Source organism: Phodopus roborovskii, unplaced genomic scaffold (genome assembly GCF_943737965.1).
Source record: "Phodopus roborovskii unplaced genomic scaffold, PHOROB, whole genome shotgun sequence".
Classification (NCBI taxonomy): domain Eukaryota; kingdom Metazoa; phylum Chordata; class Mammalia; order Rodentia; family Cricetidae; genus Phodopus; species Phodopus roborovskii.
Window position 1 is genome coordinate 4,097,797 of NW_026126558.1, and position 65,907 is coordinate 4,163,703.

General features: G+C 45.2%; 1 protein-coding gene across 2 annotated transcripts; it reads left to right on the plus strand.

Moving 5' to 3' along the window:
- Window positions 1-25,429: 25,429 nt before the first annotated feature.
- Window positions 25,430-59,332, plus strand: Egln1 (egl-9 family hypoxia inducible factor 1). Of its 2 annotated transcripts, XM_051201680.1 has the most exons (5): window positions 25,460-26,342; window positions 54,498-54,617; window positions 56,090-56,226; window positions 57,842-57,909; window positions 58,781-59,332. In XM_051201680.1, exons 1-5 carry the CDS (start codon window positions 25,521-25,523, stop codon window positions 58,837-58,839), a joined length of 1,206 nt encoding a protein of 401 aa, XP_051057637.1. In that variant the 5' UTR covers window positions 25,460-25,520; the 3' UTR covers window positions 58,840-59,332. The 2 variants fall into 2 exon arrangements, with proteins under 2 accessions (XP_051057639.1, XP_051057637.1); XM_051201682.1 differs by lacking the exon at window positions 56,090-56,226 and having other exon boundaries at window positions 25,430-26,342.
- Window positions 59,333-65,907: the final 6,575 nt, after the last annotated feature.

Below are 65,907 nucleotides of genomic sequence, written 5' to 3' on the forward strand. Positions count from 1 at the left end.
TTCCCCACCAACCCCCCATCCCACACCCCCATCTGCTCCTCGGGGAGGGTGACGCCTCCCATGGGGGATCATCAAAGTCTGTCACATCATTTGGGACAGGGTCTAGGCCCTCCTTCTTGTACCTAGGCTGAGAGAGTATCCTTCCATAGGGGATGGGCTCCCAAGGTCTTGTACTAGGGATGGTTCCACTGCCAGAGGCCCCATAGACTGCCAAGTCCCCCGACTGACACCCACGTTCAGGAAGCTGTTTCAGACCTATACTGATTCCCCAGCTGTTAGACAGATGTCCATACACTCCCACTTGCTCAGGTCAGCTGTTTCTGTGGGTTTCCCCAGCTTGGTCCTCAGCCATTTTCTAGCTTAGCCATCTTCCCATATCATCAAAACCATAAATTAACAGGTTGTGTGAAAATTCTGAATTGTTTGGGCCAAAGTATACAGCAAGAAGTTTTATGTATAGTTTCATGGTACTCTTCCTTATATTTTGTATAAAGTCATACACTTAATAAATGGCCAAGTAGAGGTTTGAACTTGGACCTCTCAGATTGTATAATCTTTTTGCTCTGTTATATTGCTTACTGAACATAGCCTGTTTCTCAGTTGTTGTTTTCTTTCCTTCTTGAGACAGGGTCTTGCTAGGTAGTCAACCTGGCCTCAAGCTAACAACAATCCATCTGCTTCAGGGTCCTAAGTAATGGAATTATAGGGACAAACTCTAACAGTATCTAGTTAGATACTAGTAAGCAGTAATTGCTTTTTAGGTCAAAGCCTTGGTCCCAGGGTGGAGCTCTTAGGAGTTGAAGGGACATGTTGAGAGACAGGTTTAGTGGGGAAGCCTAAGATTACTGGGGGATGCCCATGAAGGGACAAGTGAAATTCTGATTCTTTTCCCAGTAAAGGACAGAAGCTAGAAAGGGGACCCTGGGGAGAGGGACAGGTGTGGGGGTGTGATGGGGTGATACATGTGATAAAGCAGGAGAACACTCTGTTGGGGAGGACATCAGCCTGGGGGGCTAGACTGGCAGGGTGCAATGAGGAGCAAAAGTGAGGCCAGCGTATGATTTAAAACGCTGTAATGGAATCCACTACTCTGTGTGCCAGCCAAAATAATATAATTTAAGAAAAAAAAAAGAAGCAAGCAAAGGTCCCTCCCATGGTTCCACCCAGAAGCCAGGCTGCCTGGGTGCACACACCCAGCAGCTCTCAGGAGCTTGCAAACTGTGGGTGGGATCAGATGCTGCACCTGGACTCTGTAAAACTATACAGCTAAGGAGGTGGCCAGACCTGTCATTTAAAGCAGGGCAAGGATCTCTGACTTTGGCACATCTTTGAATCTACTTTTTAATATACTCTAATCAAAGAGAAATAATATTTTAAAAATTAATTAATACTAATCTCAGCCTGGGTACAACTGCAACAATTCATAACTCATGTCTAGTCACTTGACAGAAGAAGGATCCCCTGAAAGCTTCCTTCTAAGTTCCCAGAGGCAATGAGAACACATACAGATGAATGAAATGTCTGCCTCACCTTCCAAGCCCTACCCTGCAAAATGTCTTCATGCTTCCTCCCTTCATATGCTTTATTATGGTAAGTTATTCCATATACCACTTTGTACCAGATGAGGTGGAGTAAACCTGCAGTCCCAGCGTTTTCAAGATATAGGCAAGACGACCAGGAGTTTGGTGATAGCCTGACTCTGTTACATGACAAGTTCAGGACCAACCTGGACTATGAGAGACCCTGGCTCAAAAACAAACATTATCATTTTATTTTTGAGGCAGGATCTTACCCCATGGTTCACACGGACCCCAAACCTCTGTTCCTCCTGCCTCTGCCTCCCAGTGCTGGAATTGCAGGCAGGCATGCCCATTTTATGAGGGGCTTGGATATCAAACCCGGGGTGTCATGCATGCTAGGCAAGCACTCTACCAGTTGAGCTACAGCCCAACCTTCAGTATTATAATCATATGTAAAATTAATATTTATAGTTTTAAAATCCATTCCAGTGTTGTTTCTGTGGTTTTTGTAGACTTTGGATTATAAAAGTTTACAGCTGTTTCTTCCATGTTTTGAATGGGAGGCAAGGGTATTTCTTGCCATCAGGCTCCCAGAACCGAAGACTTTTTACCTCATGTCAAACTATTGTCTACCTTCCTACTTTCTCTCATGGTGGTTAGGAAAACTGGACAGAGATTTACTACCCCTGTGAAAATTAGTTCCCTTCATCTCTGCAGTGAATCAACAAGCACTGAGCTCAGCAAACACGTGTGAAAACTGTCTTTCCCAACAAGCTCTCAACTCTCTACTCAGCATAGGCAGAGGTATGCAGGGCCAGCTTTAGAAGGTAACTGCACATCTCTTCCCAGCTTAAGGACATGCTATCAGTAGCTTGAAATCAGAAGCGCTGAAAGTATTTAACCACAGAGGTCAGAAACTACTGTGAATGGCCCTCTTCCACCTAAGGAGAGCCTGTTGTTAGGCAGTTACTGGTATACCAGTTGTTAGTGACTGGACTGTCGCCAGGTCCCGGGAGTAGAGTTTTGTAGTCCCAGTGACAAATAATAAGCCTTAGACATCAGGTCTATTCTACTTTGGTTTCTGTTCCTGTGATAAAACATTAATACCAAAACCAACTTGCAGAGGAAAGGGTTTATTTGGCTTATACTTCCAGGTCATGGTTCATATCACTGAGGGAAGCCAAGGCAAAGAAACTGGAGGCAAGAACTGAAGCAGAGGCCACAGGGGAGCGATGCTTACTGGCTTTCCTCCCTAGTCTTTTTCAGCTTGCTTTCTTGCACAACCCAGAACCATCTGCTCAGGACTGGCACCATCCACAGTGGGGTAGGCTCTCCTCTATCATTCAGCTATCAAGAAAATGGCCCACAGGCCAATCTGATGAAGGTAATTCTTCAACTGAGGGGTCCTCTTACTAGGCAATCTAGTTTGTGTCAAATTGGCAAAAACCTAACCAGCATGGTTTATATGAGACAAAACCTTTAATTCCTTTCTTCAGCAGCAAAACATTGTGTGTCTCCAAGATAGACCATAGCAACTAAAATTTCTCTTTCTGAGGCAGATTCCCCTGCCTGTAGTATTGGAGGTGGCTACAAACAAATCCTCTGCCTCCCTTTTCCAAGGGCATCTTACAGCGCCTGTCTCACAGCTGGCGGGAGGAATGCTGGGGCAGACAGCCTTGCTTGGCTCCTTTCCCAGCCTACCTTCTTGACATATGTACTAATGTTTCCACAGAAGCCTCAGGGGTCAGGGTTCAGAGAGCTCTATGACAGCTAGCTGGTCATGTGGCAGTTCCTGGAGGATAGCACCCTGAGAGGGCAGGGAAGTTCCATGGACCTCCTTCAGACCTTGCCCTGGGCAGCCCTTCCCCATTTCTGTTTTAATTCTTTTCATGAAGATGGGCAAACATATTTCCCTCAATGAGTTCTGTGAACAAGTCATTTAATCTTTCATCCTTTTCTATTTATTCTATTTTGTTTTTGACAGAGTCTTGATATATATAGCTCTAACTGAGTCTAGAATTCCCTAGGTAGCCCAGGCTGATCTTGGTCTTGTAGGGATCCTCTTGCCTTATTCTCCCAAGTGTTAATTAATTGAAATTCATAGGAATTTGTGAAACCCCAATTTATATCCAGACTGTCAGAAGCAAGGAAACCGGACAAGTGTTAATCCCACCAGGTAAGAATTAGATCACTACCACAATTTTTGAGCCAAATTTGAAGCAAGCTTTAATAAATATCGTCCAAGACCATGAACACTGGACAGTTTCATACCCAGTATTCCCAGAGTATGGCCATGAATTACATTAGTCAGAGGCTTATAAACCCCCAAGGCCTCACACTTCCCATCTTCGTTCAATCAGGGGCAAGAATATATCCTGATACACTTCTGGCCTGTATATACCTTCCACCTACTAGGATCAAGCACATCTCGTGCAGTTGGGGCAACTAAGCTTTACAGAAGCAAAAGCATGTGGCTTGTTATCTTACGTGAACAACAGCCTCCAACATTCCAGGAAGTTATCTATCCTTGGGCAAGTGGAGTTTACAGGTTAGAGGCATTTTTGTTTTATAGCTCTCTTAAACACAGTAATTTAAACTTAAAACTTTAGCCATCATACAAGCACCTGAAGGGAGTGTGTAATAGCTGACAGCAGTGATGACTTACCTCAGAACTCTCCAGCTAGCTTGCTGGAATGGGGTGTCCCCACACATCTTATGGGGGTGATGATCTGAGCTGATTGTAGTGACTAAGGAACAGAGGGAAACCAAGGAGCTAGTTGTTTGTGTTTTCAGTTTGATGGTCTGTGACTAGGAATGATAAGTTAAATGTCAAGGCTGAACTGAGGGATGCATCTTCCAGACTCTACATCTAATGTGTGAGAAACTGAATCTACAAAACACCAGGTACTGATAGGGGAGCCACAGGCAGTGGACCACCCAGAAAGAGGCCTTAGTACTCAGGATACAGGTTGGGTTAGTAAGGAATTATCAAGGCAAGAAATATTTGGTGATTGTTTTGTTTTGTCTTTCTACAAAGTCCCTGGGAAACCACAGAGTGGTTCCAGGGACAGGACTTTTCAGAGTCTGTTGAGGTCAAAAGGATGAGCAGACTTGGAAAGTCTCTGTGACTCAAGAGACAGGGACAGCCTGGGACTTTGTAGGTCAACACCAAGAAAACTCAAAGAAACAGCAAATCAGTATTTGCAAGTACTCAGATCAGTCCAGACAAGAAGACAGAGACTAGAGTGGCGACTGGTCCAGTGATGTGGGCGGATGTGGAGTCTTAATCCAGCGCCATCCTTGTTATCAGTGACACTTTTGTCTATGTCATGTGTGCCTCCAGGATGAATGAATGAGGAAGCCAAGTGTTGGAGTGATTGAAAGAGATACTTAGTGACAATCCCTTCACTGGACATTCCATGTCTAGTGTCCTTGTGTGCAAGACCATTATCTCTTTGTGGCATCTCTCACAGCACTAGGAGTATAGCTGCTCAGATGTTTGGCAAGAACAAACAACATATGTTTAGGGCCTTTCCAGCCTGGGTGAAAGTAGAAGATAGAGACAGTCTGCTTTCTGCATGGCATTAAGGTTAATAAAAGGATGATCTCTCTGTAGCAGTGGCCCTGGGATGGCTCTACTTCCAGCTGCTTGTACTTCAACCCAAAAGGTTTTCGATAACAATTTAGTTGGTTGGGTTTTTTGTTTGTTTGTTTTTGTTTTTGTTTTGTTTTGTTTTTCTGGGCGGTGGTGGCTCACATCTTTAATCCCAGCACCTGGGAGGCAGAAGCAGGCTATCTCTGAGTTTGAGGCCAGCCTGATCTACAGAGTGAATTCCAGGACAGCCAGAGCTACAGAGAGAAACTCTTGTTTTGAACTGCCTGTCTCCCCAAAGTGGGGTTTTGTTGTTGTTGTTGTTTTAATGTGTATGCAAGTATTTTTATGCCTTGTGTGCGTCCAGAACAGGGAGTCAGATCCTCTGAAACTAGCTAGAGTCACACACAGACAGTTGTGAGCAGCTGGACTGGTGCTGAGAACAGAACTCTGCCCTCTGAAGGAGCAAGAAGCACTCTTAACCACTAAGCAATCTCCCCTTGTTTGTTTTTTATGGTGACAGTGATTATCCCAGGGTGTCAAACATTCCACAAGTGCTCTACCACAGAGCTATATCCCCAGCCCAGTGAATCTGTAAATAGTTTTAACTGGAAATGAAAGAGAAAAGTTGGCCCTATTTAATCCTGTCCTGGTCAATGAATGTCTATGAATCTGCGAAGGACTCATTGACTGAAACGTCCCAATGAATGTTTCAAGTCTGACATTTCTGGGAAGAGCTGTGGGAAGAACAGCTGTCTGCTCATTTCTCAAGGAGTGAAACAGCCTGTTTTCATTGTTGTTGAAGCCAGCTCAGGGTCCTTAAGGCTGGGATTTGCTGTTATAGTCATGGCATATTGCCTTGGGTCATGTGTGTGCCCTGTATCCTGTGAGTCACATTAAAAATGAGTGTGAATCACATGTTTTCAGCATTTACTTAATTGATTAGAAGACATATCCTTTGAAGTTTTGTTTTGTTTTGTAATAGAGTCTCCCTCCCAGGCTTTTTCCTGGAACTCACAGTTGTAGCCCAGGCTGGCCTCAAGCTCACAAGACTCCCTCTGTGTATGGCTCCCTAGTGCAGGACAATGGGCATGTGCCACCACACCTGACTTCACGCATAATAGCTTTAGAAGAGTTCCCCTACACAGACAGTGGGTCTGTGCATTTCATGGATACTGTGACTCCTTTTCTGTGACTGATGCCAGTCTTCCTCACTGGCCCCTGTCATCTGGCCAGGATGACACAAACTTTGCCTAATACGGGGCTCTGTGTCTTGTACTAACAAAAAGTCCTGTTTGCAAGCCTTAATTCTGTACAGACAAAAACATTCTCTGATTTCATCTCAATCTTTCCCTGCTTCTCTGCAACCAAAAGTGTGGCTGGCTGTGGCCATGTAGCCACAAGGCAAGGCCTGCTCTTGATCATGAACTTGCCCTCCTTCCTCTGGCCTCCAGGGCAGCACACATGCCATCCTGATTGCACCTGCTCTCCCTAGTGTCTGGGGTGAGGGCTCTGGCTGAGCATCCTCTGGTTGCTCAGAGGCAGCTGGAGCTCCTAGCATCACCTGCCTCACCGTCATTAAGACCTCTGTGGTTTTGCTGTTTCTTTACATTCTACCCCTTGTGCTCTGCTTCCTAGCTGGTAACCCCTTTCCTGTCTCAACACCCCATGAAACCAAGCAGTTTTCCCTGGGCCACATGCTACACATTCCCTTAGGGGATACAATTCTTCCCTAGCCACTTCTGAACAACGATATCCATTAAAAAAAAAAAAAAAAAAAAAAAAAAAAAGACTCAAGCCCCTCCCCCACACACCACCACCACCACAATGGGCCTTGAGATTCTATTTCATTTAAATTTGGTGTGGGCTTGATGAGGCTGGCTGGAAGGCATATCAGAACACATTATCACCTTATCCATCGCTTTCTCCTTTCCCCTCAATTCCTAAGCCCTAAAAGGAGGCTTTCTGCAAGTCCTCCTTCTCCTTCACCAGATTCCAAGATGCCCTTCACCCTTTGAATCTCTACATCTAGATATGCTGAGCATATCTAGGTATGCTGAGCAGAAGCTGAAGGAATCTGGAAAGTCCTTGGTCTTGACCACGCCTATGTTGTGAGACAGCCTGTGTGAAATTTCATCTCAGTGTCATACACTGGATATTAACCCCTTGGTTTCCCTCTGCATTCCTCTAGGAGTCCCAGGCACCCATCCCTTACTTCTGCAGATGGCTATCTGGGACTGACTGAAGGGAAGTCACAGAGGCAGACAGTACAGAAAATAACAAGCTGGGGCGGTGGCAGCACACACCTTTGATCCCAGTACTCAGGAGGAAGAAGCAGGCAGATCTCCTACAGAATTAGTTCCAGGACAGCCAGGGATACACAGAGAAACCCTGTCTTGAAAAACAAACAAACAAAAAAAACCAAAAACCAATAATAATAGTAATAATAATAATGGTGTCCACTACAAATGAAATATTATAAAATTTTTGTGGGTCAGTGAGATGGCTCAGTGGATAAAGGCACATTACCGCCAAGATTCATAACTTAAGTTTGATCCCCAGGACCCACTTGGTAGAGTTGAGAACCAATTTCCACAAGTTGTCTTCAGATCACCACCCTTACCCTGCCCCGTGCACAAGTAAATACATGTATATATAATATTAAAAGAGAATTGTAAATCTGGACTGGTGATGATACTCAAACCTGGATTCTGTGTTCTAGTCCCTGGTCATGGGAAGGTCCCACACACAGGAGTACACGATCTGCATGAAGGTAACCCTCGTAAGTTAGAAACTGGGCGTCCTTACAGTTCCTATGAGTTGCTCTATGTACGTTTGGGTTTCATGTAGTTGGTTTGTGGATTTGCTTTGCTTTGTTTTGTGACAATTTCTCCCCTCCCTATGTTATTGAGGCCAATCCCAAAGTCACTATTTTTCTGTCTCAGCCTCCCAGATCCAGGTGCTGGGATTACAGATGTATGCCAACATACCTGGCAGTGATTTGTTTTTTTTTTTTTTTTTTTTTTTTTTTTTTTTTCAAGAAAGAAAATTTGGAGTGTGGAAAGAAACTTCAATCATATGTAATGGGTCACAAGGCCCAGGAATTTGCTCTTTTATTTAACAATGCCGTGTTGCTTGGTATGCATTAAGCTTTCTTATAAACACTGCATGTCTCCCTAGCAGGTGGCCAAGGTATTTAAATCAGTAGCCCAATGTTACAAATGCTCTGAGATGGCCCAAGGTAAATTAAAGTCCTACTGAAAGAGGGACCACTGAGACTAAACAGGTGACTTGCACCTGTCATCTCCACACTCAGAAAGTTGAGGCAGGGTTAGAACAAATTCCAGGCTGGCCCATACTACAGAGTTTTAAAAGTATAACTTTATATAACTATATGTGTTAATAGTGGCTTTTCACAGAAGCAATGGAGGAAATAGGAAAAGAAAAGAAAAAGTGTTAAAAAGAAAGAAACTTCAGAATTCTGGGTAGTTGCCTGGCATAGTGCTTCACACCCTTAGTCCCAGCACTAGGGAGGCAGAGGCAGGTGAATCACTCTGAGTTCAAGGTCAGCCTGGTCTATAGACTGAGTTCCAGGACAGCCAAGGTTCTACAGAGAAACCCTTAGGAGCAAATTCCCCATAGAGGGATACTCCCTTAGCCTAAAGGCAGGAGGGTGGGCCCAGGCCCTACTCCAAATGACTTGACAGATTTTGGTGATCCCTCCTGCTGGTAGGCATCACCCTCCCTGTGGAGTGGGGGTGGAAATAGGAGGGAGGGAGAGGGAACTGGGATCAATATGTAAAATAAGAAATATATATATATATATATATATATATATAGTTTTGTTTGTTTTTGGTTTTATTTTTGGTTTTTCAAAACAGGGTTTCTCTGTGTAGCCCTGCCTGGCTGTCCTGAAACCTGTTTTGTAGATCAGGCTGGCCTGAAACTCAGAGATCCACTTGCCCCTTCCTCCCGAGTGCTGGAAGTAAGTGTGCTCCATCACCGCCCAGATGGAATTTTAATTCTATGTCCAGTGAAAACATCTTTCCAAAAATCAGGGCAAGCGGGAAGTGGTAGTTCATGTAATCCCCGCACTCAGGACTCAGGAGGATTGAAAGTTTGAAGTCAGCTTGTGTAAATGAGTTCTAGGGCAGCTAGGGCTACACAGTAAGATTCTATGTGGGAAAGGATGGAAGGAGGAGGGAGGGAAGTAGGCAGAGAAAGGAGAAGAAATTTAAGGGAAGAGGATTTCTTTTGGCTCACAAGGGTCAGGAAGGCATGAGAGATGCTGTATGTTAGCAGGAATGTGAGGCTGCTTGCTCATGTCTTGGTAGATCAGGAAACAGAGACATTGAGCTAGAACTAGAGGCAGACTATAATCTCCAAAGGCCACCCCTATGGCCCTCCCTACCTCTGCAGCCAAGCTCCACATCCCAGGGATTCCACAACCTCTCAGCCCATCACCACCAGCTGAAGACCACCAGAACAGCTAAGTGTTCAGCATGGGCCTGTGGGGATACTTCACATGCAAAGTACAAGAAGCTGGAGTTTATTGTCCATTGTCTTCACTGAACACTTGAGTTGCTCTCATGGCAGCTATGAATAAGGCTGTGATAAGCACAGGCACACAGACCTTTCAAAGACCTGGCTTTCTACCCTTGTGGGATCCATCCATCCATCCATCCACCCACCCATCCATCCATCCACCCACCCACCCACCCACCCATCCATCCATCCATCCATCTATCCAGTAGGGGTTCTGGGTCCTATTTATGTTCTACTTTTAATGTTGCTAACAATTCATGTGGAGATTCTCTTATTTATGTCTGTCCATACGCAAGGATAACCAGCTTAAAGAAATTAGGTGACACTTAGGATAGCTGTCTGGAAATATCCTTAGTTGGAGTCATTAGTTTAGGTTCACAACTGATGGTCATACGATCCCAGGCCATAGCCATGCCATGCTGACTGTTCCCCTCTACTACAGTTCAGTATGGCAGCATCCACTCTAGTCACCTGTATGCCTGCCATGTCACCCTGATCTGAATGCTTTGGAACAGTAACTACCAACAAGTCTTGTGGCTGAGTCTTGAATGAACCTCCTCCCCACAGACCTGCTGCTGTGAGTTGGGCCTCCACATGGAACTTCAGGAGTCTTGTGTGGTGTGCCTTGAAACTCAGAGGCTCACAGCCAAGAGCAAAGACAGCTGGCAGAACCTTCAGGGGCTTCTCTCCCTCAGCTTCTAAAGTCTTATTTCTGAGACTATCACAAAGAATCTTGGTGTTTGGAACAAGAGACCTTTACACCTCCTGATTGGGGTAAGGTATAATTCTGGAAGAGTGAACACACCATTGCCATCCCTGATGAGACACTATCCTGGTCATTTTTCACGATCTTGTTACTAAGTTTTGCTCTCAAATTATAATCAGGCTCAAGGTACCATCATCACTGTGACACACCCATAGGGTACTGAATGGGAGGTGCCATCTTACCTTGCATGAAATAGCACCAACACCCAGATCCAGGACAGAGTTTTTTCAGATATATCAGGGTTTGGTCAACTACTGCTTGAGGGCCATAACTGGCTCTCCATATGTTTCTGTAAATAAAGTTTTAAGGGGACACAGGCGTAACTTTGTTACTCTTGCTTTTCTGCTGCCAGCACATAATGGTGGAACTGAGTGGTTGTGACACTATGTGGACTCCAGACCTGCAGAATATGCATACCTGCAATTCCAGTACTTAGAAAGTAGAGGTAGGAGAGTCTGAGGGCAGTCCGGGCTATGTTAGATTCTATCTCATAAAACGGAACAACAAAAACCCCTACAAATTTATCTTTTTTAATCATGTGAGTCTGTCTGTATCTATGTAGGTATGTGCAATGAGAGATTAGAAGAAGGTATTGATCCCTTGGAGCTAGAATCAAAGACTTGTGGGCTGTCTAGTGTGGGTGATGGGAACCAAACTCACTGTAAGAACAGCAGGCATTCTTAACTGCCGAGCCATCTATTCAACCCCACAGTACACTTAATTCCACAGCACTTTCTACCTGACAGTTTACACAAAGAATTCCCTGACTCCTGAAGGTAGCCTGTCCATGTTGGAGCACAGGAATGGCCGGGCACCCTTCTTCAGCAGCATAAGGGAGATCTCTTAGGTTCCCCAGTGGCTTGAGGGAGAGTTGGGGGAGGCAGTCCTCTGCTTCTCAGGTCAGAAGCAGTAGGCTCTTCTGCTGCTGAGGTCATTAAAGATGATAACAGGACAGATGCTTATTCTCAGGAGTTTTGCCCAGTCTCCATGTCTCCTTTGAAAAATGTTTATTTTTTTAAATCTAATTATGTGTGTGTGTGTGTGGATGGGGGGGGGTTATGTATGGGAGTACATGTGCCCTCAGAGGCCAGAGAAGGTATTAGATCCTCTGGAGTGGCAGGAGCAGGCAACTGTGAGATGCCCATTATGGGAGCCAGGAACTGAACCTGGTACTTTGAAAGAGCAGTATATACCCTTAACCACAATGCCATCTCTTTAGCCCTCCCAAAACACACACACACACACACACACACACACACACACACACACACACACACTATCAATCTTGTTACTAGTTTCTCTTTTACATTTATTTTATGTCTATGTATGTAGATATGCATGTGCTTGAACTTTGTGACATGTGTGGCAGGGGTTGGTTCTGCCCTTCTACCATGTGAGTTGTGGGGTCAAACTCAGGCTGCTGGGCTTGGTGGTGTGCTTTTACCCAGTGCGCCATCTCACCAGAGCCCCTCTGGGTCTCCTTATGATGCATCTGTTTAAGAGAGGAGTAAGCCAAGTGTGATGATGCATGCCTGTAATCCCAGCACTTGGGAGGAGGAGACAGATCAGGAGTTTAGGTCTAACCTAGGCAACATGAAAAAAATATAAGGCAAAAGAAGAGCAAGTCAATGAGATATCTCAGAACAGGGTAGGCTTCATGAAAGTGTGTCTAAAACACAATAAATCTTCTGGAGTCAACTCCCCCACTAACCTTGCTTCAGCCCAAATCTTGAGTAATCTCAGAATAATCCTGTGAAGAAAGTTCATGGCCGGGTCACTGACTTCAAAACAAAGTTTTGTTTCCCTTTCTCATTTTCATTTTTTTCTTTTTGACAGTCTCATGCAGCCCAGGCTGGTTTCAAAATTTCCATTTAGCCAAGTTTGACCTTGACCCTGATCCTCCTGTCTCCATCTCCCAAGTGCTGGGATTACAGGTGTGTAGTACTAGGCCCCCCTCTGGCACAGCCTCTTTGACAAACAGGTGGCTCTCCATAGAAACTGTGTTCTGAAACCTATCCTTCACTCTTGAATTCTCTGCTGTAAATGTCTCCTCTCTTATGTGAATATTCCTGTTCCATCTTCAACATTCCCTATGGGTCTGTTTCTGTTGAAGGATGCTTATCTGCTCAGGAGTTCTTTTGGAGCGTCTAATTTCAGCCCATTGACTTTTTTTTTTTTTTTTTTTTTTTTTTTTTGTTTTGTTTTGTTTTGTTTTTGAGACAGGGTTTATCTGTGGCTTTTGGAGGCTATCCTGGAACTAGCTCTTGTAGACCAGGCTGGTCTCGAACTCACAAAGATCCACCTACCTCTGCTTCCCAAGTGTGGGATTAAAGGCGTGAGCCGCCACCACCGGCTAGCCCATTGACTTTAAGTCCCGACTTCCCATTTTTCTTCCTGGTTCTTGCCTAGCTCATGCTCCATCTTTGCCTTGGGTCACAGACGATTTCTGTCTTAGTTAGGGTTTCTAGTTGCTGTGAAGAGACACATGACCATGGCAACTCTTAAAAAGAAAAGCATTTAATTGGGTGGCTTACAGTTTCAGAAATTTAGTCCATTATCATCATGGTAGGCCATGGTGACATGCAGGCAGACAGGGTGCTGGAAAAGGAACTGAGAGTGGAAAAGGAGCTACATCTTGATAAGCAGGCAATAGGAAGTGATCTGAGACACTGGGTGTGGCTTGAGCATATATGAGATCTCAAAGGCTGCCTCCATAGTAACACACTTCCTCTAACAGGGCTATACCTACTCCAACAAAGCCACACCTCCTAATAGTGCCACTTCCTATGAGATTATGAGGGCAATTACATTAAACTGCCACAGCCTCTAACATTTCCAACTAACATTGACATATTCTACACGCCCAGCACGAGTTTCACATTCAGCTCCTCATTCCTATGCCCTACCAGCTAGTCAGAACCTTACAGCTTTTTACTTCTCTTCTATATTATTTGCTATCAGATTCAAAATAAAGATTTTCCTGGAACCAGTTTGATTATTAGAATGTTCAGCCTCTATAGTCCCAGTACTTGGGAGGTAGAAGCAGGTAGAGCTGAGTTCAAGGCAGGCATTGTCTACAGATTGAGTTCCAAGATAGTCAAGGCTACACAGAGAAACCCTTTCTGAGGATGGGGCTGGGGCAGACAAAAACAATAACAAAAACTTCAGCCTCATTTACCTCATAGAAGGGGGGCTCCTGTGAGGTTTGTTAATTAGATTGTTCTCTCAGTGAATTCCCAATTCTAAGCCAAGCTGCTGTTTCTTCCTCCATGCTCCTCTTCAGTCTGTTTTTGTTTTTTATTTTTATTCAGGGTCTCACTATTTGGTACCTTAAAATAACCAAACTAGCTGGGCAGTGTTAGCACATGCTTTTGATCACAGCACCCAGGAGGCAGGTGGATCTCTGAGTTCAAGGCCAGCCTGGTCTACAAAGTGAGTTCCAGGACAGCTAGGGCTGTTACACAGAGAAACCCTCTCTCAGGAAAAAAACAAAACAACAAAAACCAAATCAAACCAAAATAACAACCAAAAAACCCAACTAACTCATCATTCCAAGTCCTGAGATTACTGACAAAGACCACCATACCCTGCTCTGTCATTTGTTTTTTTAGTATATTTGTCCTGCAAATTTGAGATTTACAAACATCAAATGAAATTGTGGGATGGCACAAAGGTGAAATTGTTACAAATGGTGAGGCAATTAACCTCCTCTCACACATTTTTTTCTTTTTCTTTTTCCTTTCTTTCTTTTTTTTTTTTTTTTTTTTTTTTTTTTTTTTTTTGTTATTATTTTGCTTCTCAGACAGGGTTTCTCTATGTAGCCCTGGCTGTCCTGGAACTTACTTTGTAGACCAGGCTGGCCTCTGCCTCCTGAGAACTAAGCTCAAAGGTGTGTGCCGCCATCTCCCAGCCATTGGTGCTCTTAATCTCTGAACATCCTTCCAGTCCCCTAGTTCTACTTTTATCACTTTACTTTCTCTTTACCTTTTTGAACTTTACCTTCTCTTCCTTGCCTGAAACTTGCCTGTGATATCTGTAGAGATTATGCAGCATCCTTTATCATTATTTCTAACATTATTTAGATGTCTGTCTTCTCAAACTCTTCCCCAGTCTGCTTATAGAGTCCTTTCTTGGTTTCCATTGGACCAGTGGTCATCACCCCAGGCTTAGGTCAACTTCAGTGTTAAGCATCAAACCCAGGGCCAAGTGTATGCCAGGCAAATACTCTACCACTGAGCTGGACCTCAGCTCTCTGTTTTCTTTTTCCAGCTTATTTGTTCTCCAGAATATTAATTAAGCTTCCAAATTTTGACTTTCAAATATTCTGGAATGCAAAATTTCCCTCACTCTTTCCAAGATGTGTTTGTTTGAAGGCTGGAATTCTCATCCGGGCCCCACCCCCACAGCCTGTGCTTTCTGCAGATTTGTCTTTGGCTCTCTGACAGCAGCAGGACTTTAGCCTCCAGGAATGTGAAGCCCACATACTTGTGCAGCCCTGTGGCCCATTCATCACTGGAGAGTGTTCCATTATCAGGGCTTCACCAGATTTAAAAATAAATAAATAAATAAATAAATTTTTTTTCTTTTTTAAATTCTTAATGGGATAGCAGTAAAGGCTGCATTTCAGTTTCTTCGGTTTTGCTGACCTCTGTCTGGATTCCTTTCCGTTCTCTGGGCATGCTTGGAGTTCTGAGCGGGCTCCTCGAGAAGGCACAGGATTGCTTTCAATGGGGACTTTTTTAAAATTTAAGAAGTTTTTAAACACTCTGGAGACTCAACTGATCTGTTTCTCTCTTTCTTCTTGCCTCTCTTCCTCTTTATTTGTCACTAAATCTGCTTGTATGTCCCTGTCTTTGTATCTGTCTCTCTATTCATTTCCTCAGTGGAAGAAAAAGTGAGAGGAATTCTAAGAATGTAGCCCCAATGGATATGAAAGAGCAGCACATGCGTGTGGCAGGACCGATGAATGTGTGTGTGTGTCTCTGTGTGTGTGTGTGTGTGTGTGATGGAAGGAGAGGACTTGAAGAAAGGAAGAGGCAGACAGGCACTAAAAGCTCCATCTTCTTCCTATATGTGACTGGAGACCCTGCTGAAGGTTATTATGATTACTATTCAGGGGAGCAGTGTGAGTTCTGGGCTGACAAAGTTTATTCTGAACAAGTGGTTGGAAGTAGGAGGTTGAGTGGGAACAGGGAGGCTGCCATCTCAGCAGCTCAGAGATCTATAGAGCAGCATCCCTTTGGAGTGACAGCCAGGGAGAAGACAACCGAGGGAGCAAACTAGACAGGAACTGAACTGTGGGCAGAATGACTAGTCCCTGTTCTTCAAAACTCTGTCCTAGACTGTGACTCAGTTTTATCACTGCTGGATTCTAACTGAAGACGGACAAGTAGACATCCCACAGAGATACTGCATACCCTGTTTATTACTGCACCATTCAGCAGCCAAGACACAGAAGCAGCCTAGATGTCCATCAACAGATGAATGAATAAAGAAAATATGGGGTATGTGTGTACATGTGTAATAAAACTTACATGTGAAGGTGTGTTGTTCTCACTGTTAATGAAGAACTGACTGGACAATAGCTAAGCAGGCAGAGGTCAGGCATGACTTGTGGACAAAATGAGAGCACTAGGAAAAAGGGCTGAGTTACAGGGAGTCATCAGCCAGACACAGAGGAAACAGGAGATGAACATGCTGTGCTGAAAAAGGTACCATTATGTGGCAGAGTGTAGATAAGAAATATGGGTTAATTTATGATGGAAGAGCTAGTTAGCAACAAGTTTAAGCTAATGGCTGTGCATTTATACCTAATAAGTCTCTGTATGGTTATTGAGGAGCTGGCTGGCAAGACAGAGCTGACTGGCTGGCAGTCTTGACAAAGAAAAACAAAAACAAAAACAAAACAAAAACTCTACCTACACTTATATAACAAAGTGTGTGCTTTATTTAGCCATAACGAAGAATAAAATGATGTCATCTGCATGGAGATGGATGGAACTGGAGATCACTGTGTGAAGTGAAATACACTAGTCTGTGACAGTTTGAAGAAAAATGGCCCCTACTGGAAGTGGCACTATTAGGAGGTGAGGCCTTGTTGGAGTAGGTGTGGTCTTGTTGGAGGAAGTATGTCATTGTGGAGATGGGATCTGAGGTCTCATATATGCTCAAGCCATGCCTAGTGAGACAGTTCACTTCCTCTTGCCTAATTTAGAGCAAGATGCAGAATTCTTTAGCACTATGTCTGCCTACATGCAGCTGTGCTCCCCACCATGATGATAATGACCCGAACCTCTGGACTGTAAGCGAGCCACCCCAATTAAATGTTTTCCTTTATAAGAGTTGCCATGTTTGTGGTGTCTCTAGAATAGAATAGAAACCCTAACTAAGACACAGATTTGGAACAGGAAATCTCTTTTCTCATATACAGAATCTAGATTATACATACACACACACTCATGCAGAATGAGAACCATTTGTAGAGGAAGGGGACCAGCAGGGGGGTGCAGGGGTAACAAGAGGAAGATTGGGGGCAGGATGGGCAAAATGCATTATACCCATGTGTGAGAATGTCATAATTAAACTCATTATTTTTCTATCTATTAATTAAAAATTTAAATGTAAGGATATTAAATCTGTCCAGATCAAGTGAGGTCCTTTTGATGTTCTTCAATACAGAACCCCTGTATCTCTCTCTCTCTCTCTCTCTTTTTTTTTTTTTTTTTTTTTTTTTGGTTTTTCGAATAAGGGTTTCTCTGTGGCTTTGGAGCTGTCCTGGAACTAGTCCATGTAAACCAGACTGGCCTCTAACTCACAGAGATCAGCCTGCCTCTGCCTCCTGAGTGCTGGGATTAAAGGCGTGTACCACCACCACCCTGCCTACATCTCATTTCTTAAATCCTGGCTACATGCATGCTTCTTTGTGGCCCAAATGGAACTGACTGCAATGTTTCCCAGTCTCTGTCTGTGCAGCCACAGTGTGGCACTAGCCATTGGAAGTGACCAGAGGAACATACCACTAGGGCCCTCTTAATACCATTAACAAGTAGGGACTGTTGGACAGTTACTGATAAAGGAATAAAGAAGCAGCTCAGGGTGACTAGCGGGGAGGTCATTAGTAGAGAGCTGAAAAGGCCATTAAGGAAACGAGCTGCTTGGGCCTTTATGGGTGTCTCTGTAAGACATCAAGGTGGCTGTGAGCCACAAGCACAGGCAGGGCCCTATTCATCTTCAGCTAGAGCCAGCATCCATGTCATTAGACTACAGATGAAGCATGGGCTGAGAAGTTCATATCTGCCATCTTTCTAAAAGTCTGTATGCTTGTTAGAGTGGTATTCCAAAAACCATCCCTTCCAGGTCACCCCACAGTTCATGCTACCACCATAAAGCACCCTCGTTCTCCTAGATAGTGACACCCTCTCCTCTCATTTAGAGGCTACCTGCCATAATTGTTACTTACATTCCTCTATCCATAAAAATGGGATCATCTGCCAAGAGGTGGTGGCACATACCTTTACTCCCAGCACTTGTGAGGCAGAGGCAGGAGGATCTCTGTGAGTCTGAGGCCAGCCTGGTCTACAGAGCAAGTGCCAGGATAGGCTTTAAAGCTACACAGAGAAATCCTGTCTCAAACAAGCAAACAAACAAACAAAAAAAAAAACAAAAACAAAACAAACGAAAACAGGGTGGTAGGATCATCAACTCTACAGGTACTGCTGACAATGAGGGAATTACATGCATGTTCCACACACATAATTCATTTACCATTGTTTGGGGGGCCAGGATCTCAGGTATCCCAGACTGGCCTTGAACTTACTGTGAAGTCAAGAATGACTTTGAGCGCTTGGTTCTCCTGTCCTCATCTCCTGAGGTCCACTATAGTTGTGCACCATCACAGCTGGTCTGGAAATCCTGGAATCAGGTGCATTAGGCATGCACCCTGCACACTCAGCTATATCCCCAGCCCTTCACCAGCTTTTAAAATAATAGGTTTTGTTTATTTAGGTTTTTTTGAGACAGGGTTTCTCTGTATCACTGGCTGTCCTGGAACTAGCTCTGTAGACCAGGCTGTACTTGAACTTAAACATCCACCCACCTCTGCCTCTCAGGTGCTGGGATTAAAGGTGTGGAGAGCAGAGAACAACTTGTTGGAGTCAGTTTTCTGTTCTACCATGTATGTTCTAGGGACCAAAATTAGGTCAAGCACCCTCGGCCGATGAGCCATCTTGGCTGGTTCTCATGTACCTTTTGATATGAGCTACTGGAGAGTTTACTACTGGGTTGTCTTCAGAAGCAATGTTTTCTGCATATTATGGGATTGTGGGCAGTGGTGGGCAATGAAATGGCCAAGACTACAAATTTCATTTGTTTATTTGAATCCTGAATTAACAATTCAAACATGGTCTAGGACAGCATGGGGGTTGATGTCAAAGATAACAGGAGTCCCTTGAAGTGCTTGGTGAAAAACAGTGAGGAACAGGAGTGGGGATAGGATGTGGTTTAGCAGCCCCAAGGAAAGCTGCATCACCAGCTGAGCCCTTTGCCCAGCCCACTGTTTTGGGGATGTGACCCTATGGATATGTATGTAGGACTGTATCTTAGTCTACTGCTCTCCGCCTCTTTTTGAGTCTTTCACTGAATGTAGGTCTCTTCACTGTTCCAGCTAGACTGGATGGCCTAAAAGCTCCCAGGATCCACTTGGCTCCAACCACATCCCAGAGCTTTGTTTATAAGGCATGTGCCAAGATTTGTTTTTGTTTTTGTTTTTTTTATTTCTGAGACAGTTTCTCTGTGTAGTCCTGGCTGTCCTGTAACTCACTCTATATATCAGGCTGGTCTCAAATTCATAGAGACCACCTGCTTCTGCCTCCCAGGTGCTGGGATCAAAAGCATGTACCACCACTGCCTGGCCCAAGAGTTTTATTTGTTTGCTTGTCTTTCGAGACATGGTTTCCCTATGTAGTTGTGGAGCCTGTCCTGGAACTAGCTCTTATAGACCAGGCTGGTCTCAAACTCACAGAAATCTGCCTGCCTCTGCCTCCCAAGGGCAGGGTTTCAAGGCATGCACCACCAACATCCGACTTTTATTTATTATGTTTAAAATATTTATTTATTCATGTACTTTTATGCATATGAGTACTCTGTCTCCATGGACACCAGAAGAGGGTATCAGATCCATTACAGATGGTTGTGAGCCATTGTGTGGTTGCTGGGCATTGAATTCAGGACCTCTGGAAGAGAAACCAAGTACTCTTAACTGCTAAGTCATCTCTCCAGCCCTTATTATTATGTGAGTAAAGAGTCTCACCAGGCAGACTTGGCTGGCCTGGAGCTCGCTATTTAGGAGCTATATAAGCTATATATGTTAAATAAGATCAAGTGCATGTCTGTAATCCCAATATGTGGGAAGTAAAGGCAGGAAGAGTTCAAGGTTATCTTCAGCTATATCCTGAGTTTGATTCCAGTCTGTGCTACATGAGACCTGTTTCAAAAAAAAAAAATAATAACTGAACACTGAGACCAGTGAGATGGCTCAGCGGATAAAGGCATTACTGCCAAGCCTAATAACCTGAATTTGATCCCTGGGAATCAGATGGTAGAGGGAGACAACCAGGTAGTTGTCCTATGACTGCTGGACAAGCACCCACGGCACACATGCTCCTCATTACACATGTACATATATACAATAATAATGATAAAATTCAAATAAAACCCTAAAAATGAAAACAATAAAAAAGCTGGGTATAGTAGCCCACACCTTTAATCCCAGCATTCAGAGCCAGAGGCAGGTGGAGCTGTGAGTTCTAGGCCAGACTGGTATTCATAGTGAGTTCCAGGACAGCCAGAGCTCATAGTGAGATTCTTGTCTCAAAAAACAGAAGAAAAACTTTAAAATGCACATCATATGTAATCAATATGTAATACATATCTAAACACACATCGCCCAGATATTGGTATAGTGTGTAACAACCTCTGTACCAGTGTTTCTCAATCTTCCTAATGCTGTGACCCTTTAATACAGTTCCTCATGTTGTGGTGACCCCAACCATAAAGTTATTTTCATTGTTACTTCATCACTATTTTTGCTACTGTTATTCTGACATGCAGAATACCTAATATGGCAACCCCTGTGAAAGGGTCCTTGGACCCCAAAGGGGTTGAGACCCACAGGCTGAGAACAGCTTCTCTGTGAAGACAAAATGTTCCAGGGCTCTAGAAGCCAGCACTGAACAATGTTTTGTAGTATGCCCAGATACCTTAATAAAGGACCTGTAATTAATTGGGAGAAAAAAATCTTACTCAACCAAGGTTTTCCTGCAATACAATTTGGGGCTGCCCTCAAGAGACACACTGCCACCTGCTTCAGCCGCTGCATTCACCCAAATATTTTGAGGAAAGTTGAAGGTCAGTTAGGCGTTCCTCTCAAGAGGCTTCATTACCAGAGGGCAAGTGGTTATCAGCAGACAAGCATGCTTGTTGTCCCACCTCTCAAAATGCCTCTTTTGGGTATAGAGGTTCAGGCCTATCACCCTAGTGCCCTGAAGGCTGACGAAGTAGCACCAGGGAAAGTCTAAAGGCCAAACTAGGCTACACAGTGAGATCTTGTCTCAAGGCAACAGCAAAAATCTTGGGGCTGGGATGTAGCTCAGCAGGTTGAGTGCTTACCTGGTATCTTGAAGTCTTGGGTTCCTTCCTCAGTGCCAAATAACCCAGGCATGGGCCCCACACCTACATGCTTGCACTCAGGAGGTGGAAGTGGGAGAGTAAGATATTTAAGGTTATTCTTACGTATATAGCTAATCTGAGGCCAGCCTGGACTATAAAACACTATCTGAAAGAAAGAAGAAAAATTATTTCCGGGGCCCAGCAAAATGGCTCAGTGGGTACTCTTGACACCAAGCCTGAGTTGGATTCTTGAAACTTGTGAAATGGAACAAGAAAATTAACCCCCCACAAGATGCCCTTTGACTTACACACACCGCACAATCTTTTTTTAAAAAAAAATTTTTTTTTTGGTCTTTCTATATAGCCCTGATTGTCCTGGAACTATTCAGAGCAGGGTAGCCTCACACTAATAGAGGTCCACTTACCTCTGCCACCTGAGTGCTGAGATTAAAGGCATGCACCACCATGCCTGGCAGAATAAATGCTTTCTTAAAGAAAAATTTCAATGAAATTTCAGTGTAAATTTTTTTGACAACTTTAAAATCCAAGGTTTTATCATTGGTACATTTTCCTGGACATAAAGTATCATTGAACTATTTATTTTCACTAGAGACAGATTTGGCAGGAAGGAAGCTCACCGTGTGCCTGGCAGATCCCCTTTCATGGACAGCAGGTGCTGCTTCCAGCCACACCCATGCGTGTGTGTCCCAAAGCCATAGTTAGAAAATGGCTCTGATTTCCAGTCCCTTTCCCCAGAACTCAGAAACTGTCTTCCTGTTTATCTTGGTGAAATGCCTATGTTAGACTGGCCCTCTGCATCGTATTCAAACAAGATGGTCACACAGGGAAGCCAGAGGTCCTTAGTCACAACCAGGCATTCTGCTTCTTGAGTAGAAAAGACACTATGCTAGGAATGTTAAAGATTTTCAGGATTTAGGGCAAATTAAGCATTTAAGAAACTGAACTTCTCCCAAAGGCAAGTTCTCTTCATGGACTTCCTGAAGAGCCTAGAGGCATTTCCTTCTTTGTGTGTTTTTGGGGGTGGTGGTGCTGAGGAATGCAGGGTGAGTCAGGAGGATCCTGAATTTGAGGCCAGCCTGGGCTACAAAGAGCCTTTGCACATGTTCTGCAAACTCTGTGTCATCTGGATGCATTGCCCAGTCTCTTTTTATTTATTAGGTTGAGACTTTGGGTCTCACTGAGTTGTCTAGGCTGACCTTGAACTTGCTGTGTAGCCCAGGTACTCTGTAAGCAAGATTTAAATTTCAATCCTCCTGCCTCAGTCTTCCATGTAGTTGGGGTAATGGGCATATGGCACTATCATTTCCTGTTTTAACTCTTCGTTGAAGCTCACTCTCAGCCTTGTGTCTGACTACCTTTGAGTCTCCTGTCAGTTCTCAGGTAACACTGCTTCATAACTTAGGGGAACATCTCCTGAGAACAAAGGTCCTTGAGAACAAAGGTGGTCTCTCACGTAGCCAATCAGCTGTGGTTCAGGCTGTCAAGGAGGAGCTGAGAAAGTAACACTTCCTTTAATTTCTTCCTTCAGTTTTCAACATGGTGCTCTTGAATGGGCCGGGTATCATCTGAGAGCAGACTCTCCCATTTAAACCCGATTGCTTCACCCATATAAAAACTAAAATGTTTTTGTACTGCCTGCTACTTGGTGATGGAAATAGACTTGCACCCATGTAATTTAACCAGTGCCATAAGCTATGGTGGACCTTTGGAAATATTTGAAATGAGTATTTTATATTTGACTTTCTATTAACTACATGTTTGATTTGTGATTCTATATACTTAATTGCAACAAAAAGTTAATAGACTTTCTTCTGGAATGTTTGTCTTTTGAGATATGTGAGCCTAGAACTTGAAACTCCTGTGCCTTATCGTCACACTGATTGAGATTTCAGGCTAGTGCCATCACACATAAGCCATTACTGACTCTGTAACTGAGATTTTGAATCTGACATCTTTAAGTAAAATGAAATAAAAACAGAAGGACATGTAGAGAGGTAAACAGCTGACATATCAAGAACCTATTAATGGTCACCTTCTAAGAAACTGTCAGGGCCAGTGACTCTGCAGGAAAAAGTACTCGCAGCCCCCAACTGACAATATGAGTCTGGTCTTAGAAACCCACATGATAGAGTAAGAAAACTTACTCCTGAAAGTTGTCTACTGACCTCCAGACATACACAGTAGACTATATATATGCCCACGTATGTACATATATACACTAAACAAACTGTAAAAAATTAAAATTATTGGACTACAGTGGAAATTTTAATATCTACAAAAAATGTAGACAACTTGTAACAAACACCCCACGTTTTTGTCGCCTACTAATAATATTCCTACTCTTATGAATAGTTAAAATGTATATCTACTCTAGCCAAAGGAAGCCTAAGAACTCTTTGATTCTACTTGTATTTACTTACTGTTTCAGGGAAGCAGTTCTTAGGGATCAAACCCAGGCCCTAGGAACGTAGCAGGGGGCTCTGTGAGCTATACTCCTAGCCCTTTTCTTGTGTTTACATTAACTTATGCATTCCAAAAAATTTTTGTCCTGTGCTCCTGGAATTGAACTCAGGACTTTACACAAGTGACCCAAGCACCCTACCACTGAACTACAGCTCCAGCTCAAAATGTTTTTTTATTTTTGCTTTTGAAAAGGATCTCATGTAGACAGGGTGGCCCCAGTGTAGCCAAGGATAATTCCTGCCTCCTTATCCCAAGGGCTGGTGTTATATGTTTGTGCCACCATGCCCAACTTTCCATCTTCTCTACATTTCTAGGAATTTGAGTTGCTTTGCTTGGAATTTCATTCCAAGGGCAGAGTTAATAATTCCCGTGTTCCCTGGCATTCAAACAGCTCTTTCCTAGGTTGTTTGTCTGAATGGCTACACTCAAATATGTGCCCCAGTACACTATGACAAATACTTGTGTCTGGGGTAGTCCTGCTGTCTGTTTCGGAGGCAGGGTGACTGTGTCCAACTCTGTAGCTCTTGCTATATGTAGAGCAGGTTGGTCTTGAAGGAGCAGAGCTCTTGCCCCCCCCCCCATGCTCCAATTAGAGGTCAATCTCTGTGCCAAGGCACTCTTTACTCTTACTACAAATGACAGGTGGAAACAAAAATCTCTGGTTTGTTGTGTATATATGTTTGGGAAAGGGTCTCTCTGTCCTGGAAATCACTATGGAGACCAGAATTGCCTCAAATTCACAGTGATCTTCTTGCCTCTGAGTGCTGGCATTAAAGGCGTTGGACACCATGTTCTGGGAGGTTTAAAAAAAAACAACAAAACAAAACAAAAACCCCAAAACCAAAAAAAAAAACAACAGCAGCAGCAACAACAACCCCCAAAAAACAAACAAACAAACAAACAAACACAGGTGTATTCATCTCAGTTCTCAACACTGTGGACAAACAAACAAAATCAAGATAATGAGCTGACTAAAGGGGTTCAAGCTAATCTGCTACTATTGTGGCAGATGAGTCATGTTTGAAGACTACTGGGCTGCATCTCAAAACAACAAAGAAAGACCGCATTAATCCTCATAATACAGATACTATTGCTGATTCTAATGCGAGACTTTAACATCGTGTACAGAGTCGTTCACGTAATAATGCTCTTGAGAGCTTCAGGCCTGAATGCGGATCTGGAACCGAGCCCTGATTACCTTACTTAACCCGGGAGGTCTCGAACCGGAACCGGGAGAAATCTGAGTTTAAGGATGCCAGAAAACCAAAACCAAACAAAGCAAAGCCAGAACCTGGCCCGGGGGTTTCAGTAGTCGGTCCCCGAGCGGGCCGCCCGGGGGGCCCTTTGTTGTGCCCTCCGCGGCCTTCGCGGACTGGCAGACCGGGAGCGCGCGGCAGCCAGCCTGGAGCTCGGAGCGGCCCAGCTGGCTGTCTGAGCTTCCGTTTCCTCCTCGGCAATACCAAGGTGGCCAAGGCCGCCGCACAGCAGCCCCGGAGCGCTGCCCGCGGGCCGCGACAGGCAGGTGGAGTCGCGCGCGCGCGCACACAGACGGTGACGCGCGCCCCGGGCGGAGCCGGGAGGGCGGAGGAAGCGGCGCGCCCGCCCGCTAGGCCCGGCCCGCCGCGTGCGCGCGGCCCCCGCCCTCTCCGCCCGCGCGCCGGGTCGCCGGGGCCGTGGTGTACGTGCAGCGCGCGCGGAGCGAGTGGCGCCCGCAGGCCCGCGCCCTGCCTGCCCGCCCCGACGCAGCCGGCTGGGCCCGCCCGCCCAGGGCGCCGTGCGCCGCGCAGGCCGCGCTCTCTCCGGCGCGATGCGGCGCTAGGCGGCCCCGGGCGAGGCAGGCGAGGCCAGGGCGCGCGCGGCCTCCCGCAGCGGGCGGCGGCCCCGGGCGGGCGCCCCGACGGCCCCGCCGCCGCCCCGCGCCAGGCCCGCGGCCCGCCCTGACGCGGCCATGGCCAGTGACAGCGGCGGGCCCGGCGTGCTGAGCGCTAGCGAGCGCGACCGGCAGTATTGCGAGTTGTGCGGGAAGATGGAGAACCTGCTGCGCTGTGGCCGCTGCCGCAACTCCTTTTACTGCTGTAAGGAACACCAGCGCCAGGACTGGAAGAAGCACAAGCTAGTGTGCCAGGGCGGCGAGGCCCCCCGCACACAGCCCGCGCCGGCGCAGCCCCGCGTCGCGCCCCCGCCCGGTGGGGCCCCCGGAGCCGTGCGCGCCGGCGGGGCGGCCCGGCGCGGGGACAGCGCGGCGGCCTCGCGCGCACCGGGCCCTGAGGACGCGGCACAGGCCCGCAGCGGCCCCGGCCCGGCAGAGCCCGGCTCCGAGGATCCTCCGGCTAGCAGGTCTCCCGGCCCGGAGCGTGCCAGCCTGTGCCCAGCAGGCGGCGGCCCCGGGGAGGCGCTGAGTCCCAACGGTGGGCTGCGGCCCAACGGGCAGACCAAGCCGCTGCCCGCGCTGAAGCTGGCGCTGGAGTACATCGTGCCGTGCATGAACAAGCACGGCATCTGTGTGGTGGACGACTTCCTGGGCAGGGAGACCGGGCAGCAGATCGGCGACGAGGTGCGCGCCCTACACGACACCGGCAAGTTCACGGACGGGCAACTGGTCAGCCAGAAGAGTGACTCTTCCAAGGACATCCGGGGGGACCAGATCACCTGGATCGAGGGCAAGGAGCCCGGCTGCGAGACCATCGGCCTGCTCATGAGCAGCATGGACGACCTGATCCGCCACTGCAGCGGAAAGCTGGGCAACTACAGAATAAACGGCCGAACGAAAGTAAGTGGCTGGGGCTCGCGCCCGAAGGAGGGTCTGTGAGGACCAGACCTGGGGCGGGCACTCTGCGTTAGCGTGGTTCCTTTTGTTCCTGTAATACGCTTAGCCACACTGCAGACCCTGCTGGAGCATTGATCACTCATTGGGGGGGGGGGTGGGCATTGGGGTATCGGCTACACCGGGTCTGGGTGGTGCATCTAGCCTGTGTGCCTAAGCTAGTTGAAAGCCCCGCGGTTTTCAGCGCGCACCCGGCTCTCATTGAGAGCCAGACACTGTGTTTAGCTGGGACTCTTGTCAGCTGCCCCTAGAAAGGCCCATTTAAAAGCCTGTGGTCGGAAGACTCCCTGTATTCAGGAAAGGCTTGGCGGCCTGCTCCCCCTCCCCCTTGCAGCTTTATCTTGCTGGCTGTCCCTACTGTTTTGAAACCCACTACCAAACCGGGAAAGAGGTGTTTCCGTTCCCAGGGCTCATAGTAGGCAAGTTACACTCAAAGCACAGGTTTCCTCTATTCACTTTGTTAATGTGATCCTTCTGATGAAAAGGAGCTGTTTTTGTGGCTTCCTAGTTATATATTTTTTTAATTTTTATTTTATTTTTTTCCTTGAACAAAACTTACATGGAGTTTTTCTTTCCCTTATTGCACAGTTCTTGCAGTCTGTCTGCTCCTCCCTCCCATCTGTGGTAGACAACGGCTCTCCTCTACTTATCCTTCCTAGATCAGAATCTTTTCTTTGATTCACCCCCCAGGGCCTACCTGATCCATCCTCCCACTACAGTCAGTTTGAGTTTTGAGAGGTTCTGGAAAACCCCAACACACAAGTTTGAACACACAAGCTCTTCTTAGTAATTACTCCTTGTGTAGGTTTCGAACTGTGTTGACAGCCATATGGGACTGTCAGACTGAGCATGTTTGGGAGGGGGAAATGCAATGACTATAATGAGAAGGCTAAGTTACTGCTGTTTAGCTCAGTACTGGATCAGGCCACCTGTCCTAATATCAGCTAAACCCAAGAAAAATTTGCTTAAAATTTAGCTTCATGCCAGTTGTGGATCAGTTAATAGAGTGCTTGTCTAGCATGCAGATACCCTGAGTTTGGTTCCTAGCAACTTGTAAACCATGCCTGCACTTCTGTGATCCAGTTCTCTGTAGTTGAAAGAAGATCAGAGTTTCAGGTCATCCTCTGCTACACCTCCAGTTTGAGGCCTGTCTCCCAAAGCACGATAGAATAAAGCTGGGAAGGGATGGAGGAGTGATTAGACCTCACGCTGGGCTTTCTGTGAAAGTTCCATTTATATTTAAAAACAAAGACTATCCTGGGTCACCTCTGAATGTCCCCATCACTCCAAGAAAGCGCTACTGTTGGGGGGACAGCCTGGAATAAGTTTGAGTGAGGGAGGAGGAAGGCGATTTCCTCATTTTCTCTTGAGTTTCTTTTCCTAAGGTGAGGTGCTGGCAAGCAAGCCTCTCTCCTCCTGCTCCCCTTCCTCATGTCTTTAGAGAAGAGCCATCAGACAGCCTGGCTCTGAGTGCAGATGCTCTCCTGGGAAGCTGTTGGGAAATAGACACCCTCTTTCCTCGTGGATTGAAGTAGCTGGAGGAAACAGTGCCCATTTAAGTCATTTGACTGGAGGTCTTCTCACTCGAGCAAGGACTAGCCTGAAAGTAGGGAGAATGGGTTTACAGATGAACCTTCACTCATTTCAGGGATACGGTTTTGGGATCTTAAGGACTTCCTTTCATTGAACCTCACATTTTAAAAATTACATTTATTATTTACTTACTGTGTGTGTGGAGGTTAGAGGACAGCTTTCTGGAATTGATTCTCCCAGCAGGTGGGTCCTGAGGATGAAGCTTAGGCTATCAGGCTTGACACAAGTGCCTGTACCTGCTGAGCCATCACAACAGCTCCTTATTGAACTTTTTGCCTAAAAATATTAGATACTCATGTTTGAACATGTAATTCAAGTATTTCTTTAAAAAAAAAATACTGCTTTTGAGCACTAAGACACCAATTGCACACTCCTCCCAAACATTCAGCAAGCAGGCTGTCACCGTGATAGCAGTGTGGGGAAATGGGTAGCATCCCTGACTTACATTTGGGGTAAAGGTCAGTTCATACTAGGCCAGCAAACCTGGTTCAGGTTCAAGCCTATGTTTTCTTGGTGCACTAGATGTAGGGCAACATCAGGTGAGAAGGTGTTTCCCTCGCTGAGCATATGGCTGGAATTCTAGTTCTGACAGACATTTCTGTTGCTGGTGAGGGAATAGTACATCATGACAGTCTGAGTTCAATTCTGTAAACTTTTTGTCTGTACAATGTTTATACTTCATATACTTAAAAAGCAGCTATGTGTTTAGCCAATGAGTGATAGATACTCTTTTACGTCTGTCTCTTAGGGGTTGTCAGAATGAGGCTGTAACATTTGATTGCCTTGGGGAATATTTTTGTATTTGTCCTGTGAGAGCCATGTTAAGCTTTCTGCCAGTGTGTGTTTCTCACTTTGGCTTTTGAAGCAGTAGCGGACTGTCAGTGCCTGGTCCCCGCCTCTAGGTTAGAAGAGCGAGGTTGAGGGGATATATTCTCTCACTGGAAGTCCTGTAAGATACTAGGATTATTTTTTTTTTAAATTTTATGTGTGTGTTTTGTCTGCATGTATGTTTGTCTGTGCACCACATATGTACAGTGCCCAGTGGAGGCCAGAAGAGGGCATTGGATCCCATGGAACTGGAATTATAGACAGTTGTTATCCATTGTGTTGGTGCTGGGAATTGAACTCTGGACCTCTGGTAGGGTAACCAGTGAGTGCTTTTAATCACTGATCCATCTCTCCAGCTCCCAGATACCAGGATTTAAGTCAGGTTTTCCAACTAAGCTCTGAGTTCTCTGTCACTTACATCATCTACATGTATGTCAGGACATGGACATCAAGTTGTGAGACTTGCCAAGTTGATTTCCCCAGTGTCTGCCACAGACATGCGCAACTGGCCACTACTTATCCACCCGCTTAAAAAGAGGAACCCCCAAGGGAAGATGAAGTAATACAGGAGAAAACCAGAAACGTGATTGTTGCCACTGATGTAACCCAGCTCTACTCTCTACTCTCTCTGGGATCCTCACCCTTTTCTTGCCCTTAAGCTTCCCTTTAACCTCTTACCCTTTCTCACATCCTTCCTTCCATCAGGAAGGCTCATTGTGACGTCAGCAGCAAGGAGCCACAGTCTTCCCCTTGTACAGAGCAATGTCTGAGTGCTATCGGAAGCCACAGGCACTTTAACTGGGTATAGAGAAAAGGTACAAAGGAATGGGACCCAGGGGAGCACTGTGTTCATCTGCTGCTGTCATTTTTCTGAAGGAAAATGTTCCTCATTAAGATTATTGCAACATCAGGTGTGGTAGTGTGCCAGATCTTTAATCCCAGTATTTGGAAGGCAGAGACAGGTGGATCTCTGTGAGCTCAAAGCCAGTCTGAACTACCTTGTCAAAAAAAAAAAAAAAAAAAAAAAAAAAAAAAGCAAAAAAAAGCAAAAAAGCCTGAGGCAGGAGAATTGTGAACCTGAGACCAGCATGGGTTGTACAGAGATACCCATGTCTAAAAAAAAAAAAAAAAAAAAAAAAAAAAAAAAAAAAAAAATGAACAAGCAAAAAAATAAAACCACTAAAGAGTGTAATTACTAGAATTACATTGTGTATAATGTTTTAAAATTTAATTCCAAAATTTATATGTTCATTTAAGAACATATATAAAGAAAAGATGTTGGGGATACAGATTAGTGGTGGAGCACCTGCCTGGCATGTGCTAGGCACTAAGCTTCAATTTCCAGCACTGCAAAGGAGAGAGAGAATGAGTAATAGGATGAGAGGAAGAAGCACCTTATACTGCTCAGATTTTTCTAGTGCTGCAGTTAATTAGTCAGCTCTGGATGCCTTTTAGAGCAAAGAATAGGATGAGGATGATCCTGCTGCCTTATTGCAGCTACCATAGAGAGAGGTGGCAATCCTCTTAGGTGATAAAACCATGTAGTGAGAGGCAGTCGCAGGCAGCCGCAGGCCGCCGCAGGCCTGGACTGTGCTACACTGGGTTCAGACTAAAGCCTCCTGACCTGTGAGAAGTAAATCTCCTATTTGTAAGCTTAACAAGACCAGAACCAGACAGTTTCCATCCCTTGCTACTTCTGCCTTCCTCGCTTTCCTCCTGCAACAGTGCTTCTCAACCTTCTTAATGCTGTGACCCTTTGATATTGTTCCTCATGCTGTGACTCCCAGCCATAAAATTATTTTGTTGCTACTTCACAACTGTAATTTTGCTACTGTTATGAATCATAATGTAAATATCTGATATGTAGGATAAATGCTATATGCTGTCCTATAACCTTGGACATAGAAATGGGAGCAGCCCACCAGTGGTTGATAATCTGCATCAGAATAGGAGATTAAAGTTAGTTGTCCCATGTGCAGAAAGGCTGAGAAATGTTGGACCTGCTAGTCCCTTGGAGGTTAAGAGGTTACTATGGGGCCGGGTATGATGGTCTGCACCTTTAAATGCAGCACTGGGGAAGCAGAGGCAGGAGCATCTGTTTGAGTTTGAGACTATCTTGATCTACATAGGGAGTTTCAGGACATCCAGGCCCACGTAGTGAGACCCTGTTTCACAAGCACTTACCTTTAGCACAATTGAGGAAGGAAAGAAGCCATGTATGTTTTCTGTCCCTGTTAGATCTGGGTTGGATGCTGGGTCTGCTGCTGGGACTCCACAACTGGCTGTGCTTTTGGGTTAGTGCTCAGTGTCTGTGAGCCTCAGTTGATATTCACAGTACTGCCTGCTTCTCATACTTTATGTGAGGAATCTGTGTAACCTGTACGCAAGCAATGCACTTTGACGGAAAGCAGTAGGCCGAGTTATTTTTACCTATTATTCTTCCCTTGTGAAAAAAAATTACAAGTTTTCTGATTCTTTTTTTTTTTTTTTTAGTTTGAGACAAGTCTCACTGTGGAGCCCTCCCTGACTGGCCTGGAACTTGCTGTGTAGATCAGGCTGGTCTCTGGCCTCTAGACCTTCGAGATCTAGCTCTAACCCTTTCTTTAAGAGATTACTGTTTTCCCCATGTCTCTACCTCTTATAAGCTGGGGAAAAGAGGCTTAGAACCTTTTTTTGACCCAACCACTCCCCTGGCACACATGTGCATGCACACACACACAAAACACACACATACACACTCATGGGTGTACATTCAACACATAGGCATACGCACACCTTTTTTCCCCCTCCAAATGGAAAATACGTTCTGGAGAGAGTAAGTGGTTTGTTCAAGGAAGGACTGGAGCTGCTGGTGACAAGCCAGCAGAAGTGGGTTCAGCCCTTCCTTCTGTCCACAGTGGGTCTTTCTTGCAGACCTACTGAATTTGCCGGTTTTTCCATTTGGGGGCTGTGGGGGGAACTGAACACGTGATTCACTTTACTTTGTTCTTTCCAAACACTTCAGCTAGTCTGACATTCTAGCTTGACACCCTTTGCTACCCTGTCTGTCCTGTCACTGTTGGAGCTGTGTCACCTGAAGCAGGGCTTCCCAGTCCATTAGTAGACCTGTCTTCTGCCACCTTCCTTCCATTCCTCTACTAGGCCCTTGTTCTTCCATGATTTTGAAGCCCGTGCTTTCTATACGTGTGTCTTTGGGTTGACATTATCAACTTGGCTGTTTTGTTGTTTAGTTTTTCTCTTTCGACCTTTCATTCTAACAGATTCTTAGATACTTTTCTGGTGCAGGGAACTGAACTTCCTTGTGATGTTTAGAAAGCACTCTACACTGATACTTGGTTTCACGTAGCCTCAACCCAGGCTGACTTGAACTCCTGATCCTCCTTCTAGGATTGTAGGCATGCACTACCACTTCTGGCTTAGACAGTCCTCCTAGCTGCTTTGTTCTATCTGTGCTTGTCTCCTTCTTTTCTACAAGGTCCGTCCCATTCCACACTTGGAATCTTCTGTGTCTGCACAGGTGATCTGATCATTGACAGTGCAGCCCTCACAGCTTGTCTTTGGCTTCCAGCCACCCAATTCTCATTGCAAGGTAAGGCCACTAAAGACTGCCACACAGACATCCTTAAAGCCCAAAGGAAAGTCTTTATTGCCAGCCAGCAACTGTATGAGGAATTCTTCCAAATCGTGCAGCTCTTTGTTTCTTGTGCACAAAAACCACATCCTGGCTGTCACACTTCAGTTAGCAAGAAGTGGAGCTACAGAAGCTGAAATGCAGGGTTAGAGACTTTATCTTTGATCCCATTGTGGCAGATGTTGGGGCCTATGTGCTGGGTTTTAAGGTTAGAATGGTGTCTCTAATGTGTCCGAAGTCTTGCTAAAGGCTGAGGGCCTGTTGCATTCTAAAATAGCAAAAAAAAAAAAAAAAAAAAAAAAACAGAAACAAAAACAACAAAACAAACACCGGACAGATGCTTCACCAGTCTTGTTCTGCCAGTTTATTTCATTTCACATTTCCTAGCTGAAACTTGACCTGTTGCCGTTTCACACAGCTGAGGGATGTCCTGGGCCAGGGCCTGAGTGCTGCTTGCTGTGTCTGTGTGAGAAGGACTGACACCTGGCCCACACCCTGCTTGTGGCAGGTTCTACTCTTCACTGGTTATGGATAAGGCTTGGGTTCCTGGCCACAAAGGAGGCAAGCCAAAAAGCAACAGAGAAGCTCCCTAGAGCCTAAAGCCCCCAGCTTCCTAACTGATCACAGGGGACATCTCCTTCCTTGCAGCGTTTTGTGGTTGAATTGAGTTGTGCTGTACCAGTTAACGATAGTTCACCTTTAGGTGTGTGGCCGTGACGTTATGTCATCCACGTCCAGAGTCCATCTCGCTTTCTTCTCCTTTTCTGTTTAGAGATAGGGTCTTGAGCAGTACATCCTCCTGCTCTGCTCCTGAGTGCTGGGGATTACAGGCGTACACTACAGTCACTGTTTCTCCTTTTTCCTCTACTCTGTGTTCTCACCCTGGATGGTCATGGGCTTTAGTAAGCACAGGTTCTGGAGTTTGCTGGTTTCAAATTCTTACTGTCCCTGATTGCTCAGGGTTTTAGACATATTCTGTACCATGGAAAGTGTCACCTTCCCAAAGGATACATTGGGGGTACCACAGCACCTCAGAAGTGGGTGTGACTAGGACAGTGGAGTGCTAGCACCAGGCCTCTTCATGCACACCTGCAGACTCCTAGGTCAGTCTCCCACATTGACACTGACAGACCGTACAGGGGTGAGAGACAGCCCCACCTGCATTTTTGGAAAACTTGGCAAAGTCAGAGTGACTCATACTTAGCTCCCCTGTGTTAGAAGGAGTGACGGCTGGTAGGGCAGGATGAGAGTTAGGGTAGATGAACAGGTTTAAATGATACTGTATATGACTTCTATGTTTATGTAGCATCTGCCTACATATAGTATGATATGTATCTGCCCTGTGTGGCCACCAGGTGCCGGTCCAACACAGTTTTCTCTGGCCTCTTTGGCCCAGCTGTTGGAGGGAAAGCTCTGAGCTGGGATTGCCTGGGTTACTGTATTGGGGACATACAGGAGCAGAACCTTGGCAGTCCATATGCTAGGAAAGGTTTTCCCAAAGAAACTGTCATTTTGGAAGAAACATGGACTTCCAGAGTTTCAGAGGCATGTGCCTCCCTTTCCTTCTGTCAGTTACTACAGTTTTACTTGTTTAAAAGCATCTCCTGGTTGGAGTGGCTTTCTTGACAGAGTGCTTGCCTAGCATGCACAAAGCCAGGGGTTCCACATAAACCAAGGGTAGTGGTAGATGTCAGTAATCCCAGCCCTTGGGAGGAGCAGGCAGGAGGATGGGGAGTTCAAGATCACATTCATCCATGTGGTGAGTTCAAGGCTAGCCTAGGCTACAGATCCACTTCATTACCATGTTCTGTTCAAACTCAGCTTCATACCTGCCCTGGAGATTTCCAAAGACCTCACCTTCCCTTTCTTGTATATATCCCTTCTAGTCTTTTCTGTCCCTTGCTGCCTTTTAAAAAGAATATTTCATTCCCTGCCACATGCTTTCTTTGTGGCATCCTTTGTCTCTTCTCTCTGTGGCTCCCCCAGCTCTTGCCATGTGTGTGGAGGGGATGCAGTGTCCTGCAGCTTGCTTCTTGTCCTGCTGTGGCCCTGACAGCTCCTATCACGGATGACACACCCCTCACAGTGGGAAGCCCTGTAGGCACAGCACCTTGTCTTATCAAATGAGTGTTCACAGCTGTGTATCACAGACTCAGTGAGTGTTAGGTTTGAAATTCTTCCTGGATACCCTAATTGAGTTTTTAACTATTTTTATTTCTAGCCCCTATACAATATTGTACTATTGTTTTGTTTTACGATTTCTTTGCCATGCACACCCTATCTAAAGTTGAACACTGAAGACTGGGGAGACAGCACAGTGGTTAAACTGCTTGCCCTGCAAGTAAAAGGACAGGTATCCCCACCTGGATCCTATGTAATTGCCATGAGGCATGGCAGCCCATCTGTAATTCCAGCCTCAGAAAGCACAGATGGGATCCGGATGCAAGCTGGGATCCAAAAGCAAGCTAGCTAGACATACTAGCTGTTTTGGTGAGCTCTGGGTCTGATTGAGAGATGCTGCACTAAAGGATAGGGTGAAAGCGCAGTGAGGAAGACCCCTGACACCTGCCTCAGACCTGTGCATACACACGTGTGTCCATGCACATGGGAATACAAATACATACATGCTCTCTGCCACAGACAGTACATGCAAAGAAAATGATTGCCAACACTTAATAAAAACTTTACTTAAAAGGTGCAGATACATTTGCAGGTATGTCCAGTCTTTGATATTGGGACACAGTGTTGTCATCTACAAAGTTCATGCCTGAGAACTACAAAATTGGGTGCAAGTTAGGCTGAACGAAAGGCTATCCTGGGGCATGTGACCATGGGCCACAGGTTGGACATGCTCAGAAGGATGTGATTGGATTCTTTGAATTGATTATTTTGGCTTGTGAAAACTATGCCTTCTCCTCATGGTTTCCACTCACTGCCCAGAACACCAAAGAATCAAGTTTCTGGTGGGTCTCCATCATGATCCTTCCCTAGCCATTTAGACTGTAGTGTCTGGGTTAAGTCTCTTTCACATATGTGTGGTTTCCCCAACTCCAGACTAATTCAGATCTCCACTGATCTTTCTGAAAAACAAAACAAAATAAACTCTACTCCAGGAATGGCTCAGTGTATAAGAGTGCAAACATGAAGAACCTGAGTTCAAATCCCTAGCACCTGTGTAAAAAGCTGAGCATGGCCACATACACCTATAACCCTAATGCTGTGAGGGGCAGAGAGACAGATTACTCAACCAGCCTAGCTCCTGGTTCAGTGAGAGACCCCATTTCAAAGCAGCAAGGTGGAGAGTGTGATACAGCAGGATACCTGGCATCTTCCTCTGGCCTTTGCATGTGCACACTCAGCCATATGCTTACTTGAAATCGTGTACATACCACACACACACACACACACACACACACACACACACACACACTGTTCTTCGTGTCTGCTGTGGTGGTACACGCCTGTAATCCTAGCACATGGGAGGTGGAGACAGGGTCTGTAGTTCAAGCTGCACAGGGAGTTCAGGGCCAGCCTAGTTCAGGGCCAGCCTGAGATCTCACAAGTTATAAGTGCAGAGCATCTGTGATGTTACCATGTCTTAGACAGAGCTCCCTAGGCTTCAGTATGTTAGGCACATGCTAGCACTCAGTGACTTGACCTTGGCTATCACTGGCCTGTCCCTCACCTCCCTCCACCACCTGTGCAAACTCGTGTCTCAATCTGTAGGAGCCTTTCCCTCTCACGTCTGTGGGTGTTCTTTTGTGTTCAGCTCCCCTCTCTGCTTACTGTGTTGTTCCTGACCCCTAATTTTCCAGATAAAAATAGCCCGGGCCAGCCTGGCCTTAAACTATTTTTAACTCCTAAGTACTGGGAGAAAGGTCTGCTTTGAAGATGAAATGAAGTTCTGTGCCAGTCCCTATGATAGGAGCCAGGCAGGGTTCTGATGACCTGTCCCCTGCATAGGGGTGACCTTTGTGCTTGCCTCATCACCCCACCAGTGCCTGAGAATCTGCAGGAAATGTTTATGTCCCCAAAGCTAGCAGCTTGTAAGGTATGATGTTGAAAGTGACCTCTTGGACATAGGCCTTCAAGGTGACCAGCAAGAGAAGGAAGGGGCTGTGACCGGCATGCGGTCAGAGTTAACATCCCATTCAGCTGATGCATGGGATAGTCTAAAGCACACTTTAAACTTCAGGTGTTGATACACATTAAAGCTGTCACAGATTCCACCTCAAAAGACGTTCAAGGTCAGCTGAAGCATTTATTTAACAAGGGGATAGAGAGATGCTTAGTGGTTAGGAGTTGTGATGTTCTTTCAGGGGACCTGCAAACGATTCAGCACAGAATCATATTGTGCAGCTCACAACTGTCTGCAAATCCAGCTCCTGGGCATCCGGCATCCCTCTATCTTCTTCAAGAAAAGGTTTATTTAATAAAAGAGGGCATGTCCTTAACCCAGGCATGAAATGTCTCTTAGGATCAGGAAGCCTTCTGGTTCTGAGCACATGTTCTAGATTCCAATGTCTAATTGACTTCAGAAGCAGCTGTGTGACAGGAAGGCATGGCAGGAACCTGACTGGGGCATTTACTTCAATTTGGCTTTGAGTGTGGACCCTGCGGATAGATGTCTGATGGGAATTGTCAACTTCTTCCCTAAGTGATTGTGCATAGTTTACAGCTTATGTACTGACCCCATGTTAAATCCTTGTTATAAGGGCTGGAGAGATGGAGTAATAGGTCAAGGCACTTGCCGCCACACCTAAGGACTTGATTTTGATCCCCAGGACCCACATGGTGGAAGGACAGGTTATCTTCTAACATCCATAGACATGCCATGGTGTGTTGTTTGTATTACACACAGACACAAAATAAATGTATTTTTTTTTTTTTAAAGTTCTTGTTACAAGGATATCCCAAATGACTCAAACCAAGAGACCCAGTCCCTAGATAGCTCAGGTGGCCTAGAACTTGCAGTGCTCTTTCTCTAGCTCCCAAGTAGCTGCAATTACAGACATGTCCCACTCATGCTTATTGAGCTGCTTTTCCTGGTGTCTTTAGAACTGTGTATGGTGGTTGTTCCACCCGGGGCAGACATGTGAATTAAGAGACTCCACTATGCATGTCTGTAGGCTTCAGAAGTTGTTGGCTTTATACAGTCTCCTGCCAGAAGCAAAGCCATTTGTGTATGCCAGGGCAGAAGCTGTGGCATGGTATATCTGCCCAGGGCATACCTTTGCATAAGCATCGATAGACCAGGCCTTGCTTTGGAATCCATAAAGGATGCAGAGCCACTTTATTACTAGGGATTGGTACTGGATGGCAATTTCTCCTTTTCCTCTCTGCCCCTTTCCTTCCCTCTATCCTCTGATGGCATACTGGCAAGTATGTTTGACTTCTGATTCTAATGGCAGCACAGGACAATCCATCTGAATTTTTAAAGATAAAAGGCCTTAGTAGATATCCCAATGTGCCTGAGCTGGGGTACCCTTACTAACAAAAGCAAAACCTGTGTTCATGTCACAGGCAGCTCCTGTGATTGCTAGCTCCGAAGCATCCCTTGATGTATTGGTGGGAAGGTCTTTAAGTGTGGGAACTGTTTGTTTTGGGGCTGGTTTCCAAAGACTGTTTCAGTGTTATACTTTGTGAAAGGTATTCAGTCCTGCAGTCCTGTTTCTTCATCTTAGAATTGTCTGGGAAAGGGAAGGTGACTGCTGTGCTGATAGAAGCCAGCAATGTGCAGAGGCCCTGGTGGTTCCAGTTTAGTCCTCAAGCTTCCTGCATGGAGCCAGTCCCTGGCTTCTAGCCCAGGAGCTCTATCAGTGTATCGAGAGCAATATGAACCTAACAAACAGAAAAGGGGGTAAATAAGGAGTTTTGGAAAGGTGTCTGTCTTTAGTGGGGCTTTCTCAAGTTGTTGGTTCCTCGTACTGGTTGGCAGTGGCTCACAAGGTACAGCGCATTGTCATCATCGATCCATGTTAAAGGCAGGGTCTCATGCTGGGACCTGAACTTGCCAATTGAGCTAGTCTGGCTAGCCAGTGAGCCCAAGAATCCACCTGTCTCTCCCTCTCTAGCAGTGGCTTACAAGTGTGTGCAACCACCCCTATCTTCTTATGTGGATGTTGGGGAATGAACTTAGGTCCTCATGCCTACACGGCAAGCACTTTACCAACTGAGCTATTTCCTTAGCCCTGGAGTCTGAATTCTTGGTTGGCTTTTACTAGAACATAAAGCCTTATTTTTAACTAAAGCCTATCTGTTGTTGTTTGGGCAGTTGGCACATGGCCTGGGCCTGGTGAAAGGAAAGCTGATCTATGGTAAAAGGCATTGTGTACTCATTCATACAGCCTGTTAGATCATGGTTACTGGTGACTCCAGCAAAGAACACTGGATCAGGGCATCCAATACATGTTTTATTGATAATGGTGAATTTAAATTATTAGGGCTGTGTGTAAAAATTGAATGTTGTGTGTTTTACTTTTGAAAGCTTGTGTGTGGGTGTGTGTGTTGAGGGGGTTAGATCTCACTCAGATGAGCTATTCTAGTTCTATGATAAACACATAAGCTTGAATGCTTTGTAATTTGTCAGTGACAGTTTTTTAAACAAAAGATTTATCTTTATTTTATAAATGTTTGCCTGCATGTATATTTGTATACCATGTGCATGCCTAGTGCCCTTGAAGTCCAGAAAGAGGGTGTCAGATGTCAGATCCCTTGGAGCTTGAGTTACAGACACTTGTGAGCCACCATGTAAGTGCAGGGACCTGAACTCGATTCCTCTGCAAAAGCAGCAAGTACTCTTAGCCTCTGAGCTGTCTGTCAGCCTCTAAGATATATTTTAAATTGTGTAGACCCCAACTTCCTTAAGATTGTTTTTGTTCATTGCTGAGTATCAATCCCAGGGTCTTTACCTGCTAGGGTATTGTACTGTGAGTTACCCCCAGCCTGAGGAAGCTTTAGAACCAAATCATAAAATAACGAGGGTGCTTAGGGATACCTTTGCCACGTTCTAGTCCCCCATGTGACTTCTCTATCCTTTGTTACACCTACTGTTGTTGACATCTTCACTGTTGAATTCACATAGTAATTAATTGTTCTTGTAGTAAAACATACATTTTGAAAAGCTTGTGTTACTTTTGACTTAAGAAATTGCTTGTGGGTCTGAGTTTTTGTTTGGTTTGGTTTTCTTCTAAGACTTATTCTTTTTAATTATGCGTATGTATGTGTATATTGCTGGTGTCCAGAGATTAGATCTCCCTGGAGCTAGAGTTGCAGGGTGGTTGTGAACTACTTAACATGGGGAATTGAATTAAGATCCTCTGGAAGAGCAGTACTCACTTTTAACTGATGAGCCATCTCTCCTGTCCCTGCCTGGTTTTTGTTGTTGTTGTTTTGTTGTGCTTTGTATAGGGATCAACAGTTTCCTGTAGCTTAGGCTGGCCTGGAAATAAATAAATAAATAAATAAATAAATAAATATATACACACACACATATGCATGCCCAGGCTGTCCTTGAAGTTGGGATGATTCTCTTTCTTTATCCTCCTGAGTTCTAGAGTTGAAAGTGCGAGCCACTGTGCCTACTTGTTCTACACAGTGAAACGACAGACTTGTGAGATGTAGGTTACTCTGTTTATGTATTAGAAAACTAGCTTTCTTATTGACACTGGATGAAGCTGTGTTATCCATTTATACACTTGTAGTTCCAGCACTTTGGAGGTAGAGGCAGGAGGACCAGGAATTTGGAGCCATGTGGATCCATAAACTCCTGTCTCTCATCTGACTCATTCTTAGGGAAGTAGAAACCATAGCATCTCTTCAGCCTGTTTTCTTCCCTATTTGTCTGTAAGCTCCTCTACTTTGAGGTTATTGTCCTTTCTCTTCTTTACTCTTGCTTCATAGAGAAGCCAGCACACAAGCACTGGGGTGAGGGACCCAGCATAGCAAGGATGTGGTGCCACCTACTCCATAGTAGGTTGCCATAAGTATGTATTGGTTATAGGAATGCAAAATGGCATAGCCACTTTGGAAAAACAGGTTGGCTGTGGTTCAGAAAGTTAAATATAAACTCATGATGTGACCCAGGAATTCCATTGCTGAGTAGATACTAAAGAAGTAAAAAACCTGCCCACACAAAGCCAGAAGCATATCATTCATTATTGCCCAAAATAGGAGGCAGCCCAAGTGTCCTCCATCTGCAAATAGATAGGCAGCATGCCGTGCAGTGGGATGCCATCATTAGTAAAAGGACTCCTTGTTATCCTTGATAAAGCAGTGTGGCACTCCCAAAGCAGCAAATAGAGTCCACACTGTTGAGGCCTTGCTTTCAGAGTGTGGGTTATTCTGCTGAAATTGGGTGCTGTCAGGGTAGCTCTGCTGTAGATGTGGTTGGATTATTTCTAACTTTTGGTTGCAACAAATCATTTGTAGGTTTTAGTTAAGAAACCATTCTGCAGGTAGAATGAGCAGTTCTGTATGTGTGTGGATGCTCCTAACATTAAGTGAGAGTGTTTATGTAGTACCAGGCATTACTCAGTGCTCTCTATCTAGGATATTACACTGTTGTTTCCCATTATATAGCTGAGGAAGCAGACACAGAATAATTTAAAACAAACAAAACACAAAACAAAACCAACTTATTGCACATCTCAAGTCAAAAAGCCACATACTAGAATCAGTTTGAGTGTGAAGGTACTATAATCCCAGGACTCAGGCTGAGGCAGGAGGATCACATCAAATTCAAGGTCAAGTGTGTGTGTGTGTGTGTGTGTGTGTGTGTGTGTGTGTGTGTCTATGTGTGTGTCTATTCATCCATCTTGTCCACATGTCAGAGCTCAACATCAGATGTCTTCTCTCCTTTCTCACCCTCCACCACTTCTGAGACAGGGGCTCTCATTGGCCTGGAGCTCACTTATTGGGTAGCTCCCAGTAGACTTTGGGGTCCTGTCTCTGACCTGCCAGAGGTTACAGGCTTTCACATGGGAACTGGGGAGCCAAATCCAGACCCCATATTTACCTTTGTGCAGTGAGCATTTTACCACCTGAGCCATCTCCCTAGCCCCTCCTTTTCTTTACTGAAATCATTTTAGCAAGGTTTCATTGAGATGTTTAATTTGAGCAGAGGCTGGCACATTCTCGAGTCTGTGTGTGGATATGGTGGTTTGAATAGACCACTCCCTCCCTGTGTCACAGGCCAGCTGAGACAGTGAAGGTGACACAGCTTCTGCAGCTGTGAAAGAGCATCTCATAGAAACCACAGGCTGTCAAGGCCCCAGTGAGTCCGGGGCTGCATGGCATCCTAACACTCCACCTGGGTCTGTGAAAACTGAGGCTGAGGCCGGCCAGGTGACTCAGTAGGTAAAAGTGCTTGTCGCCCTCTGGAGGCGCGGAGAAAGGACTGACTCCCAAAAGTCGATCCTTCACCTCCACACGTACTACGCACGTGCTGCTCATTCCCTCTCTCCACCCCCTCTTTCCCTCCCTCTTTCCCTCAAATTAAAACCAAAACAGACTTGGAGTTTATCATCTTTTCAATTGAAAGGATCATACAGACGTTGGGTTTGTGCCTCAGGTACCCAGAATGTTTATTACCTCTTTAGAATACCTTTCCTTACCAATAAGTTTGCAAAGAAAGACTTTTGATCCTCCAAACCACTGGCTACATGTTCTTCAGCACACGGATCCCATTTCAGTCCTTCCCCTTTGCCCAGGTGTCTGCAGTATGGGACACTGTCTGCCTTTCCTTCCCTGTTCCTTGACCTCCTGGAGTGAGCCTTCAAGTGCTGTTAGGAGACAAATCTTGTGAAACAGACTTTTGAAAGTCAAGGTTGTTCTGAGTGGGTCTATCTTCCTGCCCTGCCCTCCCTCCTCCCTAGCCACCCTGCAGCTCTTGACCCTGGAGGAGGATCTGTGTCTTGTATCAGACTGAAGATTTGGGAGTCTCAGAATATGAAATTCGCCATCAGGCAGCCAGGATTCAGAACCCTGGCCTGTTGTTGGCTCACCTGCCTCAAGTTCCCCACTATTTGTTTTTCCCTATGCCACCATCATCAAGACACTAGATGAGCTAACTAGTGTGTGGAAAGCATTTTACCAGCAGACAGCCCTGTCTTTTTTTCTGTTTGTGCACACTGCTTTCTGTAATCTCTCGACTGTTCTTGGGCTGCTTGTTCCCTTCTCAATAGTTGCAAGTACACACTGGTGCACTGTCAGCATTGCTGTCTTATGTGTTGTGAGATGATGCATCAAGAAGACTTGGGGGGGGGGGTCTGGAGAGCTGGTTCAGTGATCAAGAGCACTGGCTGCTCTTTTAGAGGACCCAGGTTTGAGTTCCAGCAACCACGTGATGGCTCACAACTGCCTGCAAGTCTAGTTCAGGTGATCTGATACCCTCTTCTAGCCTCCACGGGTACCAGGCACACAAGTGATACACAGACACACATGTGGCAGAACACCCAAACACATTAAATAAATTAAAAATGCTTTGCCAGAGAAATAAAATAAGGAGTAATAAAGATATAAATCAGCTATAGAATAACCAGAGACCTGGGATTTCTGGGAAAAGAAGACTTGGGTTTGAGTTATAGACACTTACCTGCTCTATGACCTTGGGTTTGCTTCAGATTCAGTTTCCAGTCTGCAAAGCCAGAGAGGTTTCTTTTATTACAAAACTATGAAGATGATCAGGGATGGCAGGTTCTGACTCAGGGTGGCTTCAAGCAGTCATAACACAGATGCAGTCAAGTCCCTAATCGATGGTAATGGTTAACACTGATTATCAACTTGTTAGGGTCTAGACTCACATGAGAGACAAACTTTCGGAAATAACTATGAAGGAATTCTAGTTTGGGTTAATTGGGGCAAGAAGATGAATACTGAATGTGGGTGGTACCGTCCCCATGGACTGAGGTCTTGGACTGAGAATACAACAGAAAAAGGTGGGCTGAGCACCCACCTTCATCTCCCTCTGCTTCCTCACCGTGGACACAATGTAACCAGCTCTTCCAAGCTCCTGGCACCTTTATTTAAGTTGGTTCTCTCTGGCATTTTGTCACTGCAACAAGAAAAGTAACTAACATGCCAATCAAATGGGAACCTAAGGCTGACATCACATAACCAGCTAGCTGCAGGCAAGGTTTGGCATCCAGTGTATGATGCGTGTTATTTTTGCCATCGCTGAGCCTTTTGATCTCTTCTCTGTGTCTTTCTTCCCCCCCCCCCCCATTTCCTTAGTGCAGTGGTGAGCATTGAACCCAGGATCTTGCATATAGTTGTCAAGCACTCTACCACGGAGCCTAGTTCATCCTCAACCCACTGTTGGTTGTGTCCCCCTCCCCCCATCCAAGATAGAGTTTCTATGTAGCCTTGGCTATCCTGGAACTCTCTCCATAGACCAGGGTGGCCTTGAACTCAGAGATCCGCCTGTCTCTGCCTCCCAAGTGCTGAGATTAAAATGTGTGCCCCTGCCACCCAGCTCACTGTTAGTTCTTAATTGCACGTATCTAGTAGTTTCCTTCTTGTTCCACCAGAGCAGACCCAAACTGCCATTAAATGTTCCCTACTGGTATCTTAGGTTTTCCCATCATACGAGAACTTCTCAGTCTTCTCCCATGCAAAACCTGCTCTGTCTGGTGTGTCCTGTGTTGTCGTCAGTCACGGTCCTGACATCCTCCCAGTCACAGTACCTCAGTGCTGACTCATTTGGGCTCTTGTCTCTGTTCCTGCTTCCTCTGTACATTCTCAGCTACACAAGGCTCCTACAGCCATCTTTGGACATCTGCATTTCCAGCAGCCTCCTAGGCATGCATGTGCTCAGGCTCAGGACTCCTTCAACCCACTGTTTCCTAAACACTGCATTCAGACATCCCAGAGCAAACTCCTAGGCATATCTTTGCATTCCAAGCAGACATCATCATTATGTTGGACAAGTAGCTATAATCCTCTGGCTCATGTGTTTCTGAAGCTGGGCTTCCAGGGTTTCCTCTGATGGAAAGCAAGCACCGCCTGATGTAGTCCTTGTGGAACAGGAAGCCAGGCTGTCAGTGTCCAGTCTGATGCCAAGGTCTGAAGCATCCAATAAGCATGAGTTGTTAAGGCTTAAGAGTCATTCAGTGCTTACTAGGAAAGATTACTGCTAGGTATTTATTTTGGCCTGGGAGTTCTAGGTTTTAGCCAGGTAAATTTGGGGACTGTAGGATAGATTTGCCTTCATAGAAACCTGCCAGCAGAGCCCATGTAGAGCTGCAAAGATTGTAGCTGGGAGATTTATTTTAAAATAGAGGAGTCTGCTGTCAGTTCAGGAAGGACATCACTGATACAGAGGCAGATGCTGAAGGTTACATGAAGGAGGTCATGGCACGAGCTTCCAGTAGCAGGACTCTGAGGTGAAATGGGGTGAGAATGAGGCCCTGCTTCTCAGAGTGCTGCCTGCCACCAGCTGCAGGCCTTCTTTATTGGAGGAAATGCAAAACCACAGGCCACAGTCAAACCTTTATTAGAAGACACGTTTTAAACAAGGGTCTTGGGTAATGTGTTTGCAGTTAAAATCTCAGCGGCCCTGGAGGCACTGCCTTCTGTGGAAAGAATAACTTCATGCTGTGTTGTTGCTCTGTTGTGGGCTGGAATGGTGACAGGGAGAGTGATAGAGGTTTGAAGGGACCATCCTGAGGAATGTCAACCAGACTGACCAAGAGTGTAAGAGTGGCCAAGAAGGTCTGAAGGAAGGGTCAGGGTCAACCACATAAGAGTTGTTTCAATGCATGCAGTCAGAGCCTCTTTTGGTAGTGCCAAGCAGCCTGCGTGTAGTGTATGCTGGGTGACATTGAGGAAAAGCCAGCTAGCAATCATCTGTCATGCATATAGAGAGAAAGGAAGGCACAAGGAGTGTGAGATGGAGGAAAGGGGTGAGGATGGGCTTCCCTGAAGCCAGTGGAAAGAGGCTACAGCTGTGGATGGGAGCAGATGTTTCCTGGTTCCCATCCCTGTGCAGAGAATTCTTTCCTCCGAGGCTGTAGTACGGAGCAGGACTTTGGGATTATCAGGTGACTCCAGTGCTTTCTGGGTGGAGAGGGTAGCCTAGGAGGAGGCATGGGGTGAGATGAGATTGGGAGATGCTGGGTTTGAAGTTGGAGAACAGAATTTGTTGGTGAATATGGCTTTGACACCACTGGAAGTGAGGGTTTGGCACCTTAGAGGCCAGGCTTGATGATTGCTCAATTCAGCAGCCACTTCTCCATGTGTCGTGGTCAGGCAGAGGCTGAGCAGCCAGTGCACATTGGCACATCCCCCAGACTGCCTCTGGGGCCATGTCAAGTCAGGTTACAGATGAGGAAATGCCTCACGAATGCCCACAGTCACGTAGCTGGTAATTGGCAGAACCAGGATTAGGAACAAGAGCCAGGTGTCCTTTAAGCTGGGTTGCTGTGTTCTGAGTCACCTGCCCCTGGGTGCTGACTGATACCAGGTTGTGAGGTGTTCTTACATGGAGGTGGCCAGAGCACAGCACTCAGGCTCTCAAATTGGCTTCTGCAATCCTTAAGGAAGCTGACCAATAACCTGGTTATATTGGCATGGAGCTTTGAGCAATTAAGAACTTGGCTTCTCTGGTTCTGTCCTTGTATCAGGGTAGCTCAGTGGTCTTGGTGTGATACCCTGAAGCTAGGTGAGGGACAGCCATGTTTCTTCCGGTGGCTTTGACAGGAATCCTTAGTCTGAAGCCAGAAAGATGGCTCAGTAGGTAAAGGTGCTTGGCATATATGCTTAGTGACCTGTGCTTATCCAACTCCACTGAAGGTAAAAGGAGAGACCCTATACCACAAAATTGCCCTCTGACCTCTACAGGCATTCACAACACCCTTCCCCCATCATACATAATACATATACAAGTGCTAATAACACATTGAACTTTTAAAAGTTAAAAATCTCAGGGTGAGCCCGAGGCCTTCAGTCTTCAGCTCTGAGCTCCTCTGCTAATGCTTCAGTCCTTTAATACAGTCCCCCATGTTGTGGTGACCTCTAGCCCATATACCTAGTATCATTCAGAAGTTTGAGAGTAGTGTAAATAACATTTGCCTTAAAGACACTGTCATAGTGGAAAGTACTTATGCTTTAATTGAATTTAAGTTTTCTTCTTTTTAAAAAAAAAATTGTCCATTGCTGGACAGTGGTGCATGCCTCTAATCTTGGCACTTAGAAGGCAGAGGCAAGAGGATCTCTGTGAGTTGATGGTCTATAGAGCTAGTTTCAGGACAGCCAAGGTTACACAAAGAAACCCTGTCTTGAAAAACAAAAAAACAAATTCCCCTATTTTTGTATTTTGAGACTGGGTTTCACTCTGTAGTCCAGGCTAACCGGGAACTTACTGTGTAGCCCAGGCTGGTCTCAGAGTGCTGAGTGCTGAATTTATAGGCATATTAAACTACCATGCCGCCCAGCTTTTAAAGTGTTTGTGCTTTATATTTTAACCCTCTAAATGGTCTTTAACACGATAAAGGGCCTTATAGCCTTGCAAGTCTTTATTTCTGACAACTCCTAGATAGTCTTTGGGTCTGTGAAATTCTAGATTGTTTCAGTTTTAGTTTATCTCTAGGGATTGTGGAAATGTCTCTTGATTTAACTTTTCTAATAATACTTACAAAACCATATCCAGTGTTTCCATAATACTTTTGGTGAAGTAGGATCTCATAGTCTCGTTTCAGGCATTTCCTTATCAGAGCAAATTTTTCTATCCTGTGGCACCCCAGAGTGTGCTGGGTTGTGCTGCAGCCGGGTGCTGCTAGGCTAGGCAGGCAGGTACCCCACAATGTGAGGTGAGGGCAGACAGCACCTGCCTCTGCCACATTGAATTCTCTTTCTGCATGGCAGTGGTGCACAGCTAGAGACAGCAATCCTCCACTTCTCATTTGAGAAAATAAATGTGATATTATACAAGGCACATGCTTAGCCTGAACATGAAGGAGCACACAGAACCAGGGCAGAGGGTCCAGCATGCCTGAGCTTATCATCTGAGGTGTCTTCCTTGTCTGGCCTCAGATCGTCTTGCTGTTCTGACCACTCCTCCATAGAACAAGATCTTATCAGTCACTATGAGGATTGAATGGGCCTGGCCCCTAGAAAGACCTCTTTGATGCTATAGTGAAGATGCTTGTGAGTGCCTGCCTAGCTCCCATGTCCACTCCCCTCGAGGCAGGTGAAATGAACATCTTCTCCAGCATCCTGGAGCTGTTCCATGCAGCTGTGGTTACTGTTGTCTATGCACCAGGCACAATTTGTAGCACTTCTCTCGTGCTGGTTGGTTAGCTTTGCAGGCAGTATGCAAGGGCAGTTCAGTACAGAGTAATTGGGTCCAGAGTGACCCAGCCAGTCAACAGCAGCACAGTCAGAGCTCAGGTACAGACACTGGCAGATCCCTCTGTGCTGAGTACTCCTTAAGTTCACATTCCCTTCTAGGAAGACACACACAATTTAACCAATTGTACACACTTAGTCATGTTCCTGTGGTCTGTCTGACCTGGTCTTAGGGCCCAGAGAGTATAGCCTACCAGGATTGTGTCTTTCCATCCCTTCCTCATTGTCTGTGCTATATATGCACCATTCTTCATTTAAAGAAAAAAGGAGAGATTTATTTTTATATTGTGTGTGTGTGAATGTTTTGCCTGCATGTATATCTGTGCACCACATATGCAAAGTGTCCTAAGAGACCAGAATAGAGTGTCAGGTCCCCTGGAACTGGAGTTAAGGATGGTCGTAAGCTGTCATGTGAGTGCTGGGAACTAAACCTGGGTCCTCCCTCCGCAATAGTAGCAAGGGCTCAACTTAACTACTGAAGTGTCTCTTCAGCCCCCTTTCTGATTTCTTTGTGTGTTAGATACTTTGTGAGCATTCTTCCTCTAATATGTCCCCAGAAACTGATGCAGCCCTCAGGCCTGGCCTTCATCCTGTAGAATCTGTAGAACTGTCAACTCTTCCTTCATATTGCTCAGCTGGACAGCTGTTTGAAGCTGCTGTCGACCAAAGTCCTAGGTTTTTCTTGCTTGGTTTGGTTTTTGTTTATTTTGTTTTAAAGATAACTTTTTGAGAGTAGGACTGGGGATGCAGTTGTTGATGCATGGCTGTAATCTCAGCACCAGGAAGGTGGAGGCAGGAGGAGCAGGCATTCAAGGTCACTTATGGCTAACCAGTGAGTTTGAGGCTGCTCTACCTAGGACCCTGTCTCAAAAGCAAAACAAAAAAGGTGCTTACACTGCCAAATGCCCCCCCCCCCTTCCCCTTTATAGTTGGCTGTAAGGATTAAATGAAAGAATGCTGTGAAGGTCTTAGCATAAGGACAGGTGCATACCTGGATTGTGATAAATCCCCATTGTTGTCTGTTCTTTTGTGTGGTTGGTTTTTTTGCCATTTGAAAGGTAGTGACTTTATACGTGTAATCCTAGCACTTGGAAGGCTGAGGTGAGGCAGAATGATTGGTAGAAAAGTTTAATTGGTGAGTTCTTTTGTGGGTGTGACTTACTGAAATAAATGTGAGATAGGACATACGCAGTTCCTCTGGGTAGGCAAATCCTGGGTGTGGGAAGAAGAAACCTGTATTTAGTTTGTGCAGGTTGTATTTCACCATCTAGTAACCACATGTGTGAGTGGTTTTTCAGGCGTCTTTAAATCATGTGATTGGTTCTTCCTCTGTTATTAGTTTGTTTACAGCTTAGTCATTAGTCTTCAGAATAGTCATCCCTGTCCTTACAGCTTTGGCCCCCAATTCTTATCATACCCCATCAGTCACTAAGTGAGCACTGGATCTTGTCACCTACAGAACTAAAATGAATGTCCTATGCTGTCAGGATATCCAGATGTGATACTGAGTATCAGTGTGTGACACTCTGTCTGCAGATGACTGACTTTTATCCCATGCTATTGTTCAGATGATCTGGGTAGACCAGCTATTGGAGTCTCAACAGTCTTTGGGATATGAAGGTTAAACCTGGGCTAACGGAAAACTGTGGCCCAAAAACACAGGTGGCTCTGAAGACTGAGGATGAGGGCCCGAGAGGTAGTGGGAATGAGGGCTCAAGAGACATGGAAGCTTGCTGCCTGTGTGCTGAGTTACTGGTGAGGTGAGGGTTTAGGAAACTTGATTTCTTCCTACTTGCAATCAAGGGCTGTGTACAGCCACCTGCAGCATGTACTTGAACATTCTTATAAATATGCAGCAGACAGTGCCAAGTGAAACCACAGCCTGCTAGATAAAACTAGTGTGCAGACATAGATAGCTTAATGTGTGCTTGAATGTGTATATGTGTATGTATGTACATGGCCAAGTACACACACACCTAGAATCCCAGCACAGAGGTGGCTGGTACAGCAGGATCTTGAGTTTGAGGCTATCCTGGGTTATACAGGGAGAATATTTAGTAAAGAACAAAAGTTCACTCACAGTCAAGCCAGTACAGCACGGTGTGGGGAGGGGATGGGTGGCTATGAAGACCAGGTGGGAGTGTACTGGACTTTGAAGGAGTGACAGGTGAAGGCCTTCATCACCTTTCTGGAGTGTACCTGCTGTGTGCTTGAGACAAGGTTTTAAGGCAGGGCAGACTGTCAGATCACAGACCTTTTCCTCTCATTTAGAGTGAAAATCATTTCATAGCCTGTCAAGTTTTGGTTCTTAGCATCAAATAATCTGTTTCCAAATAGTTCACTTCAGAAAGAAGGGATGTAAGCAAAGAAACATAGTTGGTTCAGCTTCATATTAAAGCTGTCCATTGCCAGAAATAAACATCTTAGACTTGAGAGAGAGAGAGAGAGAGAGAGAGAGAGATGGCCAAGTGCTTCCTTCCTTTTATTCTCTGGGTGAGAAGTAACAACTTTATGGTGTTTACCCTGGTAAGAATGTCCTCTGTCTTGTGTGTTTTCAGATCAGAAAGGAGGAAAAGCATAGTCTCATAGCTTGCTTCCTCTGACGTTTTCCTCCTGGGGAGTGGAGACACCCAGAGTCGGTGCCTGCTGTGTTAGGTTGGGGATAGGACATTGTTGGGATCACAAGATAGGCATCACACCACTCCACCTTCTGGCTTTTTTTTTTTTTTTTTTTTTTTTTTTTTTTTTTGGCCAGGTTTGTTTGGAACTCAGTTTAGCTTTCTGTGGTTGTTACTGGGGTTTGCTGCTTGTCCTAGGACTGGCATGGGCAAATGATTGAGGTGGCAAGCTAACTGCAGGCCTGGTGGCTGTGTTCTTCCATCCCCTTTATCTGCATCCCCAGAGCATTGGGGCCTCAGGGTACTAGGGAAGACAAATGTGATGATGCAGGTGGTGGAGATAGCACAGAGATTGGAAAGCTAGTTAGCATTATTAAATGGATTGAAATTGAAACTCTCTATAAAACTTTGTGCTGTCCTCTATGTGATTAATCCTCTCCTCTTCCCATCCCTTAGCCAGCTTCTTCTGTGAACAGAGCTGGGTGTCTGCCCATGAAGCCCTACCTTGTGCTGCTGTTATCCAGTCTTCTTTATTTCTCCCTTAAAGACTGCATTAGCCAGCCCAGCCTGTTGAGCCCTTCAGTGCTGTAGTCTAGCCTTGCTCAGGGACTGGTTTCCAAACCCAGATTCTCTGGATCCACCTGGCATGAGAAGACGAACTAGCTTTTCTGGCCTCGGTTTCCTTGACAGGAAGATGAAGATGAGAGTGATGATTTGGATCCCTCACCTGGTGTGTTGGATACACTTAGAGTGCATTGGCAGATGGTGAGCAGCTGTAAATATTGCTGAGTGATGCCAACTCTCCACAGTTGGTGCTGTCTTATACAAGTCTAATTTTAAAGCATTAGTGAAGAGTGCTTGCCATCAGCTCCTTTTGCTTCTGAGGCTTAGTTTTTGTTTGTTGGTTTGTTGGTAGAATGGTCTCTCCCTAGCTCAGGCTGGCCTGTAATTGAGTGATCCTCTTGCCTTCATTTCCTGAGTGCTGGAATTACAGATGTGCACTACACACCTGACTTTCTGTTTTCAGTATAGTATCTATAGCCCTGTGTTTCTTGATCCCTTCCTGGCCTTTTGAGCCTTACCTGCTCTGTCAGAGTATCCCAGACTGCTGTACTCATGTGTGATGCCCAAGCCCAGCTGTGCTTCATCAGATGGCCCTTCCTTCCGAACCCCAATCATCAGTCAGCTCCTGGGAGCAGACATGCCATGTCCTAGGATTTTCTGTCTTGGGAAAAGGTAATAGCTTCTTATTATCTGACTATACTGCTCAGGGTTCTTTGGAGTAGCAGAACTTGGAGAATGAATCTATATAGAAAGGGGATTTGTTAGACTATGACTTACAGGCTGTGTTTCAGCTAATTCAACAATGGCTGCCTATGGATGGATGGAAGTCCAAGAATCTAGTAGTTATTCAGTCCCTGAAGCTGGTGTCTCAGCTGGTCTTCAGTATTTGCTAGAGTACCAAAGAAGTAGGCTTTAATGCCAGTGAAGAAATGGGCTTGCTAGCGAGGGTGGGAGGAAGCAGGCAGAGAGCAAGCTTCCTTCTCCCAAGTGCTTTATGTAGGCTGCCAGCAGAAGTACCACAGATCAGAGATGGGCCGTCTCACCTCAAAAGATCTGGATTAAAGATGTGTCTTCCCACCTCAGAGATCCCAATTAGAAGTGGACCTTCCCATTCCGAACAATTTAGTTAAGCACAGATCCCTCACAGGTGTGCCTAGCCATTTTTGGGTTTTAATTAATTCCAGATATAGTCAAGTTGATAACCAAGAATAGCCATCACACTGACCTTACATTACATATATATGTATGTATGGGCTGACACTACTGACTAGAGTCCATAATAAATGCAAACAAGAATAGCTGGATACATTACACACCTATGACTCCAGAACTTGGATAGGCCAAGGCAGGCCAGGCCAGCCTGAACTACAAAACCTTGATGAATGAATGAGCGCATGAGCCCACAGAACTTTGTCTCTTTTGATCATCATGTTACTTCCAGGGTCTGTATGTATGTATATGTGTGTGGTAAGTCTGAAAATATATTTGCTAAATGAATAGATGGATGGGCAACCAGTGTGGGTAGCAAGGAGGACTTACTATCCTCTCCTTACTGGAATTTCCACATAAGTGCTGAGGTCCGAACTGACTTTAAATATTGTGTACATGTGGGGAGGTGTGCAAGTGGGGAGGCCAGAGGAAACTGTAGAGTTGCCTCTCTTCACCTTTATATGGTCCCAAGGGATTGAATTCAGGCCATCTGGCTCACACAGCAAATAGTTTTACCCTCTGAGCACCTCTCCCCCCAATTTACCTTTTGAAATGAGATCACAGCAGGAGAGAGGTTTTATGTCATTTCCCACCCCACTCTTTGATTTGCTACAACTTTCTCAACTGACTACAAGTGGGAGGGTCTTGCTGCTGAACTGGTGCTCTCTGACAGTTGTCATGGAAACTGTGCTGTGAATCTGCTGAGCAGTCTGAAACTCCTCTCCCTAGGCTATTCTGTCATCACTAGGCACTAACACTAAAACAAATGTTTATGAAGTCCATCCTGAGTCGGGACAGATAGAGATGTAAGGGAATCCTCACCAGCAGTCCTGCCTGTGATGGAAAACAGGCCGTCATGGTGTCTAGGGAAATGGCATTTGTGTTCAAGGATTAAGGCTCAAAATGCTTCCCAGTCTGTTAGAGATGAACCACTGGCCAGTTGGCCAGTTGAACATGAATTTTAATGTGATTTTTTTTTTCTCCTGCCAAACGTGAATTTTAAAAATTAGCATTTATCACATATCTAAGTTTAATGATCGATTACTTTTGGAAACATTAGGTAGTCATTCCTGGAGATTTACCCGGAAGCTGTCTCTCCTTGAGAGGATAGCCTTCCTTCCAGTGCTGTACTCTGAACTACCATCAGCTGACAGGAAGGTGGAGGCAGCTGTTGCGCAAATCATAGTGGCACTGAGCAGCTTCAAACAGTTTCATCCCTGTCCTTTTTCAAGGACTTCTTCATTTTTGACACAGTGGATTGCTGCTTGCCATTTTGCTATAAACCTTTTAGGGCTTTTCCATCATTAAGATCTGAAAATGGCATGAATTTTATAAAACAAAACAAAACAAACAAACAAACAAAAAAAAACGGATGTCCAAGTCACTTTAATTTCAAACATTTGTGCCTTTGAAAGGTTGACAAAAGAATGTAATACAAAGGAGAAAAAAAAAATAGCATTTGTCACATACCTAAATCTAATGGTAGATGACTTTGTTCATGTCTCATAGCTTCCTTTGATCCCTCAACTTGAGTTCATGGGTGGCATGAACTGAGACCCAACAGTGCCACTTTCCTCCTGACTGTAGGGGTTCTTGCTGACTCACTCCATCCAGCATTAGCTGATCACATGCACGCTCCCAGCACACACGGGTACTTGGTGCCTCTTGTGGACATTATCCCCTTGGTGTCTCACCCCCAACAGTCTCCTGAGCCATTTCTTGATGAGGTGAGCGAAACATAGTTTCCTTTCCCACTCAAGAGGAGTTAGCCCCTGCTATTGAGTTTCTCTCATTCATTGACATGATAAGAGAGGGATATTTGGAACTGGCCATCTAATTTATGTTCAACCACAATCATTCAAAGTCAGGTTGCACCAGGTTGGGGTAGTTCATTCCTCAGATTTTGGTTCCAAGGCTAGCTTAGGAGAACAGAGCTCCACTGAGCAGGTCAGAAACTCACCTTCTTGGTTTCCAAAGAATACAGCAGTCAAGACACTGAACTCCAGAAACCCTTCTGACTTCTGTCATTTAAAACAGGGGCCACTGGCTTCTGACAGCTCAGGGTCTCCATCATTTGGTCCCGATTCTCCGTGCTGGTTCATTCCATTGCTACAAAGCTGCCACTGAGCTGGGTTCTCCACACCTTGAATTGCTTGCTGGCCTATGCTGTGCTCTTTGTAAATGTCAGCATAGGATAGCCTTACCTCTCCTTATCACAAAATGGGATCTTACTACACTCACACTTAGGTGTGAATCAGAGTTCTGTCTCATAAGCATGTTCCCTCTCGGACCATTTACCTTCTTGTTTTTCAGGCCATGGTTGCTTGTTACCCAGGCAACGGAACAGGCTATGTCCGTCATGTTGATAACCCAAATGGAGATGGAAGATGTGTGACATGTATATATTATCTAAATAAAGATTGGGATGCCAAGGTATGCAACTGAATTCAGCAGCAGTGGTTTTTCCTCAAGTATTTTTTTTTTCCTTACAGTAATATCTGCACTTTCATGGGTGAGGCTGGGTTAACAGAGTGCAGTTCTCTCTCAAGTCTGGGTCAGTCTCGGATTTTTGTGAAATGAAACAGATAATATTGTGTCTGAAAACAGACACTCATGTATAATAACAGTATGTATCTATGGGTGATACTGTGGTGGAAGTGAACCTGGGGTAGCACACCACTAGTCCCTGTACTTGGGAGGTGGAGACAGGAGATTCAGGAGTTCAAGGCTATCCCCAATACCAATAGGAAGGCTGCCTGGTTCAGGGAAGGTTTCCAGGGGGAGGTGAATGTCAACCAGTTAATTCACCTTGAGCAGCAGGGTAGAGAGAAAGATTGCTTTTGTCATCCCAGTCTGACAGGTCTCTGAGTGTTTGCAGGATATCTTGGCATTCACTGACACACAAAAGCAAGGAAGCAGGCCATATTCCTAGTAGCTGACATCACCAGGGTTGAGCACCTAGTTCACCGTCTAACTGAGTTCTAGGTTAGGTTCAGGGCAAGGCATTCACATGCCCTTCAACTTTGTGTCCACCTGCTCAGGAGCATTTGGAAAATTGAAAGAAGTGGGTAGATCAGAGGCTGAGATGCAAGTGGGGGGCCAGTCTGGGTTGAGACCTTGTCTGAAAAAAACAAGTAACAAAATCTCTCCAGATTGGTGATTTAAGTCTAGGTTTTCCCTCATAGTCTAAAACACAAGGACCAGGTCTATATGCATGTCCCTAACTCTTCATGTATAGTCCTAGTGGCTACCAGTGCGCTTGACAGTCCAGAGAGCTGTGGTTTGGCTAAATGAGTTGTATGGGTAGAGCTGAGCTCTAGCAGCTATGATTAGAATTTAAACCTAGGCTACATGGGGATAGCTGGGTACAGAATGAGTTAGGAGTGGAGATGACTCAGTAGGCCAGGGTACCTGCCACCGAACCTGAGGATCTAAAATTGATCCATGGAACTCATCAACTCCCCAAAGTTGTCCTCCAACTTCCACAGTACACATAAATGTAGATTAAAAACTGAATTCAAGGCCAGAAGTTCACCTGCTTGTTAAGTGTCTGTTGAAAGTTAAAGCATGATGGTTGTTTATCTGATGGGATGAACCAACCATTTTTCTGGAGAAGCCACTGGGCAAAGTTTCTTAGTGCCAACATCAACATGAATAGAAATGCTCACTGGTTTTCAAAACTTGCAAGCAGGTTTTGAGATTTTGTATATTTGACTGTTTCAAGTGCTTACAGCAAAAAGGAATTTTTCCATGCATTAGTGTTGTATTGGAGTCTCAGCTCACCATTATACCTGTTAGTTAACATAATTGTATTGATTTTGAGTCACTCAACTCCCCTGACCTACCCACCAACATAACCTGGTCCCATTCTTGGTGGCTCATACTGATATACTCTCTTTTCCCAGGTAAGTGGAGGTATACTTCGAATTTTCCCAGAAGGCAAAGCCCAGTTTGCTGACATTGAACCCAAATTTGATAGACTGCTGTTTTTCTGGTCTGACCGACGCAACCCTCACGAAGTACAACCAGCATATGCTACAAGGTAGTGTTCTGTTCATGGAAAGTTGGTTGACCATGTGGCAGGGCAGGGGTGAGTCAAAGGGTGAACCTGAAAGTTTCTGTGGAGCACCTGTCAGCTCTCCAGGTTTCATGCTCTTCTTAATTTGAATGATAATACTTGTCACTTGGTACTTAATCACACTTGGTCCTGAGAATGTCACTCTTCTTTCTCTTGGTTGCTCTTTGCTTGAGGTGGAATAGGACTGGACCACCTCCTCCGCCTGTGGCATGGTGCACCTGCTAAACACTGCCCAATTCTGGATTGCGTGGGTGTTTTCAGAACACTTTCAGAAAAGGAAAAGGGAGGCTTTTTGAAAAATTGAAAAACAATTCTCAGAGCAGAAGTGAGAAGAAAAGGGATCTGAGGAGACAGACATGGAAGTTGCCGTGTGTAGTGGGGGCTGGGAAGAGCGCTCTTTAGCTGTGAGAACCCTATATGTGCTGCCATGTATGGTGCATGCCTGCCATCCCGTGGTGTCCTTTCTCTTTTCTGCTTCTGAGCCACGCGTGCTTCCATTACTGATTCACAGTGGGTGGCAGCTGTATGGCCAAGTCTGAAGTCACAGGTACCCTGATAGGAAGCCTGGGAACCAGACAGCACACATAGAGGCCAGAGGTCCAGGCAGCAGAAGGGCCCCTGGGACAGAGAACAGAGGCCAAAGCTCACCCTGGTCTGTATAGCCCAGGCAGAGGGCAAACTGAAATCTGGAGACAGAGATGGGTGTGAAGAAGGCATCTCTGGAAGCCACGTGTAAAAGAAAGCAGAGTTTTCTGTTGAAGACTGGGAGCCCTGGGAGGAGTTGATCAGACATCAGAATTCTAATGGACAGTTAATTGACAGCCTGGGATATGGGCAAGAGAGATTCAAAACTACCCATGTATTTCTGCTCTCTGGAAGAGGCCATGGTAGAAACAGAAGTGGAGCCTGGGCAGAGCAAGTAGGCTGCTGGCCAGTGGAAGAGTACATGCTCTGCACTGGTACTGCTGGCTCTGCCCTACTTTCGACTCTTCAGGCAGGGTGACACGATTAGGCAGCTGCTTATTTGGGTTGTTGTTTTTCCCATGCATTTCGTCCTGGATCCACATGTTCTTACCTAATGTCAGTGAGGGACCAGTGGCCTGAAGCATGTACTCACATCCACAGTGTCTGTCCCCTTGCTCCACTGTTTATATCAGCGGGGGCTGCCACATGTGTTTATCAGTGAACAGACCTGTCATACCACATTTATTTATGCTGTAAAATAGCCCAATTGGGTGAGGTTTTTCAGGAATAGGTTCAGCCAAACCCAGTGTCAAATGTGACTTTCTAGGTAGAAATCCTAGAAGTTTCTGAGTGTGGCTTAACTCTTCCTCAGTGACAGAGATTTTAGGCTGCTGGCCTGGGTGTCGTTGTCCCAGTCACTGTCCCTCCTCTGGGTTCTTTCCCCTCTTTTACCAGTTTGTGACCATGCAGGCTGGGTGAATGTGGAGAGAGGCTGTGAGCCTCCCTTGGATGCTTCAGCTCATCTGCAGGATGGATAAGGCATGCTTGCCTGCTACATACATCAGTCTGAGGATGCTTTGGGACCATTCTGACCCTATCTTAAATTTCCTTCTAGGTACGCAATAACTGTTTGGTATTTTGATGCAGATGAGCGAGCAAGAGCTAAAGTAAAATATCTAACAGGTAAACACAGCTGGGGGCCAGGCTTGGCTGGAACTGTTGGGGATGGTGTTTTCCAAAAGAATGTTTTGCGAGATTTCTTAATTTCCTTACTTTAAAAGGATTTCTCTAATTAGTCTTTATTCTTATCTGCTGAGATTGTTCAAAGCTTAGCAAAGGTTTGAGGCAAGTATGGGTTAGTAATACAAACAGCTATCTGTGATGGCCCTTTAGAGCCTCAAGCTCTGCAACTCAGTGCACTTCAGGTTGCCTAGTTAGTCCCTTCACCTTCTCCCTTAGATAAGTGAATATTCCTGCTTTTCTAAACACTCCCTCTAAAGAATGTGTGGCCACAAGGAAGTCAGCGCAGAAAAGGCAAACTAAATGCTCTCCCAGCCGGGAAGAAAGATGTGAGGATTCCCAGGTGCCAGCTTTACATGCGCTTGTCCTGCACCTGCATGTCCTGGGAAAGTGGCCTGTGCCACATAGTGATGGACCCATTTTGCCTGCCTTTGCTTTAGCATCTGCCCAGTAGTCGTCACAGGACCTGCCCACTGAGTTTTAAGGAACTAGACTCGGCCTAGCTTTTTGTAAACATAGGATGGCAGTGCCCTGTCTCTGTATTTTCAGAGCTATGGTTTGTGTACATTCCATGGTTTCCACTGCTTTATAGTCAGGTGGCTTTAAACTAAAAGACAGTGGTGATGGTTCTGTTGGTGGCTCTGCTTGCCCTTTAAGATTTGCAGAGCAGTGCACTTGCTACAGTGGCAGTGGGAGCAGCTAGTGGGATGGGCCTCATGGGACACTGGAGAAATGAGGTCTCACTTCAGATGTTTGGGGTACAGTCACACAAGCTCTGGTGCTTAATGAGCTAATGCTTCTCTTTTTCTTGCAGGTGAAAAAGGTGTGAGGGTTGAACTCAATAAGCCTAATTCAGTCAGCAAAGATGTCTAGCAGGGCCTTAGGTCCAGCAGTACCCACATCACCTACAGCCGCTCGATTGCCTTCTGTGGACTCATGGATGGGATGAATAGAGACTCCTTGCTGGTATTCAGCTAGGAGCCAGGCGACTTTGCCAGGTGTTGTCCAACAGAGGGCTCCATCTGCTGTGACTGTGCTGTGGGGTCAGCTCCAGATCTGTGACTGCACTTGGCTGCTGACTGAAGAGGAGGCACTGTCTGAGGAGCGTGGCTTTTCCATCTGGACAGGAAATAAGGGCCCTATATAGGATTTTCTTCATTTTTCTATTTTGCCAGATCTATCATCTAACTGAGTTCATTTCATCTCTCTTTTTTATATCAAGTTTGAATTTGGGGAATTTTTGTATTAGGTACAATTTATCAAAACTGAATTAAGAAAAAAATTACAGTATTATTCCTCAAAATAACATCAATCTATTTTTGTAAACCTCTTCATGCTATTAAATTTTGCCCTAAAGACCTCCTGCGATGATTGTCGCCAGTGACTGATGATTCGTTTTCTTTTGACTGAAAGTAAAGAAAGGGCGTTGAGTTCCAGCTGAAGTTCAGAAGGTTTTCCTTGGCCTGTCTCATAGTAATTTGAACTTGTAAGGTCTCTGCTGTCACGCTTTGACCTTGGTGATAGTGAAACCTAACAGTAGATGGTCACCACTGACTACCAAGTAACTTAGAGAGTTATGAGAGGGAAAAAAACCACAGGAAAAGGGTTTGTCTTAAAGTTAATTTTTTTTTTTTTTTTTACAGCTATGTGACTGGCACTAAATAAACTTGAGGTCCTCCTCCACTCTGGTCCCCAAAGACAAAGGGCTTTCTTCTGCTTCAGGTCTGGCCTGGAATCAGTCATGTCTCACTGCCAGTTTTCCCTGTGGTTTCTCCTTAGTTTGACTGTGTTTCCAGATCCTCCCAGATCAGAGCCTTGTTGGTTGCAGAGCACCCAGTGGCCCCAAGCACATGGACACGTGTGTGGTTGTAGCCTCAAGCATGGTCATCGGCTTCTTGGACAGCTATGCGTCATTTTCACAACCAATAATGAAAGATGTGTTTAGCTTAGGAATCAAAAGAAGTGTAAAAGCAGACACTTTGCTTTAATGGGTTTTTCTTTTTTTGGCAAGAAAAGAGCGACAGTGGCACAATCACACAAGGCCTGCCAGACTCTTGTCACTTCTGCAGTCCCCTTAGAAAGCCAGACTTTGCACAGATTATGGGTGTAACTCCTTGAGCCCTTGGGTGTTCTATCTCTGACCTTGATCTTTGCCAAAATGTGTGTATGCAGAACTATTTCTGTGTATTTCACCTTGCATCAGTCTTAGCAGCTGTGTAGTTTGTATCCAATTAGAAACCTTTTCTGTGGAAAGCTCAGTAATTCTTATTAAGAGATTGCTATTGTTCATGTAAAACATGAAAAAAAATCAAGTAAAGCTGAATGTGGATTGGAGGTTACTCAGCACTGTGCTTGTGTGAGGGGCTCATGGCAGGAAGTCCAGTTCTGTCCCACATCCTTTCCTTCAGCCCCAATAACCGCTGACAACCTCTCCAGCAAGTGCCTCTGCCAGCCGGCCAGCTCAAGGTTTTGCCACCTGGCCCTGAAGCACCGTGTTTCAGAGTTGGGAGAAACTGTTTGGCATTGGTGGTGGAAGATCTGTTTGATTGAAGCATCAGCCTTTTAATGCAGGAGTCCCTGGTATACTTTGTATTGGACCTTTCCTGGGGTACCAAGTCTCTGACTCTGCCGCCTAGGGGGTGTGCTTGCCAGAAAACATTTAAATTCTATATCTTTTGGAAAGTGTATGTACTTTCCTGGAGGTCACTGTGAAAAGATCAAGAAATCAAGATAGTTATGCACTTAATACCTGCTTAAACTCTCAATTTCATGTCAGTGGCACAAAGCAGGGCTCAATTTAAAACTCCTCGGCCTCTGTGTTAATCCTGTTTAAAGAGAAAGCTTTATGATGCTGTTTATTCAGTACATTAAGCAGCCGTGGAACAGACCTTTATCCATGGTAGGCAGAGCACTTCAGGATTTACATAAAGAGACTCATGTGGTTCAGACGCCGTGTTTCCTATGAAAGCTTCTCACATTGCTTGTAAAGCTACTCTAATTAAAAAGATGTATAAATGTTCTTGGAAAAACTTAACTGTTGTCACCTCCAGCTTTCTTCTGTGTATAGCCCATTAACATGTGTTGGTTTTCATCATGGGCCCATTGATCAGTTACCTATTGCCATGCATCGTTGGTCTAGTCCACAGCATGCAGCAATAACCTCCTGCAAGTAACAGAACAGCCAGTAGAGATGCTCCAGGTGCAGAGACACTGCTGCATGGTTAGAGTCGGTGAGCTGCACCTGCATTCTCAGTGTCAGAGTTCTACTATCAGTAAGCATTCAAGTTGCTTAAAACACCATAGCTGTTGAATGTGTCACTGGCACCCCTGTGCTGCTGGATGGGGTGTCTGTTTAAGTACCTGCGGGGCCATTGGTATGCAGCTTTACATATATGATCCTTTGATGTGTGGTCACATGCAAAGACACAAGTTCTTAGATGAGAGTAATAGGGTGTACTGTAGCTCTAAGGATCTAGTGTGGGGCCAGGTGTAGTGACACATGCCTTTATCCTAGCACTTGAGATGCAGAGCAGGAAGATTGTGAATCTGAGGCCTACCTGGCTAGCCAGGGCTCCATAGTAAGATCCAATCTGCAAAAAAACCTAAACAGTTTTTGGAAAACTGTCCTGTGATAGGCAGTGGAGTGGGTCAGAGGACGAGTGAGCTAAAAACCAACACTGAGTGTGCTAATGTAATGAAACAGAGTCAACAGGCTCTTCAGTTCTGATGGAACCTTCCAAGCCTTTTGTTTGGTTTTGAGACAGGGTCAGGCTGGCCTCAAACAGCAGTCCTGCTCAGCTTCTAGCGCTGGGCTCGGTTAAGACACCATTCTTGCCTGGAGTAGCTTTTAATCCTCAGTGTCCTGCTTTCCTTGAGTCCTGTAGCTAGAAACCTGAGCCTGCCTGGGCTGGTGGCTCTCTCTGCCCACCGGCACCTTGGACTCCTCTATTCAGTGTCCGGCTTCCTGTTTCCCATACTCCATGTCCCCAACTCCTGGTACCCAAGATATGGGCTAAATAGATGCTCTCAGGCCCACAGTTCAACCCAGTGGAAACCTTAGATTCTGACAGTATTGTTCTGATGTGTGGATCCTGGTTCTTTATGCTACTTGGCTTGGTCGAAGTCTCCAGAATGTTCTCAGTGCGGGGCTCTACAGTTTCATGGCTTGCTTGCACCAGGCTGTGGCTTTTCTCAGCCCTAGTGAAAACATACCCCAATGCCTGGGACATTCTCTGCTTTCTTCCTGGTGCTCCTCTTGCACAGTGGAGACAAGCAGCACATTAGTTTAATTCTGCCATGTTCTTTTCTGGGAAGTAACTTTACCTCTCTCTGAAGGTAAGTGTTGAAGAGCATCAGGCAGCCAGAAGCCTCATTGTGTTTGCAAGGAAGGAAAATCAAGCCTTTCCAAAGGAAGGGATAAAAGTTGAGACTTGGCTGCAGTTGGCAACTGTAAAGTGTAAAAAAACCTAAATGCGCCCAAGTGAGCATTTTCTTGGATAGAACTTAACATGTGAAATTAGAGGACCATGTCCAGCACTGTGGTACATTCCTGCAGTTATGATACAAAAGAGGCAGAAGCCCAACTCTGGGGTTCATGGCAACTGGATTCATGGGGTAAAATCCCAAATCTCAGAATTAAACAATCTAAAAGGAAAGGCAGGCAGAGGGAATAGTCATCCCTTCAGGGAACAAAGAGAAGAAGATTGAAGAGTGTCTCAAAGCCAAGAGCCAAGGGCCAGTGAAATGGCAGCTAATACTGCTAAGTCTGACCCAAGTTCCCTGTGGTAGGAGAGAACTGACTCCTGTAAGTTGCCCTCTGACCAACGCATATGCATGCTGTGGCACAAGCAAATTCTCCCCACCCCAAAAAAATCCTTTAAGATACCCAAGGGAGGATGGATTAAAATGAAATCACAATGGAATAGAAATGAAGCCCTTAGGATAAAACTGCCCAGAAGTGTTAAGAGAGTGGAGCACACACATCTGTGCTGAGCTTACAGTGCTATGTGGTCCCAGCAGTGTCAGAACGATGGCTTCTCTAGTGTGTGGAGAAGCCATCCCCCATCTTCCACTTCTGGTCCCTTGGAGCAGCTGTGGAAATATTCAGCTAACAACTAACATCACTGTGGATCAGATTATTTTAAAGGAAACTAGCTATTGGTTGTATATTTTTTGACACAAACTCACTGAGACCACACCATGCAATCTTCCAGCCTTTAGTGCTGGGATTATTCCTGGCCATGTTTGTTTGTATATGTAAGCACATAAATGTGTATTTATTTATTTAGTTTTTGAGACAGTCTCACTGGTTTAGAATTCAGAGATCCATTTGCCTCTGCTCGTTGGGATTAAAGATGTGTGCCACACATCTTTACCCAGTTATGAATTACTTAATATTCACATAACACAAAAGAAATCTACTTTAAATCTTTGACAGCTGACTCTCAAAGTTGTCCTCTAAGTATGCATACACCCACACCCACCCACCCACAATATGTGTAAAGAGAAAAACAAGAGGTAGGATCAGTAGAGATTAAGGATTGAAAGGAAGTTTCCAAGGCTTCAAGTAGCCAGCTTTGAAAGGAATTTCAGCTTCTTATCTACAGCAAGCAGTTGATGTTGCTACTGGAAGACTGACAACCAAAATGGCAAATGTGTGATCTGATTCCTGTGTGCTCTGTGAGTATGAAATGACATCCCAGCCTCTGATGTCTGCTCTCTTTTAAGAGTATGCCATTCAGGAGGATGTACTTGTAGACAGCTGTGGTCATCCTCTCATATGGTCTAATATTCTGTATCAAATAAAGTGGAGGAAAAGACCCAACTCAGTGACCAAGATGAGAACACCAGAGCTGGTGGTGCATGGCCAGGGTAGTAATCTTAAGAGAACACGTTAGGCCTGGGGATGTAGTTCAGCAGTGGGGCACTTAACCAGGCACATATAAGGAGACAGGTTCCATTCTCAGCACCACAAAAGTCAAATCAGAAAGACACATCAACCGCTTTACATCAAAACATTCTGATTTATTTTAAATTCTGTAAAGCTTTGAAAAAAATACAATCTTAGAGTTTTGGAACAATGAGACAGGATGAGGTTTTAGTCAAGTGTTTTCCCATTTACCTCCAATCCAGTTAGGGTGTGTGTGCCACAGTTGGCCAAAGCCAAACAAAAGTTTCTCATATTGCTTTGTTAGCCAGCATGAACTAGCAAGTTTCTACAGAAATAGAACCTATGGCTCTGGCCCTACAGTGGGGAGCTGAACCAACTTTAGCTCACTGTGAGGTTAGAAATTTGCTTCCAAAGGGAAAATTCAAACGAAATGGGAGCACATTTCACTGATGAATGTTAATATAAATGACATTTACAGGGATAACTATTCTTAGGAGCAAATTTTCCCTAACAAGTATGGGCTCATTAAATTTCCACTTTCCCTCCAGCATTTCAGAACCTGATGTTGCCTCCTGACTACACTGGTACCTTCTACACCCAGTTCATCTTCTTCCCTCATGCCCTGTGTCACCTGACACTGCACAGATGACTGACTACAGGACACAGAAGATGTAGTCCCACCCTCATGCTGGCTAGACCTGTCTACCTGTTCTCTTCCTCCTGCCACTGGACCACGTCTGCACTTCACCTCAACAGATTGTTTCCACAGGATGTGTCCAGCTACTACCTCTTTTACCTATTGAGGCCATTCATTTTCTTTTAAAAAGCTAACTCAACTCACTAAAAACAGTGCCAGTGTGAAACCCAGTCCCAGCACTGTCAATATGGCACTGAGGTTAGTTTGCATCTTTCCCCACCAAGGATGTAGTTCCAGAAAGGCATGAACCTTATTTACTTCATAGACCTAGAACTTTATGTAGTTGCGTTAAAAAAAAAAATACTTATTTGCCTATAACCTGTTAAAATTGATGAAAATATGGACTACACTTAAACACAAAACTTTAATAGCATTTACCTATAAACATTTAATACTATTTAACTTCATGCTTTTAAGAAATACCAAAACTTATTATCCAATATGACAGGCTAAAGATCCTGTCAAGAATGCTGAAAAGTTGACACTACACTTGCACACTGCTGGAGGGGAATTCAGAGTTTTGACAGAGCTGACACAGACCGTGACCAGTCCCACTCCTGAGTGGGTGTTGTCAGCATTACTTAGCCCTGTACTGGGATTCTTCCAATGGTTCAGTAATACTGGGGTGAGGGGGAAACTTCTGGCATCATCAAATTCTACAAAGGAATGAAAATAAACTTCTACACATAGTAACAAAGACACTACCTTCACACCCTCTGGTAAACTGTAACTTTGGGGATGGAGATGGTAGTTACTATAAAGGGACAACTACAACAGGACTCCCCCACCGCCCCCCCCTTGGGGAGGTAAAGGAAGAAGTTATAAGTGAAACACTGGGCAAACTAGGCTCACCCAGATGCTCACAAAATTTGTGCACCTTACAACCTATAAATGACCTTGTACCAAAGTCAGCAAGGTGCAGGGACAGCCATGAGACAATCCTGAGCCGAGTATCTGTGTCCCTCTGCTGAACATGGAAAGATGGCAAGCCCCTTCCACTACTCGGATGGTGCTTTTGCTTTCCCTGTTGGTATAGAGTTCATGGTGCTGCTTCCAGATAGTTTTCTGCTCTCCTGGAAATTAGGCAGCTTTGTGAGATGTTAGATAATCTATCAGTTACTTTTTAGCACCAAGTTTTAACCATTCACTTAAGTCCCCCTCAAATCTGGGACCAAGTAACTGCTTTAACATTCCAAAACAACTGTACTTTATACTCTGTATCTACTCTAAAATCTGCTGCCATCTCTTGACAAATAAATATGGGACAGAGAAAAAAATGTTTTTGTTTTGTTTTTGAGACATGGTCTCACTATAGCCTAGGTTGGAACTTAAGCCCAAGCTGGCTTTAAACCCC

Coding starts and splice junctions, on each gene's coding strand:
- Egln1 (XM_051201680.1), top strand. CDS start 25,521: ATGGCCAGTGACAGCGGCGGGCCCGGCGTGCTGAGCGCTAGCGAGCGC. Junction 26,343..54,497: donor GAATAAACGGCCGAACGAAA/GTAAGTGGCTGG, acceptor CTTGTTTTTCAG/GCCATGGTTGCTTGTTACCC. Junction 56,227..57,841: donor CAACCAGCATATGCTACAAG/GTAGTGTTCTGT, acceptor ATTTCCTTCTAG/GTACGCAATAACTGTTTGGT.